Below are 72,089 nucleotides of genomic sequence, written 5' to 3'. Positions count from 1 at the left end.
AAAATCAATAGTTAAAACATGATTCCGTTTTGAAACTCAAACTTATTCAAATGCAGCTGAAAATAGGTGTGTCTTCAACCTGGACTTAAATACACTGAGTGTTTCAGCTGATCTGAGGCTTTCTGGGAGTTTGTTCCAGACATGTGGAGCATAGAAGCTGAATGCAGCTTCTCCATGTCTGGTTTTGACTCTGGGAACTGATAAAAAACTGGATCCAGATGACCTGAGGGGTCTGGAAGGTTCATAGTGGGTCAGGAGGTCACTGATGTATTTTGGTCCTTGACCATTCAGAGCTTTATAGACCAGCATCAGAACTTTAAAGTCTATCCTCTGATGGACAGGCAGCCAGTGTAAAGACTTCAGAGCTGGACTGATGTGCTCCACTTTTTTGGTCTTAGTGAGGACTCGAGCAGCTGAGTTCTGGATGAGCTGCAGTTGTCTAACTGACTTTTTAGGCAGACCTGTAAAGATGCTATTACAATAATCAAGCCTACTAAAGATGAATGCATGGACTAGTTTTTCCAGGTCCTGCTGAGACATCAGATCTTTTAGCCTTGATATATTCTTAAGGTGATAGTAGGCTGACTTTGTTATTGCCTTAATGTGTTTGTCCAAATTTAGGTCTGAGTCCATCACTACACCCAGATTTCTGGCCTGGTTGGTCGTTTTTAGATTTATAGATTGAAGCTCTGTGGTGACTTTCAATCGTTTATCTTTGGCTCCAAAGACAATTACCTCAGTTTTGTTTTTGTTTAGCTGGAGGAAGTTGTGGCACATCCAGTCATTAATCTCCTCAATGCATTTTCCAAGGGCCTGTACAGGCCCTCTGTCTCCTGGTGACATTGTTATATACATCTGTGTGTCATCTGCATAGCTATGGTAGTTTATTTGGTTGTTTTTTATAATCTGTGCCAGTGGGAGCATGTAAAATAAAATTTGATTTTAAAGTTGACAAAGAATATAGCGCAAGTTGAGCATAGGGGTAAGTAAAGCGACCCATTCTTGTAAGGATACTGTAAAAACTTGACATTGTGACCAAATATTTAGTAGGAAGGCGATATAAAAAAAACAAGCGGTTGGAGGTTGGCGGTAAAAAACCAAAACTGGTGGAAATATGTCATTGACAGGGCTAGCAGGGTCCATAGTGACCACCATATCAACGATAGAAACCTTGAAAAATATTCGTAATAACTAACAAATGAAAGATCATATACATTCTCTGAAGGAATAATATGAGAACAAAATGCAGATGTTTCGCAAGGAATGTTATCAACATACACTTTTATGCCGAAACTATCTTAAAATGCTGCATTTTCCACTATGAATGAAATGAGGGGAAGGCATTTTTCACTGCAGGAAATTGCGCACTGGTTGCTCGTGTAATTGGATATTTGTAGGATAATGCACGAAAATCTGTACCGAACTTTTCGTACGTTTCCATACGAACCCTTTCATGAGAATATGTTGGTTGTGTTCGCTGTTCCTAAAATAACTTGCTCAGGGAACATTTCATAGTCCTACACAACATAACAAGTTTCACTGACAGCTGCACAACAAAAATAAGTGATTTCTCTGGGTTTTTTTTTCATTCCTGTCATGTTCAGTTTGTTCCATTTTCAAAACAAAAATTGAATGTATTTAATCTCTGTCACAGTTTACGTTTTCTCTGTCAAAGTTTATGTTCATGTCACAGTTTTTGTTTTAATAGTCTTGTTTTCGGGTTATATTCTTGCCATGTTTTTCCCCTGCCACCTAGTTTCACTCACGTCACCTGCTTCATTGTTCACAGCTGCACCTCGTTCACTAATCACTCCCTCCACAGTATTTAGTCTCCTGGTTTCCTTTCACCCATTGCAGAATCCTCACCAACCCTTCATGCAACAGCCAGTGAAAGATAAGTCTGGTTTCCTGCCTCATAGTCATAGTATTTATTCATAGCCATAGTCTTGTTATCGTCACAGTTAATCATAGTCTTGTTTTGTTTTTCATAGTCTTGGTTTTTGTCAACGTTTAAGTATTTTTGAATCCGGCTCTGCCATGCTTTCTGTTCTTTCCTTTTGCTCCCTGTTTTTTTGGAATAAACCTCTTTTTTGTGAACTTAAAGAACTGCATCTGGGTCCTACCTCACCACCGATCCTGACAATCTCCTTGTACAGCAGTAAAATCTATTCCTCAAAATAGCATCATCAATCTTTGAACCAACAAAACAAAATGCGAATGAAAGCCAACTAGATAAATTCCCAACTATGTGCAAGGCTCTTTATTGTTCTGACTAGTTTTCTAGTCTATTCTAGTTTCTATTTATTATTTTTTAATAATATTTTCAGTTTTATTGTAGAATGAAGGAGCTTTCACACCTATTGTGTTTGACAGCACTTCACTAGAAATCTAAGGCCATCTGAACATGAGAAGTGCTGTGCTGAGACACACAATATCACAATTTACCTGCTCAGTTGTTAAGCTATACAATATGTTTGTCAGCATTATCCACAATGACATAAGAGTAAACTTAAAGTGAAAGCACACGTAATATGAGATTAAAAAATAAATAAAAAAACTACCATTACCATACTACCATTAGCTACTGTACTTCAGATATTGTTTGTTCATAATATCAAGGCTATTACATAGATAACTGTAAAGCATTTACTGGGAGAACAGGTGTAAAACCATCACTAAGAGGATGCTTCTCTAGGCAACAACAGTACATAATAAATACATATTAGAAAGAAATTGATTTCACTAAACAAGATAAAAAAAGGTATTTTATGTGAAAAGGAAAGATACTACCTCCAGTAGGCAAGACCCCCCTTACCCTACCAGAGTAAGTTGCTTGGATAACAGTGTCTGCCAAATGCATAAACATAAACAATCTGTAATCATTGTTTCTCTGCAGTAGTGTGCCAAGGCCCCAGGAAGAAGACTCTGGATCAGCTCGGGCTTGGGCTGTCACTGAAATTGAGAATAAAAGTCTGCATTGAACTTAAGCTGGGTCTTGTGTGCTGCTGTTGCCGATGTCACCTTTTAAAGAGAGTTGCTGGGCTGCTACAGCTGTGTTTCCTGAAATGTTGTTGTACACTCCAACAATGGCAGCCATCATTTAAGGTAATCTGACCTCCTATCAACTGCCAGATGTATGAGAGAAGGAGGCAATTCTGACAAGGGGCTCAAAGTGTGGCTGAGTTTTCAGTGGTTTTCAGACTCTTGCCGTTGACTCTGGATGGAACGATTCAGCTCTTCAGGAAGTATTATTGCATGTCCTATCTGATAACCTAAAGAATGAATTAGCTCTCCGTGATCCTCCTTCAGATTTCAACTCTCATTGCTTTATCCGTTAGACTGGACAGTGAAAAGAGTCTCTTGCAGCTCATTTCAGAGAAGCACCTCACCTTGCTCATCAACTCCAGTCAGTGGCCTTATATCTCCCAATCAGCAGTTCAACCTGTAACTGAGGAATCCATGCAACTTGGTCATACTCACCTGTTCCCGAAGGAGAGACGGAGACAAATGCATACAGGTGAGCGTATATATTGTGGTCAACTAGATTATCGCATAAATAATTGTCCTAAGCTTTCATCACAGCCAAAAGATGTTGCTCGTCACTGGAGTGTAGAGGTACTGACAAGCAAGAAGACACTTGGTGAAGATGCTCCACGTTTCTTTATCAGCAACATTGTCTTTTAAGCAGGCTTCCTTTTCATGTCCCACCTTTATTATGAGCCCTTGATGCTACCACAAATGAACACCCAAACCCAAATTGGAGATGGCTATTTGGCATGTGACTGGCTCAAACCAAAATGTGTAGAGTGGCTTGCAACACCTGGCGTAAACTGAGAATGCTTACAACACCCTCATTAACTCATATTTCATTAAATCTCTATTCAACTGCTCCCTTGGATACCAACCTCCACTTTTTGCATCTCAAGAACATGCTCTTGGCGGTCCCCTTGGTCCAACTTCACCTTAATCAATTCCCGTAAGGTCTGGAGGGAGACCCGCACATCTCTGCTCTGTGCTGTTGAGAAATTCCAGGACTATGCTGACAGACACTGCTCTCGGGCGCCTCTTTACCACATTGGTGACAAAGTCTGGTTATCATCCGCAAACATTCCTTTCAAAACTGGATTTAAGATTCTGTGCCCTCGTTTCATAGGGCTCTTCAAAATTGAAAAGATAATCAACCCTAGTACTGTCCAACTTAAAATTACCAAGAACCATGAGGATACATCCAACTTTTCACATTTCCCTTGTTAAATCTGTCTCTACCTAAGATCTGATTCAGTGAAGAAAGTACCTGAGTAATTTTTTATTTTTTTCCCCCTCGACTGGAGTCGGCAACCCTGGATTCTCTTACCTGCTAAATGGAGACAGATGCAACCAAATGCCAACCTGCTTGAGTGGTCAAACCGCTTGCTAGCCCACCTTAACCACCTTATTAAGCCTGTGGAGACAGTAACTCATCAAGGGAAAAAATGTTTCTTTCATTTTTCTTTCATATCACTTGGATACTTGCCTGTTGACTTCTTCTCCACAGTGCTGAGGTCACACCTCCCATAATACTTATCACAACCTCTTTTGTACTAGTTATCCATCTAAACCAGAAATATGTTTGTAAATAAACCATTTTACTCTTTAATCTTTTGGTAATGGGTCCTGTCATTAAGAACAATCTGAGTAATTGAGTAGTTGGGATACCAGGAAGCTTGGAATGGATTCAGGGTCCAGGTTGGCTGGGAAGGAGGTTCTGTGTCTGGGTCGGTGATCAGGGTGGTGTGGGTGCTTTGTCATGGGGATTCCGTGCAGGTGCTCATGAGGAGGGGCTTGGAGGTGGGCTGCTGGCTGGTTTCAGCTGAAGGCTGAGTGGAAAACTGAAGTCAGGCTGGGTGCTAGAGCAGGCATACGTTACTCACTGAAGAGAGGTAACCATCTGGCACTGGAGCACAGAGAGAGCAGGCTTTAACTGGCGCTCGAGTGGTGATGAGCCACAGGTGCAAATGGTGTGACACTGCTTCTGCAAAAAAACATCCAGCACCCAGGACCAATAGAAATATATAAATAAATAAAAGAAAAACCATAATCACCACATTTTGTTCTTTGTGATATAATCATTCACTTCCAAATGTGTAGTTCATTCATTAATCATTTAAATCACAGTTTCAGACTAATCAGATTTAAATATTTTTTAACTTTCTAAGTTTCTAAGTTCTAAGTTCTAAGTTTCTAATTATGGGTGCTAATGCCGAAGGCATTAGAGCACACATGTTACTATTGAGCATACTTATTATTCTCCCGTTAAAATACTTAAAATTTCGAAGCGCCACTAGCCACGCATGGCTGGTCCAACCGGGATAAAAAGCGTATATTTCATGTACTGTTTGTTGGCCCTCCCTCTGAATTCTGTACAAGGCTACCAAGGCTGAATGAAACTTTCATACAGTGAGTTCCATGTATAAATCAGCCAACCCTCCTCGGCTAAACTTTGTTGGGGAAATACTGAAATACTGGCTACTTATATTAGCTCAACATGGGAACGTTCTGTGTTTCTTATGAAAGTTGTTCATGACCCTTAGTTATTGTCTCAACTCAACAAAGAACACTGTATGAGCAAAGCACCTTCACAGAAGACCATGGTAACCTCCAAGGTCTCTTAATAGTAACAGGGAGGGTGATGCTGTAGGAGTGTGATGCTGTAGTGTCGCGAGATTGTGTGAGACTATCGGCAGATTCAAACAAGGCGCGCCTCAAATAGAGCAAACAATATAGTAAGATTATAATTACGCCAATAACTACTGTTTAAATAAATATATTATCGGGTGAAACAAAAACAAAACACTGGAGTACAGTGAAGAAAGCCTGGAGAGCCTCACGGATTTCATCGACGAGTGTTTTGACAGGATCGTCATGGGGAAAACTAACCAAACCCCATCTGCTAGCAGCAAGGCTTCAACTTCAAAGAGAAGTCGCAATGAAGAGTCACCCGGAGCGACGTCTCCAGCTGGTAATGATTCGACGGACATTTTAACATCGATCGATAACAAATTATCCAGCTTCGACGCCCGTATGTCTCTGTTAGAAATTCTACACAGAGAGTTCCAGGCATTACGGGAGTCGTTGGAGTTCAGCCAGCAACAGGTGCAGACGCTGGCTGCAGAAAACGCAGCCCTCAGAGGATCGGTGAAAACACTCACCGAGGGAATGAGCCGGATCTCTGATGAGAACAAGAGGATGAAAGAATCAATTATTGATCTCCAGGCTCGTAGTATGAGGGACAATCTGGTGTTTTCTGGAATCCCGGAGCAGGCAGACGAGGATCCTGAACTCGCAGTGAAAAACTTCATTCAAAATCAGCTGAAACTTCCAGGAGATGTAGTGAAAAACATTACTTTTCACCGAGTCCACCGCCTGGGAGGGAAGAGACCTGATGCCCGCCGACCGAGACCGATTGTGGCCAAGTTCGAGCATTTCCAACAGAAGGTCCAGGTGAGGGGCCGCGGCAGGGAGCTGAGAGGAACGGACTTCAGCGTCAACGACCAGTTTCCCAAAGAAATCCTGGAAAGACGCAGGGTTCTGTTCCCCATCCGGAGAAAGTTCATGGAAGGAGGCTCCCGAGCTGTCATCGCGGTGGATAAGTTATTCATCAACGGGCAGCTGTACCGCGACCAGGAAACCACTCCTTGGCTCTTCTAAACTCCAGGTGATCTGTATTCGTTAACTTGTATAAATCATATCACCATAGATGGTACATAAGTAACTCTGAAATAGTCTATCCAATTCACAGTTATCTATCAAGGCAAAATATATAGCTCACTGCCAGTCTCACCAGCATAGGATATATGCAGCTCATATTTGTTTATTTGGGTATGTTTTTTTGTTTTTGTTTTTCCTTTTTCTATCTCACACTTCCACTCTTTTGCACTGTTTTTCTATTCTGTCTTTCTTCCCGAACCCGCTGCGTTTCCACCTTAATAAGTAATGTTAACAAGCACGGCGCACATAGAGTTTTGAGCAGAGCACATAATCAAGTTCCACACAGCATCGACAGCGCAAGTACATATTGTAGCAATCTCATATTGACAACTGAAACACCAACAATGGCATGTTCATGGAAGCATATATGCACACACACGCACGGGATGCTTTTAGCAAGCATCCAGCACTCACTGCGTTAGTCTGAGCATGTCCACACTGAGGTTTATCTCATGAAATGTGCATGGAGCTGGGTCCAGGGAGAAGAGATTAAAAATCTCCAATAAATTGAAGGATTTACAGGCGGACATTGTTTTATTACAGGAGATTCATTTATCAAAGACTGTAGCTGATGTTCTCACCACAGCACAGTTTCCTCATGTGTACTCAGCCTCTTACAACTCCAGACAAAGAGGTGTAGCCATTCTGATAAATAGAAGAGTAAATTTCACCGTAAACAACACAGTTATAGATCCAGAAGGTAGATTTCTAATAGTTAATTTATCTGTTCAAAATATGAATTTATGCATTGCAAATATATATGGTCCAAATGTGGATGACCCCTCATTTTTTCACTCCTTTTTCACTTCACTCTCTGATCACTCAGATAACACACTCATCATAGGAGGGGACTTTAACATGGTATTAGACTCAGGAGTAGACAGACTCAGTACTTCAGGAAGTCAGCGGAACTGGCAGTCCACGAATATTGTTAAACAGTATATGAAAGATTTTGGTCTTTGTGATGCTTGGCGCTCCCACCACCCCACTCTTAGAGAATACACCTTCTTCTCACCGGTACACCACTCATACTCAAGAATAGATTATTTGTTAGTTAGCAGTTCCTTGTTGAGGGATATTTCAGACACCAAAATCCACCCCATCACTATCAGTGATCACGCTCCAGTTTCTATCACACTGAAGAATAACAGAGTTACACCACCAGCTAGGAATTGGAGATTTAATACATCATTACTAAAAGACCCTGATTTTATTAATTATTTCAAAAGGGAATGGTCTGTATATTTAGAAAATAATGACCTGCCAGGAATGTCAGCTTGTACTCTTTGGGAAGCCGGAAAAGCAGTTATGAGAGGCAAAATAATCTCTTTTTCATCAAATAAGAAAAAGAGGGAAAGTTCAAGGATATCAGATTTAGAACTCAGGATTAAATCATTAGAAATTGTCTACACTACCTCCAAAGAGGAACACACACTGAATGAATTAAGAAAAGCTAAACTTGAATTAAACAAAATTATTGATAAACAAACACAGTTTCTCATACAAAGACTTCGCTTGGAGAACTTTGAGCACGGCAATAAATCTGGAAGGTTCCTAGCTAACCAACTAAAGAGAAACAAAGAGAAAACAACAATCAATTCTGTTAAAGACTCAAAAGGAAATGTCACCCATGACCCCGATGTAATCAACAATGCTTTTAGGGACTTCTATAAAACCTTATATTCATCACAAAATGATCCATCAGACAGTAACATAGATCAGTTTCTTAGTAATATCATCATAGTAATGCTCATGAATATAATGCTTCCTGGTTGCTGCTCGGGGCGGGAGGGGCCAAGAGGATTAATTAATTGTTCTGCTGGTTCGGGGTCTGTGGTGGCTGGGGGGCTGCTGGCCCCCTGGTGTGCCCGCTGCACTACACCCCAGCAGAGTTGAGGGAGGGAGGACGTGTGGATGTATGGGACGTGAAAGTGTGTGTGGTAATGATTGGGCCTGGATCTGGGACTTGCTGTCGCCTGGCCTGGCCTGCCTGTGCTTCTCCCGATGGGGGGGCAGCGTTGCCTCTCCCCGCTGCTCGCGACTTCACCCACCTGTGGGCACGTCTTGACTCCCAGGGCACTTGGCCAGGGGCGCTGGGGCAGGCGCTGACCCACTGCGTGGCTGTCTGGGGCACTTGGCCCTCCTGGGTATTGGGTGGGGCCTCTGCCGGGGGGTTTGGGGGCGCTCGGGCTCCCGGGGCCCGGGTCGAGTGCACGGCCCATGTCTGGGCGGCTGGGGCCTGGTGGGGTCGGTGGGCTGTTGCCCCGGGCTCTCTGAGGGCCTCTGCCCTATGCTTATGGGGGCTCTGTCCGGGGGCTTCCTCTGCAGTCTTCTGGGTGGATGCGTGGTTGTCCCTGCGGTGGGCTTCCTGGGTTCTGTGCTCCGTGGGGGCTGCTGGTGGCCTGGGTCTTGCTTCTGATTGCTGGGGGGGGGGCTGTGGATTGTGGCCCTGTACGCTTATACACTCATAACTAAGCACGGTTACCATGTAGGTCCTGTGCCATGGGTGTTGCATGTTCTCACACACACACACACACACACACACATTCATTAGTCCAGTAGCATGCTCGCTAAGCAGTTGATGTATTATCATGTTGTCGCAGGTCATCTATATTCACAGCTGTGTTGTATGCGATTACCGCTTCTTGTGCTTGTTTTTGTTTGTTTGTGTGTTTGTTTTTTCTCTGCTTGTCTGCTTTCAGGTGCTCCTGGTGGCTCTAAGGCTGTATTCCCCTCAGAGGCCATGGATTGTTGTCTGTTTTGTTTTTTACAGGTGTAGCAGCTGGTTGTCTGGTTTTTGTTTCTATTTTTGTTCTGTTTCCTCTTCTTTCCTCTTCTTCTTTCCTTGTCCCCCGGTCCGGTTCAGTTCTATTACATGTTATATATTGTAAACAAAAATAAATAAATGGGCATCAAGGGGAGCTTTACATTTATAAAACTTCCCTTGGCAAAGCAAATCTGTTTGGCATCAAAGGTATTCAGACTACAATTCTGCTGCCATAATGCTGAACAGGACAAGGGGAAAAAGAAAAAAAAAAAAATAGTAACACTGTGTTATCTTGCCCAGCTAATGTCAATAAAGACTCTCTGCAGCTGCAGCCTTTTGTCTCTGCAGGCTGCCATACTTTCTTTGTGACTGGCAGACCTTTCTTGCAAGAAATGAGTAAGACAACTTGGTTGTTCTTATCTTATTAAGACTCACTTAAGAAAATTTTCACAACACAGCCTTACAAAGTGACTATGCTATACAGCATTTTTTCTTGAATTTGAAGTGCAAAACAATAACTTTTTTTGAAAAACACAGAGGTTATATCTAACCAATACAGACATACCAGGAGAAAAAAATTGATTCTCCACAAGTCTACTTTAAAGCAAGTCAACTCCATCATCTGTCAAAGACAGCCCTGTCAGACACTGCTAACGGTTGCCAGTTCATTACAGCGAGTGCTAGTGTAAATGGTGTATGTGTTTGTTTTGCCGGTCCCACGCTGGTTTACCTTTCTATTAGACAGCAAGCCTTAGACTCTGAGTCAAAACACTGGCTGTTTTATACTGTTTTCATTGTCCAACACAGCCAATCCATGAGAATATAGCAGTTTTACATTAAGCTGTACAGAGATGTGATGGCCATTCTTTTCACTTAGTTGTGTTAATAGCATCTTATGGATGGTTTATATGTTTGCCTCCCTCTGCTGGCTTAAGCACAGTATGAATTTAATAACTGGCTCCATTCTGATTGCTTAAAGCTTACCTGTGAGAGATAAATATACCTTCCAATTACCTACTAAGTAATATTTAGAAGTTCCTACCTTTTTTTCAAAACACTTACCAATGATGAATTTCCAGATGGTTCAATGCAACAAACCATTAAGTGTGTCAGGTCATCACCTGTTTACAGTTCTTTGTAGTAAATATCTTATTAGTAACTCTCTGTATGTGAAGCACACAAAAGATGTGGTCAAAAAATCAAAATACATTCTTTGCCTCTGTGATATTGTTGTGGCTTTAATGACTGCCATACAAATTTTGGTTAGTTCTTGGATCATGCATGTTGTCTTATATAGTGTGAATAAGTTGATCATCAATGCATCATAAAGCGTTCTGATTGCATTGAGTTTAGCACTGTCCCTTGACATACTCAAGGTACAGTGCTAATAATAATGTACATTATTTATAAAACCTACAGACAGTTGTGTGTGTATATATATGTGTATGTATATGTATATGTATGTATATATATTTATATATATGTGTGTGTGTATTCAAATTTTTTAAAAAACATTGCACTCATCATGTAACTTGACAATGAAAATTTTGGATGAATTTCCACATATTAACAGTACATAACATACACTAGCAGTAACTGTTATAGTAATCTCAACTGTTTCCAAGACTGCATCCAAATGCTAGCCCTCTAGACACGATGAAATGAGTTTCTAGACAGTGACGGAATGCATGCCTTCATGAGTACTTAAAGAACCTTCAATTTTATAATAATACGGTTCAAATTCAAATATACATGAACATAAATATCAGGGTGGGCTGCATAGTGGTGTGGTGCTTGGCACTGTTGCCCCACAGCAAGAGGGTTCCAGATTCAAATCCTGGCTGGGGCCTTTCTGTGTGGAGTTTGAATGTTCTCCCTGTGTATGCATGAGTTCTCTCTGTGTACTCCAGCTTCCTCCCACTACCCAAAAACATGCATGTCAGGTCAATCGGTGACTCTAAATTGTCCCTAGTGTGAGCATGGATGGTTGTTTGTCTCACTTGTCTCTGTGTCCCTGTGATGGACTGACAACACTTACAGGGTGTATCCTGTCTCTCACGCAATGACAGCTGGGATAGGCTCCAGCCCCCCTAGGACCCAGAGTTAGGTTAAGCGGGTATAGAAAATAGACGGATGAATAAATCTCAGAGAAATCACAGTATACATTTCCATGGAGACAGACGGAAATTGCTGACCCTGTATTACCCTCTATGTAATTCATTTCTAGGTATGTTTTAGGATTTTTTTTTTCCATATTTGGAGATATTATGCATTACATAGTTTATATCACAATTAACTACTTATTTCTTTATTTCTACATCATCCAAAATCTTTTCAGCAAAGTCAAACTAAAACACTAAAAAACAGCTAAAACAGACGATCTAGAAGTTTGCAAACATCCACTTAAGGTTCCTTTTGAGCTTGATGCCGTCAGAACTGTTTGACATCACACCTGATTCTGAATCAGGTGTGATGTCAAATTGAGAGAAAAGGAAACATGAAGTTTATCATATGCAGCTCCCCTTGCGCTCACAGAAGGATTAATATGTAGCTTCACTATAAGAAACTAAACTAACATTCCTCAACACAGGTAAAGAGAATTCAAAATTTTACTTTGTCTAAATTCAAATCAATTCTGTTTAATTTATATAGTACCAAATCACAATAAATATCTCAAGGCACTTCAGAGATACAATACAATTCAATTTCATTTGTAATTATAAATTCAATCTTAATACAATAAAATCCAATTAATTACATTCCAATCAGTCCAATTCATACACACAGAGCCAACTCAAAGAAAGTGCTCTAGCAAAGGAAACCAACAGATTGCACCAAAACTTCACTTTGATCCAATCTCCCATCCTGAACATGCACAAGGTGATTGTGGAAAGAAAAAAAACTCCCTTTTAACAGGAAGAAACATTTGGCAGAACCAGACTCAGCAAGGGTGGCCATCCACCTTGACCAACTGAGGTTTTAGAGAACAGGAAATGGGGGACCAAAAACACCACAACACCAGACCAGGGATACCTACTGAGAAAGAGAAACACAATTAATGACAACAATAATATTATGTGTACATAGAGAAAAAAGAGAAAAGAGTGAGAATCATGGAAAATATTGATCTATGAGATCTTTAAGATACTATAGAGCTTATATATATATATGTGTGAATGTTAAAACTTTATCTTTACTCAACTTTATCTTTTACTGAGATAAAAACTCTGAGAATTCAGACAGAAAGGGCCAGGTGGACGATACAGTACAAACAGTAGAGGTTTTTGTGATTTTCAGTTTGGGTGGGAAAAACTGAGAGTCAGAGATTCAAAAGAGCTAAAACTAATCTTGTGTGTCTAATTCAATCATTCAGTCCCTTCCACTACTCGAGTGACTGAAGTCTCTCTTTACAAAAAAAACTTTTTTTGGATAAGAAAGTATTTATTAAATATTTATTTTAAACAAAAAGGAACAGGCTTTGAATAATTACAACAAAAATTAAAAAGAGAATGAAAATGTATTAAAAATAACAACTCAACAAAATTCTTGGCAGGTGGCCTCAAAAATTAGTTTGTGTATTTTAAATGTAACATCTGCCTTCCTCCATGCTGACAGTGCCTTGAGGTCAGGGAGAAGGCCATCAAAAAACTGCTTGTCTGGTTCACTGCCTTCTCCACAGCACCCATCAGCTGCCTCTCAAAGGGAGAGAGGGAGTCGTCATGTGGCCTCTTCTGCGACCTAGAACTAGACCTCTCCCTGGAGATGATGGTGTGGATGTGGGTGTGGGTGTGAATGTGTGTGATGGGGCTTCAAACTCTAGGGGCACGGGTGAATTCACTCTCTGCATCACTGCTGGCCTGGCTGGTCGTGCTGGCATCCTCCCCTGTTTTTCCTTCATCTCCCTGCCCCTGACTGCCACCTATAGGGAAATTGCTGCTGGTGACCCTGTCCTTCATAAATGGATTTAAAAATGCCATGATTTGGCTATAACGCCATGGTCGGTTGGTGGACGCCTCAGCCCCGCTCCTGCACCTCTCCTTCTCTTTTTTCCTCTCCCTCCTGTGTGTGTCTCTCAAACTCTTCCTCTTCCTATGGTTTGCATTCATTTATATGTAGCACAACTCAGCAGATACTCCAACAAGATCTGCAACCTTCCTCCAAGCATCATGTTTTTTTTTTTATTGTCTCTGTAGACCAGTGGTTCTCAACCTTTTTGAGTCGCGACCCCCAATTTAACAAGCATTGCTGCCCCCCCCCCCCACACACACATACACACACACATACACACTACAGCTACACTAAACAATGCCCGATCAATACGCCTTATACGTCGCATTTACATAATCAGACAAGCACTTATGATATGAACTCACTAGTTTCTTTATCATTTTATTTTGAAACACAATGGGATTTTTGGAAAAACATGAAGTAGCATCAAGAGGCTAACTTTCCGAGTAACAGACCGACAGTGGTCAAACAAATAACCGGATAACTGAAGACCGGAGAGTTCTGGATGGCTCATAAGTTAAAAGCAAATCTCATAAATAAGAAATACTAAGACCAGTAAGAGCTTTAAAAACAGTTACAGAATTTTAAAATCAATCCTGAAGCACACAGGTAACCAGTGAAGTGCACTTTAAAACCAGTGTAATGTGCGCTGTCTTTCTGGACTTTGTCAGTACTCGTGCAGCTGAGTTTTGAAGTAGCTGTAGTGGTGCAATAGTCTTTTTTGGAAGACCAGAAAGAAGAGCATTGCAGTAGTCAATCCTACAGGTAATAAAAGCATGAATTAATGTCTCTGTATTGGCTTTAGATAAAAATGGACGCATTTTGGCAATGTTTTTAAGATGATAAAAACTGTTCTTGGTGATTTGTCTAATGTGGTGTTCAAAGGATAGGTCTGAATCGAAGACCACACCTAGATTCTGATGGTTTTAGTGCTAGTGCTTCCAGTTTAAAATTCAGTTTTTCTCCTCAGTGCTTCAGGACCAATAACCAGTACCTCTGTTTTGTCCTGGTTGAGCTGTAAAAAGTTTTGTGCTAAGACTTAATATCCAGAATACAGTTGTAAAGCTGTATATCATCCGCATAACTGTGGAAATTTATGACATCACCAAGTGGCAGCATGTAGAGGTTAAAAAGAAGTTGGCCTAAAATTGAGCCTTGGGGGACACCACAATTCAGTTTATAGCTCATAGATGAACATTCATTAAAACTTAAAAAACTCTGTTGGTGAGATAGGATTGAAACCAATTAAAAACAGTACTAAATATATACCAATTAGGTTGTGGAGACGATTTAAAAGTATTCCATGGGCAACAGTATCAAAAACTGCACTTAAGTCTAATAGAACAAGGACTGCACGTTTTCTCATGTCAAGGGTTTGTCTAAGGTCATTCACAACCTTAACAAGTGCGGTCTCTGTACTATCTTTAGCTCTAAAACCAGACTGGAATTTCTCATGGATATTTTTAGAGATAATAAAATCATTCAGCTGATTAAAAATAAGTTTCTCTAAAATCTAACTTAAAAAAGGCAGATTGGATACTGGTCTGTAAATATTAGGGGTCTAAAACATCCAAGCCATTTCTTTTCAGAAGGGGCTTAACCAGCGTGGTCTTAAAAGCTGAAGGAAAAACACACATCTGAAGAGAATAGTTTGCGAAGGTCAATAAATCCCCATCCAGAGATTCATAAACTGATTTTAAAAAGGAGGTTGGAATGGGATCCAAAAAGCGGGTTGATAGTTTTAGTTGTGAAACTACTTTACTAAGCCTTACAGCATCAACCAGGACAAAACTTTCTAGTGTTTCCTCACATACAAACACATGCTCTGAGACCAGGTTCTGGACTGACTGGTGCTGAACACTCTCTGATCTGATATTGTTGATTTTGTCTCTTAAATGAACTGCAAATTCCCCACACCTCTCACTAGACGAAAAATTATTTAAATGATGAAAAATAGGATTAACAAGACGGTCAATGGTTGAAAATACAATTTTAGGGTTGTTGCTGTTGTTATTGATCAGATTTGAAAAGTAGGACATGTCTTGCATGTTTAATTGCCTTGTTATAGGTGATTAGTTGTCCACAGAAAATGTGATAATGAATGGTTAAGTTAGTCTTTCTCCATTTCTGCTCTTTTTCATTGACAGAAAAAAAGATACAAGAATAATCAGAGATACCTACATCCACAACTGAAGAGATACTGGCATTGAGACCATGAGTCTCAATTAAATCTAAAATGTGACCTTTGTTATGAGTAGGTTGAGTTACATGTTGGATAAAATTCATACAATTTAGCATATTAAAAAATTCTGAGGCAAGTGATTCAGATTGATTCTCAATGTGTAAATTAAAATCACCTAAAATGATAATTCTGTTAAAATTGGCGTGGATAATGAGAAATAATGATAATGAGTGAGAGCAGCTCTGAGAAATCTGAGCAAAAAGTTGGACATCTTTTCCGTGGCCTGTAAACAGTCAAACATAAGATCTGTGGACTGTTAAAAACAAGACAGTGACATTCAAAAGATGTATATTCCTCAAATGTAATATTTTTAACACTGAATGCTGCTGAGATGATGGTTGCTGAGCCTCCTCCTCTTTTACGATGAAAATGAAAACTTGTAGTTAGGTGGTGAGGCTTCTAGGAGTCCATCTGAGCTAAGCCAAGTCTGGTAAAAACATGCAGTCAATATTGTTATCTAAAATCAGGTCATTAATAATAAATATCTTGTTTAAAAGCGACCTGACATTTAAAAGGGTGAACATGGCCCTTTTAAAGTTCTGTTATGAGGTGGATGAGAAGTTGGTCTGTGTAGCTGTTTAAGGTTATGAAAAAGAACTCCAGAGGTCCTTCTGCAGATTTGTCTGGTGGTGATGATAACCGGGATGGACAGGGCAGGGCTTGGTGTGTCCTTGCATTGACTGCAGGGGGTACTGTTTGGTGACATGGGAAATAATGATGATAGAGGGGGAACATCAGTGGTATGTGTTGTTGTTGTGACCTTATGCATAACCAGGGTGGGTTGTCATGCATGTATGTCTACTGGGATGAATTTCATCTCTGTTAAAAAATTATGCACATTCCCAAAAGAGATTAAAATTGTCAATAAAAACTGTGTTGTGGGAGGAGCAGACTGACTGTAGCCAGGTATTAAAAGAAAGCAGCCTGCTAAAACGTCCAATGCCTTTGTGGTAGGTGGGAATCACTTCGGAGATAAAAACGGATTTATTGCAGTCCTTAAGAAGGTTAAAAAGACTGATAAAATCGCTTTTTAAAATCTCACTCTCACAATCCGCCTGTTGTTTGTACCAATGTGTACAACAAGGTTCTTGGCATGTGGGTGTTTTCTCACAAGAGCTGGGATCTTCTGGATGAGGTCCCGAACCTTGGTCCCAGGGTAGCAGTGTGTGGTGGAGGTCCTGGATTTAACGTGCCTAAAAATGGAGTCGCTGATCACCAGTGTGGCCTACCTATCACTCGTCAGGCTGTGATGGGTAGGCTATAGAAGTGGACTGTGGGGAGCCGGTGGAGGGGGCGTGTCGCTGAGAGTCTGCTCTCTTCAGTTTGGAGATGGAGATGTTGACCGGGCGGTTCTTTGCAGGACAGGGGGTGAAGTGCACGATACCGGGACGAGAGGAGCAGGTGAGGCGTCGGTTGTACCGCCATGACACAGCGAAGGCTGGAGGCCAAGAATGCCAAGAAATGGCATGACCATATTGCAATTGTGCAAAATGGCCCGAAGGGCTCTGATATATAAAAAAAAAATCCACCAAAAAAAAACACAGCCGAAAAAACATGGAAAAACATGAAAAAAGAAGGCGATTTATTAGTATCCAGAAAAGTTTCCCTTTTTATGGGCATGCCAAGAAATGGCATGACCATATTGCAATTGTGCAAAATGTCCCGAAGGGGGGTATTTACTTACCTAGAACCTCCCTGAAAAAAAATTGTGAAGAAAAAACGTAAAACGTAAAAAGAAATTTGAAAAACCCTGTTTGTTAGGCCAACATTTTGATTTTGTTTCGGGCATTTTTGTAATTCAGCCTTTCACTAGGTAAAAAAAGTAAACACCCCTTGCGGGAGCAAAATTGCGAAAAAAAAAACAAAAACGTCCGAAAACATTAGAAAAAAACCATTTTACATGAAAAATCTGGGTCTTTTAGCTAGCATTTTGCTAACAAGCTAAAGTCGTAAAAAGCCCACTGCCAAGCAGCAGGTGTATATTATGGCCCCGCTCTGATATATATAAAAAAAAATCCTCAAAAAAAAAAAAACGGCCGAAAAAACTAAATTATTCCTCACGCTTTTACGTCAGTCAATGCGGCCCAAACCGCAATGTGCAGCCACGCATGGCATACATCAATACGTGCGTCTCCACGATGCCTCGATGGGGATTACTTTTATTGTTCAAATGTGTTACCGTGGCAACGCTAGGTGCCGAAAACTGGAAAAAAGGTATAAAATTTGCGCGCTTATCGCTCGGCTATACTTTATCGTACAGACATCATTCAAACTTTCAAAGACTCAGACTGATGGGTACTAAGCGCCCGTACAACCTCATTATGCGAATTATTGCACTTTTTGAGATTTTGAACTTTTAAAAAACGTTATTTTGACTTTGGACGCTTGTTGCTAGGCAACAGGTTGTTTATTAAAACATTCCATGACTCGCCCCACTGTGGACTACAACATATTTAAATCTCATGAAGCTGTGATTAAAATTTTTTTAATTTTTTTTGTCGAGTCATCCTAATGCATTTCTATGAGGATTCTGAACAATTTGTTACCACCAAAACGAAAAAGATTAATCTGTTAATTCGGCCCGAAACAAAACTCGCAACCCATGGAATGCATACATCAGTACGTGCGTCTCCATCGTGCCTCGATGGGCCTTACTTTTCTCTATCAAAAGCGTTACTATGGTAACGGTAGATGCCAAGAAATGAAGAAATTTGGACATTTATTTCCTGGTCGAACTTTATCGCAGAGACTTAATTCATGCGTTTAAACACGCTTCATACTAAATGGTTATTAAGCCTCAATAGTTTTTGTGATAGCTAACTTTAAATGAAAAAAACGTGTAAATTTGATTTTGGATGCTTGTTGCTAGCCAACAGGTCATTGTAGAAGAATCATTAAAATGTTCCCCAACCCCAACGCGTATTATTACCCCAGTCTCATTATGCTGGCTATTACGTTTTTTGTGAAATTTAATGTTAAATTTGCCCAACCATTAACATGAGGCTTGTTACCATGGCAACACAAAACATATGCATACCTAAGGGGGAGCCTAAGAGTGAATGCAATATAACCAGAACCAACTTAGAAAGAACCGGCAGATGCTAACGTCATGCTAAAATGCTAACATACTAGCATCATTAGCATTTTGCAGAGAAGCCTAAAATGCTAATGTTGCATCACGTAGACATGAACTCACTATGTTTTTGTGCTCTATTAGCTGATGCTATGAGGTTAATGTGCCGATTTTTGGAGGACTATTGCTTGGCCACACTATAACGTAGAGACATCGTTCAAATGTTCAAACACATGGGACGCTTTGGACTACAACATATTAGCGTCCCGTTATGCTGGCTACTACGGTTTTTGAGATATGACACTTTAAATTGGTCATAATTCTAATGCTAATGATTGACATGCTGATTTTGGAGAGGTTTTGCTCGGCCAAACTTTATCGTACAGACATCATTCAAACATTTAAAGACTCGGGACAGTTTGGACTACAACATACTTAAGTCTCATTACGGTGGCATTTACAATTTTTAACGTTAATTCTATCGTAATTTTAATGCTTATGAATACACATGCTGATTTCGGAAGCCTTTTGCTAGACTGTGACTCAGGACAATTTCGACTACAACATATTGTAACCTCATTATGCTGGTATTTACAATTTCTGAGAAAATGAACTCTAACTTGATGATATTTTAATCCTAATCAAGTGACACGCTGATTTTGGAAGCTTGTTGCTCGGCAACAATTTATTGTAGAGAAATTAATTCAAACGTTCAAAGATTCGGGACGCTTTGGACCACAATTGTAGCCTCATTATGCTGGGATTCACAGTCTTTGAGAAAGTAAACTTTAACTTTATGCTAATTTTGAAGCTAATTGATTGATATGCTGATTTTGAAGGCTTGTTGCCTGGCAACATTTCATCATAGAGACATCATTCAAACGTTCAAAGACACGGGGTGCTCTGGAAGCAGGGAGTGTGGTTCACTAACAACCCTTCGCTGGGGGCGTGGTTTATCGGCCATTATTAACCACCCCAAACATAACCAGAACCACTTCAGACAGAACCAGAACAACCTCAAACAATAACGGGTGTGGTTCATAAACAACCCTCAATCACCAGGGGGTGTGGTTTATTTGACCATTATTAACTACCCCAAACACAACCAGAACAACCAAAACACAACCTGAACTCCTTAGACAGAACCAGAAACACAACCAGAACAGGTGTGGTTCATTAACAACAGCAACCCAAACACAACCAGAACCACTTTAAACAGAACACAACACAAGCACTACCACCCCAAAGCAAAGCAGCAAGAGGGCAGAAATGGGCAGTAGGGCATGCCCATATCAAAATTTCCTGAAATTTTCTAGTCTCTCTTGTAATTCAAATAACTGCTGGGTCAAATGGAGGCAGCTGCCACAGCCGGTTGGAGAGGTGAATGGAGGCATGGTGTGTTTAGTAGAGTCCCGTCCTGTGTTAGTCGTAACAGCCTGTGGTGGCTTCCCAGTTAGCCACACTGCTAAAAACAAGTAGCAGCCGGCGTCTAGCTGGTGTGTGGCAGGTGAGACACCGGGACTTAAAATAACAATCCAAGCGTCCGATTATTAAAACCCCTGGCTACAGTTGAACACACCAATAAAAACAACCAATACCACCAAGTACACTGTAAAACTACGAGTTAAAACACAGTAAAACGCAATAAAAGCAAAATCTCTCTGCCGTCCTCGCTGTCAGCACGTCGGCTGACAAACTCAGATGAGTTAAATTAAGTGGAGAGAACGAGAAATGTGTATCATGGAAAGATTTAGAAAGACTTTCAATCTTATGATGGCAAGCCATTCCTCTCTGAAAGCATATAATCTGAGTCTCATACTTAATGTTGACTGGTTTCAGCCATATGATAAGGTTAAAGATTCCGTAGGTGTTATGTACCTAGTTGTAATGAATCTGCCTCGTGAGGAGAGATTTAAGCAGGAGAATATTATTATTGCAGGAATCATTCCTGGCCCACGTGAGCCTAAAGGGCATGTTAATCCCTATTAAGGACCTCTTGTCAGTGACCTTTATGACCTGTGGAAGGGGATTTACTTGTTAGACTCTTACGCTTTAGGAAAGCAACAATACAGAGCTGCTCTACTGTGTTTGTCAAGTGATATTCCAGCATCTCACAAGATCGGCTGTGACAGCTAGGCCACATGACAAAAATTGGATGTTCTGCATGTTTAAAAGAATTTCCAAGAACCATTGATTCTTATCAATTGACTACTCAGGTTTTCCATGTGATCAATACCTCCTTTGTAAACCCTTAAAGGTCTTCTGCATGAAGCAGATTATAATATCTGGAAGTGTTTTGTCTATGCTGCAAGGATACTTTGTTCTTGGATTGTATCAACAAGTCAAGTGGATGATGTACACAGATTTCTTAAAATTTTCTGTAATGCTATCGAGCACAAATATGGAAGACAGTGGTGTATCATGAACTTGCACTTTCATTTACACCTAAAAATCGTTTCTCATATACTATGGCCTGGTTCATTCATTTAGGTACTTTTCTTTTGAAATGATTTTTTGAAAGGATCTTTTGAAATGACGAGAAAACTGGAGAACCTATTATTGATCTGAAAGCTGAAGCTCGACCAGCGTTGATTTCCAGAATGCTTAAGGTCATTGTCTTTTTGAAAAAAGATGGTGAGACAGTTAAAGCTGAGCATACTGCGGCCACCCACTCCGAGAATGCACTTGTCCAGTATGAGGTCGAGCCAGCAGAGACTGCTGCTCTTGTGCACTCTGGGTGGTGACAGTGTTAGTGTTGCCATTTCTGCAGGGAATGTCTGCTGCTGGACATGGGAGATGACTGACCTTTCTGTCTCTGCAAGATCTTTCACAGAGAGGAGCTGTCCACCAGTGTTTATCCTGAAATCAATAGACTTGAGCTCATCTTTTCTTTACTTGAGCGGGTGCTGATTTGAGTAGAGGGGATGCTCAGCATCAAAATGGGTTTTAGTCTAAGGTACCATGCCACTGCCTTGAGTAACTTAATCCAGTCTGAGAAGAATGAGTAAATCTGGTCTGTGGGTGTTTCAGTTTTTGCCACTGCTGTAAACATAGCAGTGCCTTCCCTGACCTCTGGATCATCCTGAAACATTGGACCCAATGTTCCCACCACTGGCCAACTTTCTTCTGGATTTCACAGGAATTCAGGAATTCACCTTTTCTGCTCAATGAATTTTCTTGCAGTCAGTCCTCTTGAACAGTCATCAGTAGGATTGTCTGCTGCAAACATATATCCACTTAGACAACTCTGTGTTTGCCACATAGGTCTTAAACTTTGCACAGTTATTTACAATATCTTTTATGACTGTTTGGCTATCAGTCCAGAAAACTAAGGGCTTTAAGTCAAAGTGCAATTCTTAGTGTTCTTGGTTGAGGTTGAGCTGTGACATGAGCTCCTCTGAGCAGAAGATGGCAGAGGACCCAGGATCTAAGAAAGCATGCACTTGATGAACATGGCTGCCCTTTGCTACCTTGACTCTGACCGGAACGATGTGAAGCACGCTCTCTTGGTCTCCAGCCCCTATATGATCACATAACTCTTCTGATGCACTGCCTATAACAACAGAGGTTTTTCTGGCTCTCTAACCATGCTATCTTTATTTATATGGTCTTTAAGTTGTGAAGGGTGCTTGGATGAGCATCCTTGCATATGTTGCAGTTGAGACGGTTTTTGCAGTCTTTACTAATGTGACTGCTTATGGAAAGGCATCCAAAGCAAATGCCCTTTGTTTTCAAAAAGCTGAGCTTATCGCTGTGGGCTTTCTTTGCAAAGTCTTTACACAAATCCAAAGTGTGGATTGAGCTACAAAAGGAGCCAGGGCACACAGGCTTAGTCTCTTATGGGGGAAGAGCCACATTTGTAACATAGCTGCTGCCAGATGAATTTAAGGCCTGTGACTTAACAGGGGACTTAGTCTTTCCTCTAACAGCTGTCTCATCCTGAAGATAGCCAAAGACTGGGTCTGCTGCTATGCGAGCTTGCCTTTCAATAAAAGTGATAAGATCCAATACTCTTACCCTGCGGTTGTGTTGTTCTTGCAGCTCGTATGCTTGTTCTGCCATTTCTCCCTGAGCTTGTATGGCAACTTGAGGGCAATGCTTCTCATGCTGAACACTGTGTTCAGCTCATCCATGTTTTCCAGGTCCTCCATAACGTAGCAACAACTCTTGAGAAACATGACATAATCCTGCTGGACTTTGGAATCCTCAGATTGCATATGTGGCCATGATATAGCTTTTTCCAGATAAGCACAATAGATTTTATATTAATTTCCAAAGTTGTCCTTGAATAATTATTTTGCTTTCTAATAGCCTCTATCTGGTGTCATGTACTCACAGCTCTTGATGAACCTTTGCGCTTGGCCTATAGTGTACTGAATAAGAAACTGTAATCTGTTGCTGTTGTCATCAGTTTTACGTTCAAAGGAGTGAATAAATGTTCTGTACTCTAAAACATGGCCATCAAAGATTGGAATGTTACCTTGTGGTAAAGTAGACAACAGTCGTTGCTTCATCAGCATCCTGGTTAATTCACTTTGATTTTCCAGTATTTTGCTTATGTGACTTTCCTGTGATGATGACATAGACAAAGAGGGATTTTGCCACTGTGGCACAGGGTACATTTATTTAGAGAGAAAGAAAGAAAAATAAATGTTTCACCTTTGAGACTTCTTGATTTTTAGTCTTTTTTACAATGATTTGGGGACTGGAGTGGTTTGGACCTTGCACATTCAGTGTTGCACACTCTGGAGCTCGGCTGAGGAGGTGTTATCAGTGAAAGAAGAACTGGGGTGAGATTCTAGCAGTCAAAAAAACCCTGGCTGTGGAGACCTGCCTCCACTGAGCTCCCTCCTCCTCAACCTCCACCCCCCAGGCGATAACCACACCCCCTTCAGGTTTATAAGGACACACTCCAGCACAGGTCATACACCGATCAACATGAGGAACAGGATGGGAACTAGCGTCCAGAAGACGTTGTGCGAGGAGATCACTGACTGCGAACTGGAGAATGCTTCTCCATCGCTATTGATGCATACATCAATAGCGTCATCCACATCGCCGAAGTTTGGATCACCAGACAGATACTACCAGGAGCCGTATCACCCTCCTTCACCAGCGATTTCGCCTGAGTGTTTCTTCTCCTCCTTCTCCTCCTCCTCCTCCTCCTCTTCTCTCGAGATCGAGTTCTCACCTTCGGTGCCTGATGACTGCTGCTTAACGCTCTACCGGACAGGATCCACCGTGGCCGTAACAGCGGAACGAAATGGAGGACTCTCAGCTTCCACCAGGCCAGGGGCCCCCTGCAGACACTCAGGATGGTGGAGGAGAGGACGACGAGGATGCCAGAGGAGAGGGCGAGGACGAATTTGATGGATGGGTCCCCTCAGGTTTTATCAAAGTTGTAAAAACTGCAGTGATACACCTCTTGAATGAGACCATCAAAAAATTTATGACGGGGGTGGTTGGTGGCTTAGTGGGTTAAGCAGACGTCCCATATAAAGAGGCTAGTCCTCGATGCAGTTGGCCCCTGTTTGAGTCCCGAACTGGACGGCCATTTGCTGCGTGTCATTCCCATTCTCTCTCTGCCCTGTTTCCTGTCTCTCTCCACTGTCCTATCAATAAAGGCATTGAAAAGCCCAAAAAAAATACTTAAAAAAAAAAATAAAAATATGATTGAATGTTGCTATGGGTGTACTGTGGCCCACCCCAGTTTACGTCAACATCAGTGCAAGGAAGTGCTCGAGGATGACTTTTTTCATGACTATTACTACACTCTGATGCGGAAACTTTATAATCAACGATTCATTGCTTCTATTCAACATCTTCTAACTGCGCGTAACATTTGTGAGGATGATGGCAGAGTCAGGGCTGTACAAACTAACTCTGGTGAAACAAATCAACACTTCTATACACGATATGTATGAGCAGTTGATTGGAGAAGATGTAAAGAAATTGCAGCAGCTTCAAACCATGACATAGTTTTGGGAGGGTTAAAAGAAGGGTGTATCATTCTTTCCATCAGTTGGAAGTGTTTAGACTAATATTGTAATCATGTGATGTTGTTATAACATTTAACTTTTCTTAAATCCTATATTACTAGCATTCCTGCTTTTCATGATCACATGTATGTGTATGTATAATAATACATTAGAGAAAAAAATAAAAGGTTGAAATATACTTGCGTTTTGTGTTTTCTGTCATTACAAGCCTGAGTTTGTATAAGGTACGATGGCTGAAACGAGATTAGTGAAACAGGCTTCAGATCCTATCCACCCTGGTAGTTTTGGGGGAGTAGAGAGGTTGCGTAAAGCTGTACAGGATGAAATGGGTAAGAAAGTCCCGTGCGAAAAAGTGCAAGACTTCTTATCAGAGCAAGATGCATATACTCTACATAAACCTGCAAGAATACATTTTCCGAGAAACAGAGTTTTTGTCACCAGCCCCTTAAAACAATTCCAAGCAGATCTCTATAACATGCAGGCCCTGGCTGAGTACAATGACGGCTATAATTATCTATTTACCGTCATTGACGTGTTTTCTAAAAAGGCCTGCGTTCGCGCTATGAAGAGAAAAAAAGCCGCAGAGGTGGTAAAGGCTTTTGAATCTGTTTTTACAGAAAGCGAGACCCCTAAAAAACTTAAAACTGATATGGGGAAAAAAATTTTTAACAAAAAAATTAAGGCTTTATTAGAGAACCACGGAGTTGTGCATTTTGCTACGCCGAGCGAGGTAAAGGCATCTGTGATTGAGAGGTTTAACCGCACGTTAAAAACCAGGATGTGGAAATATTTTACTGCTAATAACACATGTCGATACCTCGATGTCCTGCAGGATCTCGTGTAAAGTTACAATCACAGTTACCACACAAGCATCAAAATGAAGCCTGTGGAGGTGACTCTAGAAAACACCTTTCAAGTTTTTCAAAACCTGTACAGCTCTGCTCGTGGTCGACGCTGCAAGGACTCAAGGATAAAGTTTAAAAAAGGACATCTTGTAAGTATATCTAAACTGCGAGGTGTGTTTGACAAGAAATATGAACAAAGTTTTACAGATGAAGTGTTTACAGTGACTGAGCAGCTTGCACGATCTCCCCCTGTATACAAACGCAAAGATTTTGATGGAGATCCTATCGAAGGTTCCTTTTATGTGGAGGAGCTTCGAAAAGTTAAAATAAATAAGGACAAGATGTATCAAGTGGAGAAGATATTAAAACGACGCAGTGTCATGGGTCTAAAACAGGTTTTTGTCTGTTGGAAAAACTGGCCTGAGAAATTCAACAGCTGGGTCAGAGCCAGTGACCTTCATGGGGTATAAAAGAACCTTCACTACTCCGAACCAGTAACAAATACACAAACTAGTTTCTCTGCATCACCCTGAGACAGGATGTTCCTGATTTTAGCAATGTTACGAAGGTGAAAGAAGGCAGTCCTAGAAACCAGTTGTATATGTGCCTCAAATGATAAATTCTGGTCAAAAATAACTCCAAGGTTCCTCACTGTAGAACTTGAAGCCAAGGAAATACCATCTAGAGTAACTATATAACTAGACAATTTCTCCCTGAAGCGCTCAGGTCCAAAGAGTACAACTTCAGTTTTGTCTGAATTTAAAAGCAGACAGTTCTGAGTCATCCAGGTCTTTATGTCTTTAAGACAGGCTTGTAGTCTGACCAACCTATTGGTTTCATTTGGTTTCATAGATAAGTACAGCTGAGTATCATCAGCATAACAATGGAAATTTATGCCATGCTGTCTAATAATGTTACCTAATGGAAGCATGTACACAGTAAAAAGAATTGGTCCAAGCACAGAACCCTGAGGAACTCCAAGACTTACTCCAATGTGTGAGGAAGATTCTTAATTTACAAGAACAAAAAATGTATGATGGGGGTGGTTGGTGGCTTAGTGGGTTAAGCAGACGTCCCATATAAAGAGGCTAGTCCTCGATGCAGTTGGCCCCTGTTTGAGTCCCGAACTGGACGGCCATTTGCTGCGTGTCATTCCCATTCTCTCTCTGCCCTGTTTCCTGTCCCTCTCCACTGTCCTATCAATAAAGGCATTGAAAAGCCCAAAAAAAATACTTAAAAAAAAAAAAAAAAATATGATTGAATGTTGCTATGGGTGTACTGTGGCCCACCCCAGTTTACGTCACCATCAGTGCAAGGAAGTGCTCGAGGATGACTTTTTTCATGACTATTACTACACTCTGATGCGGAAACTTTATAATCAACGATTAATTGCTTCTATTCAACATCTTCTAACTGCGCGTAACATTTGTGAGGATGATGGCAGAGTCAGGGCTGTACAAACTAACTCTGGTGAAACAAATCAACACTTCTATACACGATATGTATGAGCAGTTGATTGGAGAAGATGTAAAGAAATTGCAGCAGCTTCAAACCATGACATAGTTTTGGGAGGGTTAAAAGAAGGGTGTATCATTCTTTCCATCAGTTGGAAGTGTTTAGACTAATATTGTAATCATGTGATGTTGTTATAACATTTAACTTTTCTTAAATCCTATATTACTAGCATTCCTGCTTTTCATGATCACATGTATGTGTATGTATAATAATACATTAGAGAAAAAAATAAAAGGTTGAAATATACTTGCGTTTTGTGTTTTCTGTCATTACAAGCCTGAGTTTGTATAAGGTACGATGGCTGAAACGAGATTAATGAAACAGGCTTCAGATCCTATCCACCCTGGTAGTTTTGGGGGAGTAGAGAGGTTGCGTAAAGCTGTACAGGATGAAATGGGTAAGAAAGTCCCGTGCGAAAAAGTGCAAGACTTCTTATCAGAGCAAGATGCATATACTCTACATAAACCTGCAAGAATACATTTTCCGAGAAACAGAGTTTTTGTCACCAGCCCCTTAAAACAATTCCAAGCAGATCTCTATAACATGCAGGCCCTGGCTGAGTACAATGACGGCTATAATTATCTATTTACCGTAATTGACGTGTTTTCTAAAAAGGCCTGCGTTCGCGCTATGAAGAGAAAAAAAGCCACAGAGGTGGTAAAGGCTTTTGAATCTGTTTTTACAGAAAGCGAGACCCCTAAAAAACTTAAAACTGATACGGGGAAAGAATTTTTTTACAAAAAAATTAAGGCTTTATTAGAGAACCACGGAGTTGTGCATTTTGCTACGCCGAGCGAGGTAAAGGCATCTGTGATTGAGAGGTTTAACCGCACGTTAAAAACCAGGATGTGGAAATATTTTACTGCTAATAACACATGTCGATACCTCGATGTCCTGCAGGATCTCGTGTAAAGTTACAATCACAGTTACCACATGAGCATCAAAATGAAGCCTGTGGAGGTGACTCTAGAAAACACCTTTCAAGTTTTTCAAAACCTGTACAGCTCTGCTCGTGGTCGACGCTGCAAGGACTCAAGGATAAAGTTTAAAAAAGGACATCTTGTAAGTATATCTAAACTGCGAGGTGTGTTTGACAAGAAATATGAACAAAGTTTTACAGATGAAGTGTTTACAGTGACTGAGCAGCTTGCACGATCTCCCCCTGTATACAAACTCAAAGATTTTGATGGAGATCCTATCGAAGGTTCCTTTTATGTGGAGGAGCTTCGAAAAGTTAAAATAAATAAGGACAAGATGTATCAAGTGGAGAAGATATTAAAACGACGCAGTGTCATGGGTCTAAAACAGGTTTTTGTCTGTTGGAAAAACTGGCCTGAGAAATTCAACAGCTGGGTCAGAGCCAGTGACCTTCATGGGGTATAAAAGAACCTTCACTACTCCGAACCAGTAACAAATACACAAACTAGTTTCTCTGCATCACCCTGAGACAGGATGTTCCTGATTTTAGCAATGTTACGAAGGTGAAAGAAGGCAGTCCTAGAAACCAGTTGTATATGTGCCTCAAATGATAAATTCTGGTCAAAAATAACTCCAAGGTTCCTCACTGTAGAACTTGAAGCCAAGGAAATACCATCTAGAGTAACTATATAACTAGACAATTTCTCCCTGAAGCGCTCAGGTCCAAAGAGTACAACTTCAGTTTTGTCTGAATTTAAAAGCAGACAGTTCTGAGTCATCCAGGTCTTTATGTCTTTAAGACAGGCTTGTAGTCTGACCAACCTATTGGTTTCATTTGGTTTCATAGATAAGTACAGCTGAGTATCATCAGCATAACAATGGAAATTTATGCCATGCTGTCTAATAATGTTACCTAATGGAAGCATGTACACAGTAAAAAGAATTGGTCCAAGCACAGAACCCTGAGGAACTCCAAGACTTACTCCAATGTGTGAGGAAGATTCTTAATTTACAAGAACAAAAAATGTATGATGGGGGTGGTTGGTGGCTTAGTGGGTTAAGCAGACGTCCCATATAAAGAGGCTAGTCCTCGATGCAGTTGGCCCCTGTTTGAGTCCCGAACTGGACGGCCATTTGCTGCGTGTCATTCCCATTCTCTCTCTGCCCTGTTTCCTGTCCCTCTCCACTGTCCTATCAATAAAGGCATTGAAAAGCCCAAAAAAAATACTTAAAAAAAAAAAAAAAAATATGATTGAATGTTGCTATGGGTGTACTGTGGCCCACCCCAGTTTACGTCACCATCAGTGCAAGGAAGTGCTCGAGGATGACTTTTTTCATGACTATTACTACACTCTGATGCGGAAACTTTATAATCAACGATTAATTGCTTCTATTCAACATCTTCTAACTGCGCGTAACATTTGTGAGGATGATGGCAGAGTCAGGGCTGTACAAACTAACTCTGGTGAAACAAATCAACACTTCTATACACGATATGTATGAGCAGTTGATTGGAGAAGATGTAAAGAAATTGCAGCAGCTTCAAACCATGACATAGTTTTGGGAGGGTTAAAAGAAGGGTGTATCATTCTTTCCATCAGTTGGAAGTGTTTAGACTAATATTGTAATCATGTGATGTTGTTATAACATTTAACTTTTCTTAAATCCTATATTACTAGCATTCCTGCTTTTCATGATCACATGTATGTGTATGTATAATAATACATTAGAGAAAAAAATAAAAGGTTGAAATATACTTGCGTTTTGTGTTTTCTGTCATTACAAGCCTGAGTTTGTATAAGGTACGATGGCTGAAACGAGATTAATGAAACAGGCTTCAGATCCTATCCACCCTGGTAGTTTTGGGGGAGTAGAGAGGTTGCGTAAAGCTGTACAGGATGAAATGGGTAAGAAAGTCCCGTGCGAAAAAGTGCAAGACTTCTTATCAGAGCAAGATGCATATACTCTACATAAACCTGCAAGAATACATTTTCCGAGAAACAGAGTTTTTGTCACCAGCCCCTTAAAACAATTCCAAGCAGATCTCTATAACATGCAGGCCCTGGCTGAGTACAATGACGGCTATAATTATCTATTTACCGTAATTGACGTGTTTTCTAAAAAGGCCTGCGTTCGCGCTATGAAGAGAAAAAAAGCCACAGAGGTGGTAAAGGCTTTTGAATCTGTTTTTACAGAAAGCGAGACCCCTAAAAAACTTAAAACTGATACGGGGAAAGAATTTTTTTACAAAAAAATTAAGGCTTTATTAGAGAACCACGGAGTTGTGCATTTTGCTACGCCGAGCGAGGTAAAGGCATCTGTGATTGAGAGGTTTAACCGCACGTTAAAAACCAGGATGTGGAAATATTTTACTGCTAATAACACATGTCGATACCTCGATGTCCTGCAGGATCTCGTGTAAAGTTACAATCACAGTTACCACATGAGCATCAAAATGAAGCCTGTGGAGGTGACTCTAGAAAACACCTTTCAAGTTTTTCAAAACCTGTACAGCTCTGCTCGTGGTCGACGCTGCAAGGACTCAAGGATAAAGTTTAAAAAAGGACATCTTGTAAGTATATCTAAACTGCGAGGTGTGTTTGACAAGAAATATGAACAAAGTTTTACAGATGAAGTGTTTACAGTGACTGAGCAGCTTGCACGATCTCCCCCTGTATACAAACTCAAAGATTTTGATGGAGATCCTATCGAAGGTTCCTTTTATGTGGAGGAGCTTCGAAAAGTTAAAATAAATAAGGACAAGATGTATCAAGTGGAGAAGATATTAAAACGACGCAGTGTCATGGGTCTAAAACAGGTTTTTGTCTGTTGGAAAAACTGGCCTGAGAAATTCAACAGCTGGGTCAGAGCCAGTGACCTTCATGGGGTATAAAAGAACCTTCACTACTCCGAACCAGTAACAAATACACAAACTAGTTTCTCTGCATCACCCTGAGACAGAATGTTCCTGATTTTAGCAATGTTACGAAGGTGAAAGAAGGCAGTCCTAGAAACCAGTTGTATATGTGCCTCAAATGATAAATTCTGGTCAAAAATAACTCCAAGGTTCCTCACTGTAGAACTTGAAGCCAAGGAAATACCATCTAGAGTAACTATATAACTAGACAATTTCTCCCTGAAGCGCTCAGGTCCAAAGAGTACAACTTCAGTTTTGTCTGAATTTAAAAGCAGACAGTTCTGAGTCATCCAGGTCTTTATGTCTTTAAGACAGGCTTGTAGTCTGACCAACCTATTGGTTTCATTTGGTTTCATAGATAAGTACAGCTGAGTATCATCAGCATAACAATGGAAATTTATGCCATAGTGTCTAATAATGTTACCTAATGGAAGCATGTACAAAGTAAAAATAATTGGTCCAAGCACAGAACCCTGAGGAACTCCAAGACTTACTCCAATGTGTGAGGAAGATTCTTCATTTACAAGAACAAACTGGAATCTATCTGATAAATATGACTTAAACCAGCCTAATGCAGTTCAAGTCAATGCTGTGATCGATCGTATCAAATGCAGCACTGAGATCCAACAGGACAAGCACAGAAACAAGTCCGCTATCAGAGGCTTAGAGGAGATCATTGGTAACTTTCACCAGTGCTGTTTCTGTGCTATGATGCACTCTGAATCCTGACTGAAACTCTTCAAACTGATTATTTCCATGTAAATGATCACAAAGTTGAACTGCAACTATTTTTTCAAGAACTTTAGACAAAAAAGGTAGATTGGATATAGGTCAATAATTAGCCAACACTTCTGTTGTTTTTTAAGTAAAGGTTTAATTACAGCAACCTTAAAAGTCTGAGGTACATATCCTGTACCGATTGATCAAATCTAATATGCAAGGTCCAAAAACCTCCTTGAACAGTCTGGTTGGGATTGGGTCTAACATACAAGTTGATGGTTTAGAAGAGACTATTGCTGTTGTTAGCTCAGAGAGATCAACTGGGCAGAAGCCGTCTAAATACAATTCAGGTTCAAAAGATACAAAAGCTGCTCTACTTGATGATACATCAGTGATAATAGTGGGAAGGATTCCATTAATCTTCTCTCTGATAGAAACAATTTTATTGATGAAGAATCTCATGAAATCATCACTGCTGAGAGTTAAACGAATACATGGCGCAACAGAGCTTGGACTCTTTGTCAGCCTGGCTACAGTGCTGAAAAGAAACCTGGGATGATTCTTATTCTCTTCTATCAATAATGAATAACAAGCAGTTCTAGCTTTACGAAGTGCTTTCTTATACGTTATTAAACTATCTTTCCAGACTAATTGAGACTCTTCTAAATTAGAGGAATGCCACTGTCTCTCCAGCTTTCTTGCACTCTGCTTTAACGCACGCAGCTGTGAATCATACCAAGGAGCCAACCTCTTCTGACTGATTACCTTCCGTTTCAGAGGGGCAACATTGTCCAGTGTTGTACGCATTGAAGCTATAGTTCTGTCAACAAGAGAGTCAAGTTCTACTGGAGTAAAATTTAGGTAGCCGTCCTCTGTCATATCTGCACATGGCAGTGAAGAACAGGATGATGAAATCAAATCTTTAAATCTGGTTACAGCATTCTCTGATAGACACCTTCTACATGTAAAATTCTTCTCAGAAGCCGTTGTGAGTGGGGATAGCCTTATAAGGAAATATCATGTATAACCGGCTTGCTCATTTCTGTGCTTGCACAGCAGCCTTATAAGGAGATATCTCTGAGAAAGACATGTTGTGAAACTAGGACCGCACCCACAACGGTCTTCTGAAAGTAACGCCTTATACCAGTACACACACGCACACACATAGAGGAAGAGACAAGATATTGACGCACACACATCTCATAAGGTGGAGACTGAACTCAAGTCTATATAACATCACACCCCTAGACAAAGACAGAGCTTTTCCGTACTTTGTGCTGTTCGCATGTATTGTACGCATCTGTCTTCCTCCTTCACTGCATCAACGGACTCGGAAAGAGGTACAGGTTGACCTCAACAATTTTGGGGGCTCGTTCGGGATGTGGTGAGGAGAGGACGGAGTTCATTCGGATAAAAGATTCCTTCACGGTGACAGAGACGGGACACGAGCCGGCACGTTAACACAGAGGTAAGCAGAACCTGTTTTATCAAACTCTGCACATTGAATATCTTAAAACAACGTGTCCTGTCCTGAAACTGGTGATTGAATCAGCAAAAGACGATAAGAATTAATGTCGATAACTGCGTGAAATTATAAGAGAAAAGTGAATAGAAAAGAGGATAAAACAGACTGTCTTTGGTCGTGGCGGACCCCACCGGTTGCCTGACGAGGAACCGGAAGCCTGAGAGGCTGCTGGGTTAGAGTCCCGGGGAGGTGAAGACACCCCGAATTCTACTGGGTTTGAGTCCCTGGGGTTAGAGTCCCCTAAAGTAGTATACTCTACGGAGTTGGGTTAGAGTCCCTTGAGGTTATACTCCTCATAAATTCTTGAAGTCTGTTTGGGGCTAGAGTCCCCTATACTAGAGTACAGGAACAGGGTTCCTGAGGTATTTTTCTATAAGTGCATTTTGAAAAAGTTTGTGAAGATTTTAACGTGCTTTGTGTGTTTTGTATTTGTTTGAGAGAGAGAAGGAGAAGTGGGCTGTGGGAAGAACAAAATTCTGAGGTGTCTAAAGGTGAATGGTGCATAAAACGGTGTCTTGACAAACTCAACAATCAGACAGAGGAAACCTAACGGTGATAACGTAATCTGTCTGAGCCATCGAAACCTAGCGGTGCTAACATAAGTGGCTTGGTTTGTCAAAAGGGTCAGTTGCTCGGGTGTTATGCCATACAAACTGACTGGCCGTTAATAAATCATCACCTTACAAGGCCTGTTGCTCGGACGTACGTCATATAAACCGGCTGGCCTCAGAATTTAGAAAAAGAGAAGTAAAATGGAGGGAGAGTTTGACAGGGAAATAGATGATGGGGGATGGGGCCCAGGTATGGGTGCCTGGAGGCCCCTCGAGCTGCAGTTAGAGAATACGTTAAAAGCAGCAGGGGCAGTGTTACCTAAAAAGGGTAGGGACAGGAAATTAGCCGACATGAAGGGACAAGTGGAACAATTGGTGAGATATAAGGGCAAGAAAATGTCAGACCCCGGTCCGTTAGGGGCCTGGTTGTGGGAAAAGGAGAAAGAATGTAAGTTGAGGAAAGAAGAGCTGGCAGAGCAGGGACAAAAGGCAGGTGTGCTGCAACGTTCAAAATTAAAAAAGGAGGCGAAAGAGCAGGAGGAGCGACGACGGGGCTGGTCTGAGCTGGCGGTCTTCTGGCAAAGTGTGAGACATCTCCATGAGAACGCAGGAAAACCAGGAGGCAAACAAATGGTAACTGCACCTGACACTCCTACATGCCCACCTCCATATGCACCGCCTGCTGCACCGACACCAGGGTTATATCCCACACTATATGTGACTAGTGGTACACTTCAGGTTGGAGCCTCAGAAGAGACACTTGTAAGTGACAGTGTGACTGACGCAAGTGCAGCCACTCCTACAGCATCAATCTCTGAGACATCCGTAAGGACAGGGACGACGTCCAAATCCTCTTATAACCCCTTCACAGGTGATAACCTTTCGGCGCCCCCAGACCCATTCTCGCAGAGACAGGCAAGAGAACAGGCTCCACAGCACACGGTAAAACGAGAAGTCACACCACAGCCACGGAGGCAGGTCATGAGGGGAAGTGAGATTTCAGATTGTGAGGAGGAAGCAGAAGCAGCAGGGACAGCTTCTTTTCAAGGAAAGGGACAGTGGGAAGGTGAAAGACAAGAAGTACCAGTAAGTTTTAGCTTGGCAGGATCATGGAGGGAAGAGGAGGAAGATTCAGCCGTCAGGAAAGAGAGAGAGCTAGATGAGTTATGTTGGAGAGAGATAGAAGAGCTCTGTCAAAAAAGGGACGGACTGGTGAGAAGTGTAGAGAAAGGAATGAAGGTGGCAGAGGAACTGACAGATACGATAGGCAGAAGAGTTAGCCAGCGCCGACGTGGTGGGACAATCCTTCCGGTCACAATGTACCCACTAACAGCAGTACCAGGACAAGGTGACCGGTACCGACCATTTACTATAGGGGACATACAGGCCATAGTGGAGAAATTACCACCTGTAGCCGAGGGTGGAAATTTGTGGCTCAGCAAATTGGATTCTCTGACGGCAGGACAGAAATTGGCATTGGGGGACTTTAGAGCGATTGCAGGACGATGCATGACGGGTGGGGACATGAGAGAAATTGAGACTATCGCTCATACAGACAGAATGACAGATGGCACCCCCTTCACGCATCATAGCACTGAAATAGGGAAAGCAATGAGAGAAAAATATCCACTACCTAACGCCACCGTAATGCCAAAGATGAGATGGGACCCCAAACAAAATCCCAGGGAGTATGTGGATCAGAGCAAGGATTTATGGTTGAAACACACAGGATGCCACCCAGGGAAAGCTGGAGCTCAGAGAGAGTGGTTTAGACAGGCTATACTGGAAGGAGTGCCGGAGAATGTCAAAACAGCCATGGTTAATAACCCGGACATGCTCGGTGCTGAATCACATGTCTGGGAGAAACACTTAATTCACCATCTCACCCGTGCACAAGATAATACACAGAAAGAACAGGATGACTTAAAAGAATTGCAGGTTCAGCTGTTAAAATTACAATTAACGGAAGCCAGACAGAAATGTAATGATAAAAATAAAAAACAAAAAGGGGAAGCTGCGAGGGTCATGTTGGCTGCCGAGCCACCACAGGTTCCTGATTTATTTCCGGTCCCACCATGGGTACCGCAGCCCCCATCAGGCGGGAGAAGACATGGGGGAGGACCAATGCGGGGTGGAGGCTTTGGGGGAAGAGGACGGGGACTAAGGGGCGGTACAGGAAGAGGACAGTCAGGGGAGACTCGTTGTTGTTATCTCTGTGGAGACCCTAATCATTGGATAAGAAGCTGCCCACAGAATCCAAGAGCAGAGAAAGGTGTGGATAGCGGTCCTCCTGGGAGAGGCAGGGGTCGCGGTTACGGACCTCCTGTTACTGCACCTATGTATCCTCAGCATCCTTGGGGAGCAGCTGGCGCTGGTCAGTACCCATCGTGGGACAATGGGGAGAACCCTGACCAGTCCGGTCAGTATTGACACACCCCACAGAGACTCTCAGACAGCATCACTACGGCAGAACCGATGCTGTCAGTTCAGATTGAGAAAAAAGATCTGCCTTTCTTGGTTGACACTGGAGCCACATGTTCCACATTGAAAGTTGTACCATCTGGTTCCCTGTCATCGCATACCATCACGCTTATGGGCTTCTCTGGGGACAAAAAGACACTGCCGTTCACTAAGCCGCTACTCACCCAGGTGGGAAAACAGACTGTGACACATCCATTTGTACATTCACCTTCTGTACCGATGAACTTGCTGGGAAGAGATCTCCTGATAAAACTGGGGGCCACGATACTCTGCAGCGCCGATGGCCTGGTTGTTGTCATGCCTGATGGATCTCATTTGCCGTGCTCTGGACCGATGGAGAACATCACTGGTCAATATCTTGTGCAGCCAGTGAATGAACAATACGCGGACATATACTGGGGTCTATTACAGCCGGAAACATCTGAGCGGCGTGGTATCCTCTCGGCTTACCTCCAGTGGAAACCCTGGATTTCCCAACTCGAACCCTATGTCTCACCTCCCGATTCCCCCCATGTTACTCTATTTTATGATGGGTTACAGACAGATTGGTATCAGGAAAATTTAGTGGTTTACCTGCATTGACTTGGCTAATGCATTCTTTTGTCTTCCCTTGGCGGAAGACTGCAGGCACATTTTCTCGTTTTCGTATCAGCACAAGCAGCTACAGTACACCAGGCTGCCGCAAGGGTTCGCTTTGTCCCCAGGGATTTTTAACCAGGTTCTAAAAGATATCCTGAGTGATTGCCCACTACCAGAGCAGGTGACTCTCGTTCAGTATGTAGATGATTTGTTGTTGGCAGCGCCCACTGCGGCTCTGTGTTTGGAAGCAACTAAAAATGTCCTTTTACATCTTGCAAGAACAGGGTTCAAGGTCAGCAAAGCCAAACTTCCGGTTGCACGGCGGCAGGTAGCGTTTTTGGGCAGGCAAATTTCCCAAAAAGGAGCAGGGCTCTCCCCTCAGCACAGGTCTACTATTCTCCATCACTCTAAGCCAGTGAAGGTAAAGGACATGTTGTCTTTCTTAGGGTTGACGGGCTATAGTAGGACTTACATAGCCAATTACACCGGCTTAACTAGACCTCTGCGGGCCCTAGTGAAAGAACAAGGCATGCGCAACCTGTCAGCGACCCTGAATTGGACTCAGGAGGCGGAGGAAGCCTTTATTGCACTAAAACAGGCCCTCTCCACAGCAGCAGACCTAGCTATACCCGATTATAGCTTACCATTCTACTTGGATGTCTCTGGAACAGAACTTTGCACTAATGGCGTCCTGTTCCAGAGAAAAGGGGGTGAGAGAGTAGTACTAATGTATATCAGTGTGATGCTAGACAATATGGAAAAGCGCCATCCTATGTGTACACAACAGGCAGCAGGGATAGCAAAGCTCATTCAAAAAACTGCACACATTGTCATGGGACATCAACTGCACATTCTGACCACACATAGCGTTGTGGCCTATGTGAACTCACAGACTTTTACGCTGACTGCTCTGAGACAAAGACGACTGAGCAAAATTCTCGAGGCACCAAACCTGACTTTCACTCATGAAGGCATAAACATGGCAGACCAGCTAGGAACAGGCGAGCCGCATGAGTGTACGGACAGAGTGCAGAAAGAGGAGAAAGTACGACTGGACCTACAAACAGAGCCGATACCAGGGGCCAGAGAACTGTACACAGACGGCTGTTGCTTCAGGGATGAACGAGAAGGACTGAAAGCAGCATATGCAGTTGTAGAGGACGTGCAAGGGGAACTGATCACACGACAAACAGAGAGACTGGAAGGACAGCAGTCAGCACAAAGAGCAGAAGTACTGGCAGTAATAGCAGCACTGAGGCTAGGGGAAGGGCAGGAAGTAAACATTTACACAGATTCAGCCTATGCGGCAGGAGCAGTACATGTGGAACTGAAACAGTGGTTGAGGGCTGGATTTCTAACCGCAACAAATAAACCCATCAGACATGAGGCAGAAATGAAAGAGCTAGCGGAGGCCCTACTACTCCCGAGCAAAGTAGCTGTTATCAAATGTATTTCCATGAACTCCAAAGTCTCGTTGCAGAATTTTCAAAGCAGGTGGCGAGTAGCAGAGGAGAGGGCCAACCAGCGCCGGCTCCAGAGGCTGAGTGGGTATTGCTGAGGGTCATCAAAAGAAAGTGGTCGGAGCCAAGGTGGACGGGGCCCTATCAGGTGACCGAGAGGACCTCCCACGCAGTCCGAGTCAAAGGGAAAGGTGATACGTGGTTCCATTGGAGCCAGTGTGCGGCAGCCGAGGAACCTCAACGCTCCCTAGCAGCGACTCACCAAGCGCTGAAAGATTTGCACACTGTACCGGCTGGTACAGAGGAAAAGACCACCAACCAACAAGGGGCAGAATAATCCCCTGGTGGCATTTTGCAGGCAGAAGTAGTACACTTCTGCCTCCTTGCAACGACATCATTTACGAGCAGGAAGGGTGTTAGACCCGGGCTCCAACTCAACCCTCATCTGGAAACATCAGCCCTCACCCTCTTCATATTACCAGCGACTGACTTTCCTTAAAGAGCACCCGGAGTTGTGCTTCTCAGAAGAACGGGACCAGATGACGTCATCGCAGTTGAATTCTTTTATTTTTGGATTTGTTATACTCATAATCGTGTTTGCTGGGGCTTTGCTTAAACTTGCTCTTACAGGTCATACCAAATTATAATCATGTTAAGGTTTGCTATTTGCTAAGGAGTTGGGTAATGTTGACAAACTATAAGGTTTTAAGCTCCTCTAGGGGTAACCCCGCCTAGAGCACCCTGATAAATAAGGTCTGAATTACCAAGAAAGTTTTGCTTGCTATTTTTATCATACTTAAGACACAGTGAAACATATTAAAATGTTATTGTTTGGGAGTTGGAAAATTCTCACATGCTGTGCAGCCATCACGTGCGTGATTGTACCCCTGATCTTCTGGTTATGCGAACCCAGTCCTGCACACAAACGACCCAAACGACAAACTCAAAAACAAGATTTTTGTTTGAACCAATATGGCGGCTTGGAGTTGAATTACACAGTAGGCTCCACCACAGCGTTTCAATTCGATTTGTGCGACGTTATTAAATGTGGAGGCAATGCAGCGGGTTGGAGAGGATATGATGTTTATCTCTGTGCTGACTCCTTTGTAAGTGAAGATTGCGCAAGGCGCCGAACGCCAGGTGGCTCCACGTGGTGGAAGCGTCTGTGCCACTCGTGGGGTCAGGCGGTGGGTTATACAGGGCCATGGACGCCCACTTATACGTATGGGAATGCAACCAAAGCTGCGAAAGTCGCCTTAGCCAGAGAAGGATGGGTTAATGATAAGCAAGGTCTGAACCCTCCCGATCCTGATACAGATGAAGACGATATCATCAGAATGTCAGAGATTGTGTGATCACCTTGTAGTGATCAAAAGGGGGCGTGAGGTTTTTCAATTTCTTTTTAGTCATGTATTGTTACTCAACTATTTGTGTGATCTCTTAAAAGAGATCAAAAGGGGGTATTGTGAGTGGGGATAGCCTTATAAGGAAATATCATGTATAACCGGCTTGCTCATTTCTGTGCTTGCACAGCAGCCTTATAAGGAGATATCTCTGAGAAAGACATGTTGTGAAACTAGGACCGCACCCACAACGGTCTTCTGAAAGTAACGCCTTATACCAGTACACACACGCACACACATAGAGGAAGAGACAAGATATTGACGCACACACATCTCATAAGGTGGAGACTGAACTCAAGTCTATATAACATCACCCCCCTAGACAAAGACAGAGCTTTTCCGTACTTTGTGCTGTTCGCATGTATTGTACTGAACTGTTCTCCGCACTTTGCAAACTGCGCAAATAAAACTGTGTTGATTCTTATATCGTCGCATCTGTCTTCCTCCTTCACTGCATCAACGGACTCGGAAAGAGGTACAGGTTGACCTCAACACTGTGTAGTCAAGTAATGTAAATTCAAAAGTTATTAAAAAATGGTCAGACAAGATAGGATTATGAGGGAACACTGTTAACTGTTCACTCTCAATGCCATAAGTCAGCACAAGATCAAGGGTATGATTAAGGCAGTGAGTAGGTCTGTGAACACATTGAGAAAATCCAATGGAGTCTAATATAGAATTAAAGTTAATATTTAGGCTGTCATTTTCAACATCTACATGAATATTAAAGCCACCCACTACAATGACTTTATCTGTACTCAGCACTAACTGTGATAAAAACTCTGAGAATTCAGACAGAAAGTCAGAATAAGGGCCAGGTGGACGATACACAACAACAAACACAAGAGGTTTTTGTGATTTCCACTTTGGGTAGGAAAAACTGAGAATCAGAGATTCAAAAGAGCTAAAACTAATCTTGGGTCTGGGACTGATTAGTAACCCTGATCTGAAGACAGCTGCCAATCCTCCTCCTCTGCCTGTGGTTCGAGGAACGTGAAAACATTTAAATAGTCAGAGGGAGTTGATACATTAATGCTAACATGATCCTCCTGCTGCAGCCAGGTTTCTGTAAGACAAAATATATCAATATGATGATCACAGATCAAATAATTCACTAACAGAGACTTCAAAAGGAGAGATCTAATATTCAGCAAACTACAGTTTGATTTTTTTGCACAAGAGGATTTGCTCCTTTTGTGTTTTATTATTGAGGGGGGGGGCAGCATCAGGTGGGAAGCCGCAGAGAAGTGTGTAAGACTACAACTCTGCATCCTGGTCTCAACCCTGGGTTGTTATGTTTTTGGATGATTAATAAATTCGTCCATATTTCTAGAAATGAGAGCCGCTCCTGCCGTCTCTCCTCACCAGGTTTTCTCCAGAAAGATTGCCAATTATCTATGTAGCCCACGTTGTTTGCTGGACACCATCTAGACAACCAGCGATTGAATGAGGACATGCGGCTAAACATGTCATCACTGGTCAGATTTGGCTGGGGTCCAAGAAAACTATGGTGTCCGACATTGTTTTGGCAAAATTACACACCGATGCAACATTAATTTTAGTGACCTCCGATTGGCGTAACCGGGTGTCATTACCGCCGACGTGAATAACTATTTTACCGTATTTACGCTTATCCTTAGCCAGCAGTTTTAAAGAGGATTCTATGTCGCCCGCTCTGGCCCCTGGAATACATTTGACTATGGTCGCTGGTGTCGCTAATGCCACGTTTCTGACTATAGAGCTGCCAATTACCAGGGTTTTGTCCTCAGCGGGTGTGTCGCTGAGTGGGGAAAATCGATGGTGAACCACGGGCTTGACTTTAAGACTATGACTCCTCTTCCTGACAGTCACCCAGCCACTCTTAAGTCCCGGCTGCTCGGGTTCTGCTAGGGGACGACTAACAGAGCGAGCTACGCTAGGTGGCTCCGCACTGACTAAAGGGGCCTGGCTCGCTATCGGGTGGTTTTCAACAGTGCAGAGCCGAGCTTCCAATTCAGTAAATTGGCTATAAATACCCCATCTTCTGTTCAGTGTCACTGTATGGGGCATTCCTGTGAACCCCCTAGCCATTTCAGTCTGATATAGAACATGAAAACCTTATGGGCTGTCAGGTCTATTAACGAACCAGTAACAAAGCATGATTGTCAAGACAGTATCACTGTCACAGTTTAGTCATCCAACCATCAGTAATTTTCCATTGATCCTGCTTCTGCCCCACTCAGCCTGTCAGTCACACACACCTCATCAGTTAACTCCACTCACCTGTGCACACAGCTGCCTCTCATCACATGCAATCAGCCCAGCATATAGTCACCAGCTCAACACTCTATCCTTTGCCAGATTGTTCTTTGCCATGCAAGTCTTTCCAGCGTTCTCCTGCCAGCTTTACCGGTACCGACCTCGCCTGTCCCTGACTCCTGGTAATTCGACCCAGCCTTCTGTCCCTGACCAAGAACTTTGCCTCTCCTCTCCTGATTCCTGTTTGCCGGTTTCTAAACCGTTTGTCTGTCTGCCAGAGTTTCAGTAAAGCCTTGAACTTTTTACCACTGTCTTCTGACTCCTTTGTACTGCAATTGGGTCCATACACCACCCGTTACAGTACAATCTGGCCAGACATGGACCCAGCAGGACCAACCCCACCACAGGATCGGTTTGAGAGGATTGAGCACGCGCTCATGCAACAGCAGCAGAGAATGGAGGAGGCTGATGCATACGCCAGATGAGCTACAGAGGCCAACACCAATGCCTTTGCAGCCCTCTCTGCCCAGTTGCAACAGCTGATGTCCACTCGCCCTCCTGCAGTTCCAGTCCCCACACTGGAGACTCCTGCTCCAGCTCTGCCACAGCCCAGAATGATCTCCGAGCCCAGAGTGGGAACCCCTGAGCGATATGATGGAAACCCTGAACTCTGCGGTTCATTCCTGACCTCCTGCTCCTTACTCTTCGGCCTGCAGCCATAAACGTTCGCCACCGAGGATGCCAGGGTGGCATACGTAATTAGCAACCTGACTGGCAGAGCCCTCCTCTGGGGAACAGCAGAGTGGGAGAGGCGGACTTCCGCTTGTGCATCATTTCAGGCCTTCTCTGAGGAACTACGCAAGGTGTTCGGGTTGGGCACTTCCGGATCTGATGCTGCCTGTGATCTGCTCTCCCTGCGCAAAGGGAACCAGTCAGTGGCTGACTTCTCCATCGACTTCCGGACCAGGGCCCGTTGAAGCGACTGGAACACTGCGGCTCTGCGCGATGCTTTTCTGCATGGTTTGGCAGACTACATCAAAGATGAACTGGTTTCCTATCCTCTACCTTCCACACTGGACAGTCTCATTGAACTTACTGTTCGGCTGGACCTCCGCATACAGACCCGGAGAAGGGAGAGGAGACAGAACATTCCTGGTCATCTCGACCCAGCCCGCTGGCCAGGTTACTCATCTGCTTCCGGTTCCTCTTTACCCGCTATGGATATGGGTGTAGAGTCTGAGCCCATGCAGGTGGGCCGCACCAAGCTTACACCCGAAGAGCGAGAGCGCCGCCGTAAGGGGAATCTGTGTATGTACTGTGGACAAGCTGGACATTTTATCTCCCGCTGCCCGTTAAAAGACAGGGCTCACCAGTGAGTGAGGAAGTCCTGGTGAGTCACACGGCAGCAAAGTCTTCCTCCTCAAGCTTGTGCCCGCTCTTCCAAGTCAAGCTCCTCCTTCCTGGTGGTGCACACACCCTGCCCACTTTTATAGACTCTGGTGCAGATGCCAACATTATGGCTGAGAGCTTAGCTATACAACTTGGACTTAAGAAGATTCCACTTGACACCCCAATTCCTGCCAAAGCCCTTGATGGCCATCTTCTGGAGACTGTCACTCACCAGACTTCTCCTGTCCACATGCTACTTTCCGGTAACCACCATGAGACCATCCAGTTTCACCTCCTGTCATCTTCCAACATTCCACTGATCTTAGGCTACCCTTGGCTACGTCGACACAGCCCCCACATCGACTGGGCCACAGGGGGCATCCTCGGTTGGAAGAACTCCTGCCACCAGGTCTGCCTTAAAGAGGCCTCTGTACCCCAGCAGACAACGCACTCCAGTTCCTGCCCTGACTTGTCCAGAGTTCCTGCCGAGTACCATGACTTCCGGGAGGTGTTCAGTAAAACTAAGGCGACTTCATTGCCCCCTCATCGGCCTTATGACTGTTCCATTGACCTGATGCCTGGCACTTCACCTCCCAAGGGGCGTCTGTACTCCCTGTCTGGTCCTGAACGGGAGTTCATGGAGTCTTACATCAATGGCTGCCGGTATTATCCGACCCTCGTCGTCTCCTGCTGGGGCAGGATTTTTCTTTGTCGAGAATAAGGACAAGACCCTGCGCCCTTGCATTGATTACAGGGGACTTAATGACATCCCTATAAAGAACCGGTACCCTCTTCCCCTCATCTCCTCAGCCTTTGAGTTACTTCAAGGAGCCATGATCTTCACCAAGCTCGACCTCCGTAATGCCTACCACCTTGTCCGCATCCGAGAGGGGGATGAATGGAAGACTGCTTTTAACACGCCCACCGGACATTATGAATATTTGGTGATGCCATTTGTCCTCACCAATGCCCCGGCAGTTTTCCAGGCCTTGGTCAACGACCTCCTCAGAGACATGATCGACAAATATGTTTTCGTCTATTTGGACGACATCCTCATTTTTTCTAAGTCCCGCGAAGAACATATCCACCATGTCCAGACGGTCCTCCAACACTTGCTGGAGAACTCCCTTTTCGTGAAGGCCGAAAAGTGTGAGTTTCACTCACAGACTGTGTCATTCCTGGGTTACATTGTGACTCAAGGTCACCTGGAGATGGATCCTGTCAAAGTGGACGCAGTTAGGTGCTGGCCAGTCCCTGAAACCCGTAAGAAGCTACAGCAGTTCCTGGGCTTTGCCAATTTTTACAGGCGCTTCATCCGGAACTATAGCTCCATCGCTGCCCCTCTCACAGCCCTGACATCCTCCAAGACTTCCTTCCGATGGTCCCATTCTGCAGATACAGCCTTTCAGACCCTGAGGGACCGCTTCAGTTCTGCACCCATCCTCCAAGTTCCTGATGCCGAACGGCAGTTCATCGTAGAGGTGGATGCATCTGACATGGGTGTAGGGGCTGTGCTGTCCCAGCGAGCAGCCAGTGACCAGAAGATCCACCCATGTGCCATGATGGAACCAGTGCTCCTGACACCATCCTTCCGTCCCCGTGTGTTGTGGCATCCCTGACTTGGGAAATTGAGGAGAAAGTAAGAGCTGCCACAGAGGGTCAGCCTGGTCCTAGTGCCTGCCCTACTGGATGTTTATTCGTGCCTGCAGCTCTGAGGTCAGATGTACTCCAGTGGGCCCATGGTTCTAAGTTGACCTGCCATCCTGGGATCCAGAGAACCCGGAAGGTCCTTCTACAACGTTTCTGGTGGGCAACGTTACAGGAGGACACCCGGGAGTATGTCAAAGCCTGCCAGATCTGCAATCGGAATAAAACATCGCGTCAAGCACCATCCGGCCTCCTGCAGCCTCTCCCAGTGCCGCATCGCCCCTGGTCCCACATTTCAGTGGACTTCGTGACAGGCCTGCCACCATCGAATGAGAAGACGGCTATTCTTACCATTGTGGACCGCTTCTCTAAGATGGCACACTTTGTGTCCTTGCCTAAGCTCCCGTCAGCTAAAGAGACAGCCCAGCTGCTCCTCAACCACGTCTTCCGCCTTCATGGGATTCCTGTTGATGTGGTCTCGGACAGAGGGCCCCAGTTTTCATCAGTGTTCTGGCGGGAGTTCTGCAGCCTCTTGGGAGCCACGGCCAGTTTGTCATCCGGGTACCACCCGCAATCTAATGGCCAGACTGAGAGGAAGAACCAAGAAATGGTGTATGGTGTCACAGAACCCATCCTCTTGGTCCCAGCATCTGTTGTGGGTGGAATATGCCCACAACACCCTTACCAGCTCCGCCACCAGTTTGTCTCCTTTCCAGTGTGCCTACGGTTACCAGCCTCCTCTCTTCCCAGCCCTGGAATGGGAGGCCTCTTGCCCTTCAGTTCAAGCCTTCATCCGTCGCTGTCATCGGACCTGGAGCCATGCTAGGGCCTCCCTCCTGAAGGCGGCAGACCGGTACTCCTTAGCAGCCAACCGTCATCGCTCTCAAACTCCACAATACCAGGTGGGCCAGAAGGTTTGGCTCTCCACCCATGACCTTCCTCTGCGTGTGGAATCCAACAAGCTGGCTCCCAAGTTTGTTGGGCCCTTCACTATCGAAAAGGTCATCAATCCTGTGGCAGTCCGGCTCAAACTCCCTCGGTCTATGCGGGTGCACCCAACATTCCATGTGTCCAAGGTCAAGCCGGTCAACGAGAGCCCGCTGGTGCCTGCTGCTCCACCCCCCCCCCCCCCCCCCCCTCGTCTCATTGAAGGGGGACTCACATATGAAGTGCGCCGCATCATTCGCTCTCGCCGACGTGGAAGGGGCTGCCAGTACCTCGTCGACTGGGAGGGCTACGGTCCGGAGGAAAGATCCTGGGTTCCTGCTCAACACATTTTGGACCGGGGTCTCATCCAAGTCTTTCACCAGCAACATCCGGACCAGCCCTCCCCCAGCAACATAGGCAGGGGCCCTCGCCATAGGACGCCTGCTGCTGGCCCTTCCACTGCCCCGGACCAGTGGGAGGACTCCCTGTCAGAGGAGGAGGCAGTGGACCCACCGGCGAACTCGCCTTCCTCACAACCTGAGGATGGGGAGTTCTCAGGTTCTCCCGAGTTTTAGCCCTCCTCCCACCCTGGTTCCTTGGACTTGTTTTGGGGACGTCAGGGCCGTCCCTTGAAGGGGGGGTTCTGTCACAGTTTAGTCATCCAACCATCAGTAATTTTCCATTGATCCTGCTTCTGCCCCACTCAGCCTGTCAGTCACACACACCTCATCAGTTAACTCCACTCACCTGTGCACACAGCTGCCTCTCATCACATGCAATCAGCCCAGCATATAGTCACCAGCTCCACACTCTAGCGTTCTCCTGCCAGCTTTACCGGTACAGACCTCGCCTGTCCCTGATTCCCCGCTTCGTCTGCCTCCTGGTAATTCGACCCAGCCTTCTGTCCCTGACCAAGAACTTTGCCTCTCCTCTCCTCCATACACCACCCATTACAATCACCCCCCAATATTAATCTGTTTCACCCCCACAATCCTCCTGACACTGCACTGCATTCCCTGGCTCCTCATCACAGCACAAGATATTCATTCAGATGTAGCCAGATGTAAACCCTAACAGAATGCCCTGTCTCTTACCGAAACAGTAAGATGCTTGTATAGACAGTAGGATCATCATTAACTATCTGTTACCCAAAACCCCTCCCCTGTCCACTCATTGGCCCTCAAACCCACGGATCAAACAATACCTCCCACATCTAATTATTTTCTCAGCTTTACCTTACAGGGTCTTACAAAAAGAGCCGTACTCATGCGATACTTAAAATGCTGACAGCTTCTACCACTTAACCTTTCCTATTAACCTGTAACCCTTTCTCTTGTTTAAACATTCAACAAATATATTTCTCACAACCTCCTGACCTTAGCTGTAATCACCCTTAACCCTTCCCACAACCTCCCCCTTCCTTAGATGTCAAAGATCACCTGACCAGATGTGAGCAACCGGATGTATGTCAAAGGTCACCTGTCAAATAAGTTTGATCGAAGGGTGCCTTTTTACTCTCTGCTGTCCCGCAGTTCTGGGTGGTGGAGGTGTGCTGGGGGGGCCTTGGGCACGCCACAATGTTGGTGGGTTGGTGCAGGTCCTGCTGTGTCTGGCTGGTTGCTCTGGGCCCTCTAATGTGTCCGCAGGTTGTTGTTTTTTTTAGGAGGTTGTGGCCCGGCAGCTTTGACGGGCCCGGGCGATGGTGGGTCTCAGGCTCAGGCGGCTGCAAATATTATTTTTTTAAGGGGCGCCTCCGGGGAGGGGCTGGTAGGCGTCTTCTGGGTGTGCAGTGGCTCCCTGGATACAGTCACTGCGGACAGGTCCCAGGGAACGGGGTGTCTACTGCGGCCAGTCCCTGGCTGCCCTCTCCGGGGGAAACTGTTATCCTCCCGGTCTTCTATATCCCTATACTCCTCTCCCCCTTGGCTCCTGTACACGGCGCACACTTACACATGTAGAGTTTTTGGGGGCGTTTGTGTTCTGTGGGGTGTCCTAGATGGGACCACCTAGGTGGTCACTTTTGATGCATTGGGGCGTGCGCTGGCCCACTATGATAGGCTGTCCGGGGTACCTGGCCCTCTCTGATATTGGGCAGGGGGTTTATTGGTGCTTGGGCTCATGGGGCCCTCATCTCAAGTCTGGGTGGCGGTAACCTGGCAGGGCCAGTGGGCTGTCGCCCCGATTAAATAAATATGTCAGCTCACATACAACAAGCTGAGCATGTGAAAACGCGAGCGAGGTGCTTAGCGTGCAAAATATAGTCGGAGTGGAGCGAGTTTTTATCAAGTAGCCTGAGCGATGGCCTGTGCCGCTCCAGTTCTGTTCCGATACCGCTCACACCACGAGTCTAGGGAATGCAAAAATCCACCCAATTTACCTGTGCCTTTGACAATTAACAAAACCGTTAACCTACACTTCAAAAGTCGTTCGTTATGTCACCATATTTGATGGAATATTACGGTCGCCATCCCTGATTAATTTGTGAGCTGTTGTCTCCCAGGCACGGTTGAATAGGGCATTACACAACAATTGCAACAGATCTGTGTTCATTCAGTTTAAATCCTAAACGTTGATCAGAACACGGTTTTGCAGCTTGCATAAACTCCGAGTAAGTGTAGAGGACTCTCAAGCCGTAAACTAGAACTTCTGTCGAGACATGGCTTGTTTACAGTGACCTAATTCTATTATGAGTGCGGCCCAACTGCGCAGTGCGGCGTTATACCTGGTCAGTGTGGATTTCCCGGTCATAATTGTCCCTTTTAGACAACAAAATGGTTGAAATGATACAGGTATTCATCAGGTTAAAACTGGTAACAGTTAATACATTATGCAGACTGCTTACGCAACTGTCCTGTGTAGTTAAAAGCGGTTTTGACAATACAACGCCACCTTTAACTATTATTCATTGTAAAAAAAAATAATTATAAAAAACATATGACGCCAAGTGAACCAGGAAGCAACCTCATGAAGATGAAGTTTATTGCAGCCAATGGTATTGCAGAATCTGGGTATAGATCCCGCCTTTGTATAAAATTGGTCAATCACAATCCAGGACAGAAACTCCGTCAACCAGACGGAGCTTGTACCATTGTAAGAGTTGTTCTGAAAGAGTACAGCGGTTATGGATGCGAACTGTTAAATGCGTGATTTGTTCAAAGTTGCATCACATGTTCTAGCCGGTTTTTGCCTTTTTGTAAGAAGACAAATGAGGTTGATGTCGTTGGCGAAAAAAGTAGCAGGTGGTTAGAAGGAGATTAGATGCGGTGATTTCACCAAAGGAATTCCAGCGTCAACTCATACACATCGCTGCCCTGCTAGTGCTACCGCTAACCAACGTTATCTGCATCTTTTATGTAGTGTGAATCTGACATAGGTCTGTATGAATGTCTTACAATTGAAGGCGTCGTGTTTCGACTTCGTTACCTGTCAAGAACAGAGAGCAAGGTCTGATAGGTCCCAAAACTAGCCATTTAGCCACATTAGTTAGATAACTAGCTAGCCGACGCTAACGTTGCCGGGTCGTGTTCCACAAAAAACAGCGTGTGGACAAGAGACTGGATAGCTCATCTGGCACCCTTCTTTTAATACTTTATTGTTTCGGGTGTCGCTTTAACATCGTTACAGCTTTGCATAATGAATGGATTCAGCACAGAGGAAGACAGCCACGATGGACCGCCTGCTCCGCCGTTTTACGGACAGAGCTGCTGTTTGATAGAGGACGGCGAGCGCTGCGGCCGCTCAGCTGGAAACGCCTCCTTTAGCAAGAGGATCCAGAAAAGCATATCGCAGAAGAAACTGAAATTGGACATCGACAAGAGTGTAAGACCATGTTGTTTCGTTTTGAAATTTAGATTAGTGCTTCTTAGAGTAGGATGTTTGCCTAAAGTCAATTGTCAGATAAACTGTTCGGACTCCTCAGCTGTCAGCTAATGCTATGTAGCTGCGTAGAGGTAGTTGATCAACAAAAGCTGCCGGGCGTCATGTTGTCAGTCATGGTTCTGTTGCCTCAGCTGCTTTCCCGGTAGTAGGCTAAATGCCAGGGTAACTTTAGCTGTGCTAAGTTCTTGGGCTACCTATAAGACAGAAGTGTTTACCCACGGCAGCTCACAATTCTCCCTCATTTCAACAGTTTTCTCCAACCCGCCCCCGCTGCTCTTCATAAAATGGCTGTTGCCAGCATTGCTCAGCATGGTTATGAAAAATCGGTAGTTTGTCGGTAGGCTGGTCGTAATTCAAGAAATTCATGACTTAATCTTAAAAGTTGACTTCACGCCATCCTCGTGAAGCAGAGACGTTATCTCAGACTCATCAGATTCTATGACTGGATTATAGTTTCCAGATAATGCAACTGTTTCTACTCTACTGTTTGCGCTTGTTTTGCTTGAGGTTTCCAAATATTGTTGTGGCATGGTACTCAGAGTCACAGACTCAGAATATATTATGTGTTATTTGTGGAGTTTGTTTTTAATTTTCTACACTCATGAACATTAATTAAATCTGCGGAGCAAAAATTACTTTTTTTACCACTAATCCGCAAATCTAGATATTATAGAGTGTATTTCTGTAAAACCAAATTAGAGACAGAGTTTGAAACATTTGTGCCGTGGCACCATAAATCAGTATTTATTTTGTAGTGTAACTTGCAGTCTTTTTCTTTCATGTGGCTTCTTTGCATAATCATTGCCAACAGATTCCTGTTGTTTCTGTGCCATGTCAACCTACAGAGAGAATAGACCTTTTTCTTTTAACCAGACAACTATCTGTCGCCCAGTGGCCCAAAAGCCTATATAGAAGTTAGTTTTGTTATTCAATCGATAGGAGCGTTGTTGAGGAATATGCAACCAAAACTTGATTTACCACAGTAAAAGACATTATGTATTGCATCTTAACAAAAAAGGTAGATATGTACAGCATGTAAAATATCTTGCTTAAATATATTTTATTTATCAGCCCAAAAACAAACAAAACAACAACAAAACTATGATGTAAAAGTTTAAACGTAAAAGCTTAAATTTTGCTCAAACAAATGATTCATTTCAGCTAAGTGACAGTTATTCAGCTAAATCAGCTAAAGTTCTTCTGACAGGTGCTACTGCATTTGTTGCAATGTCCTTTTTTAGAAACAATTTGAATAAAATGCATCCATCTCACCAAAGACCCTTAATTTGTTTAAGCGGGTCTAGAAAATGGATGGAAGGACAGTCGTCTCAGTAAACAATCAGATTTGAAAAATACAATCACCCAATTTGAAACCTTTTTGGTCAAAGTTTGATCTCTTTATAAAATCAGTGTTATGCATATGGTGCATATTCCTCTTTGTCTTTGACTTTTTTTCTCCACAAACAAAGCATCTTTTGAGCAGGGTTGTGGAACAACCACATTTAATCTGTGTGGAATCGCCTGACAAAGAAGACAACACAAAACAATGATTTGGAGGAACCAGTACTTACAGCCCTCAGCTTCATCTCAGACATTCCCAGCTAACAGCAGTCTACTATTAATGCAAAAATGTCTTATTTCTGCATTATTGCTGTCTAAGCCACTCTGACTTTCATCATCATGGCCTTGTGTGCACAGTATTTGATCACATGCTTGCTGTTTTAAGTAATGACTTAAGTAATGACTATTGGTTTTAGCTTTTTAAGCTGAGATGCTGTATGGTAGCTTGTGTTTGATATTAGGCAAAGGTGTTGGTTTTGTGTAGATTTTGAAGTAATAGCCAACTAGTCCATCAGTAAATATTGATCTTCACACCGTCCTGTGAGAAAATTAAATAGATTTTGATCCAGTACTAGATCTCCTTTTAGCGCACATTATTATCTGTACAGGTGCGGCATCTCTACATCTGTGATTTCCACAAGAATTTCATCCAGAGTGTTCGCAACAAGAGAAAGAGGAAGACCAGTGATGACGGAGGGGAATCTCCAGATCACGATGTGGAGGTGCCTGAGGTAAGAGGACAAAATAGTTACTTAGTTACTTACCCATGATGTCAGTCAACATGAACAACATGGCTGAAGCACAGTAGTTCTGGACTTGTATTTCTTTTAGTTCCAATTCATTTTGGGGCCTGCTTTGTGTGATAATTAAGCAGAAACAAGCTTATTCTGTTTGACTTGACTTACTGTTTTGAAACCGAAAAAACAACAAAAAGAAGTAATGCTAATCCTCCCTCCGAACTGACTCACTTGTTGGTGTTTTCAGGTGGACCTTTTTCAGCTACAGGTGAACACGCTGAGACGCTACAAGCGACACTACAAGCTGCAAACCAGGCCTGGCCTGAACAAGGCCCAATTGGCAGAGGTAATAACACAGAAATTATCTAAGTTATGGCTTCTTTTTGAACAGACTTTGGTGATGGATACTAGTGCCAGTTTTAGAACCCTCAAAGAACTGAATGATTCTCCACAGAGAGACTATAAAGCCATGTCATTATGTCACTTTACACATCTCTTCCATGAGTGAAATCTTGATTATTCAGCCTTTATTTAAACGGGAGAATAAAACTCTAAAGATTGAAATTCTCAGGAGATCAAAGACATATTAAAAAAAGAGTGTCCTAGTCAAGACAGCTCAGGTAGCAGCTCAGACCAGTAATAGTTACAACAATACAGACGCAAAAGTGATTATATGTACACATCACATGAAACAAAAGAGCATAGCCATCAAAACCATGAACTGAAAGACAGCAACTGAACTGGTGACATGACATTCAGTATTTATTGGTAACTGGGGAACTCTTTAGAAACTGACAACAACAGTTGAATATCTTACACAAATGTTGATAAGCACTGCACTCCCTCCTGTACTTTTAACACTCTGTTTACAGTCTCCGTTTGCTCATTGAGTATATGAATCATGTAGAGCTGCTGGAGCCTGGAATATGTTCCTGCAGCCAGGTTAAGTCAGGTCAAGCTGTTTTCACACAAGCAATGGACTCCCTGAAATGTTATACAGATGTTCCAGAGCAGTGATATTTGAAAATACAAATGTCTGACTTGTAGACATTTTTCACCCAGCCCCTAATGAAATCTCCAGAATGTTAGCTGACAAAATAATGTATGTATGTGGTAGCAAATATTCCAGAGAATTTGCTGTCATCGTGTGAATGAAAGCATCTTAATTGGTGAGTTTGTCCTTTTTGCTGACCCATATGCTGCAAGCCTCGAGCACACTGTGCTTCTCCGGGAAATGTCTGGTGTTTGTGTTTAACAAACAAATAATATAGCAGTTCTCGACCGGCAATGAATTGGTTTTAGTGTACCATCTGTTTTGGGCTAGAACCAGAGCTTTGTTTGTAAAAACAGAAAGAATTGGTTCCAAGTTGGCTCTGAACCAGCTCTGGAATCTGTTTGATGGAAAATGCCCCAATGTAGAGGTGAAATGTTACCACTTTGTATGGGTTGTTTGTTACTTTTCAGTCTAAGTCATCATGCTATGTTCTCTTTTTATGGCTTAGCTTGTAGTCAGAACAAAATTTGCGATTACCTATTTATTAAACATTGGTCCTGTTTTTCTGCCAAATTGAAAGTGAATAAAGGTGTGACATAAGAGGCCCCCCAGCAGTCTAGGGCTATAGCAGCTTAACTATGGAATGTTTCAGGGTCTCCTCAGCCATCCCCAACTATAAGCTTTATCACAAAGGAAAGTTTTAAGCCTAATCTTAAAGTAAGAGAGTGTCTGCTTTAAGACACATACTGGCAGCTGGTTCCATAAGAGAGGGGCCTGATAACTGAAGGCTCTGCCTCCCATTCTACTCTTAGAAAATCTGGGAACCACAAGTACACCTGCAGTCTGAGAGCAAAGTGCTTTGTTGGAAAAATATCTAACAATGAGATCTTTAAGATATGATGGAACTTGGTCATTCAGAGCTTTATATGTGAGGAGAATAATTTTAAATTATTTTCAGAATTTGACAGGGAGCCAATGAAGATAAGCTAAAACTAGATGGCTGCCACTCCTCCTCCTCCTCTGCATGTGGTTCGAGGAATGTGAATATTTGAATAGTCAGAGGGAGTTGATTCATTAATGCAAAGATGATCCTCCTGCTGCAGCCAGGTTTCTGTAAGACAAAATAGATCAATATGATGATCACAAATCAAGTCAATCACTAACAGAGACTTACAAAGGAGATATCTAATATTCAGCAAACCACATTTAATAGTTTGATGTTTTTGTTCAGTTTTTGTTTGAATCTTTTTAGTTTTTCTGGATTTGCTTCTCTTGTGTTTATTGCTTTATTTAATTTGGGTGGTGTGGGAGCAGACAGTCATTATGGGGTTTTGGGAGTGTATCAGCAGATGGGAAGGTGCAGAGAAGTGTGTAAGACTACAACTCTGCATGCTGATCTCAACCCTGGTTTGTCATGTTTTTGGATGACTAATAAATTTGTCCATATTTCTAGAAATGAGAGCTGCCCCTTCCAAAGTGGGATGGATGTCGTCTCTCCTGATCAGACCAGGTTTACTCCAGAAAGGTTGCTCTATGTAGCCCACGTTGTTTACTGGACACCATCATGGTTTTAAATGTGTAATCACTGCTCAGATTTGGCTGGGGTCCAAAGAAAACTATGGAATCTGACATTGTTTTGGCAAAATTACACACAGATGCAACATTCATTTTTAGTGACCTCCGATTGGTGTAATCGGGTGTCATTACTGCTGACATGAATAACTATTTTACTGTATTTACGCTTATCCTTAGCCAGCGGTTTTTCAATAGGATTCTATGTCACCTGCTCTGGCCCCTGGAATACATTTGACTATGGTCGCTGGTGTCTCTAATGCCATGTTTCTGACAAGGGAGCTGTCAATTACCAGGGTTTTGCCTCCTCTTCCTGACCTGGCCTTGCTGCTTGGATTTTGCTATGGGGCGGAAAACAGGGTTAGCTATGCCAGGTGGCTCCACACCGACTAAAGGGACCTGGATAGCTATTGGGTGGTTTTCAATAGTGAAGAGCTGAGATTCCACTTCAGATAACCTCGCCTCCAAAACTACAGAAAGACTACATTTGTTACATGTACCATGTACTAAACATCTGACACGCGTAACAAGAGAAGGCAGGAGATCAAGTGAGAGAGCTGGTAGCCCTGCTAAGCTAGAAAACCAAATACACTGATAGAAAAGTGAAAATAAACACCAAAGATATGTAGGAGTGAGTGTTAGGATAAATCAAGTATGTAATAGAGTTAACTATGCAAAAATGTGTAACTTGTAAGAAGAAATTGAGTGATTTTTAGTAGTCCAAGAGGAGCTAGAAATTCCACAGAACACAAACAACGTAACAGGAAGTGATAAACTATATCTTACAAAGCTATACCACAGCATGAATTGTTGGAATTACACTGTATGCTGCTAGCTGTGTTTGATAAAGATGTCTGATTAACACAACTTACTGAGATAACTAGATTTTGCCCACTTTTGAAGGACTGGTTATCCACTGCGGAGTAACATTCAACTGAAGTCTATTAAAACTGTTCCATTATATTAAAAAGCCAGATGGAAGTGGGTTTTTGATGGAAGTGGGACCAGTGGAACAGGGACTTTATTTTGCTAGTGAAGCAAATGTTTGCAGTAATTTGCCATCTTGGCCTATTGGCAAACTAGTAGAAATTTTGGAGAACACTAACATCTAATTTTATTCTTAGCAAACAGTTGGCGAACAGAGCTGCTTTCAAGAGTTTTTCCTGACTCTCAGCTCCATGTTCCTTTATTACTGTGATATACATTGTATGGTTGGTCCTAATTCACAGTAATTGGTCATGGGGAGATTGTAAGGCTGAGGAGTGAGGCAGCTGCATGAGGTCCACCTGCTGATTTGGCAAATTACCGGGATGCAGGGTCAGACCCGGCTACCCAGCCAACAGTGGGAACAAATTAAGTGAAACTGGGTTGTAAGTTGGATGTTTCCCGAGGCCTTTGGTCGGGTTCAGACCCTCCCATTACGAAGCCTCCCACATCATTAATAAAGCACCAGTCAACAGCCCTACAACCAGCTGCAGCTGTCTCGACTTCAGCCCTTCACAGGGGAAGCATTGCTGCTACACAGAGGATGTTTGTTTTCTCCTTACTTAGGTTGTTTTTGTATTTTAAGAGCAGGCCAACCAGGTGTATGGATATGTGGGTGTGCTTTTTTTAAAGGTTTCCCATTTTTTAGACGATATCTTTCGTGTGGTCTTACTTGAACCTCTTTTCAACAGTGTATTTTTGAGTTGTACCACTTGCACATTTGACAACATTGCAGATGAGTTGCAGTGGGAGCTCCATCGTCCATGTGCTTTAAACAAAACAGAGATTTCTAGTGTTCTTTTGTATCACACACCACCTCTTTTGAAATCTGGTAGCTCAGACCAACAATGATAAATATAGCCTGTTTTACAAGAAGTGTTTTCTGAGATGTTTTAACAGGTAAAAACAAATGGTTTCCTTTTGTCTTTCTCAGACAGTGAGTCGTCACTTCAGGAATATTACTGTGAATGAGAAGGAAACGCTGACCTACTTTATTTACATGGTGAAGAGCAGCAAGAGCCGCTTGGACCAGAAAGGGGATGGAGGAAAGCCACTGGACTAAACGCTCCCACAATCACCACAGCAACAGCTTATAACCACAGTGACAAACAGTGGCAACAATACATAAAACCTGAACATAACTTATAGCAGCAGCATCAACCAAAACCAGCTCCATCTGCACAGCTTTGTCTCCTCCCCACTCCCCGGTAGGACCCAGACAAGAACCTTTTCTGTCCTCTAAGGACAATAAACAGCAGTGGAAAAGAAGTGAAGGTGGGATGAGTTCACTTTGGCTCATTTTCCCTGCTCATAAATGTATTCTCATGTTGTCACAGTGGTTGAAACTCCTTTACTCTTCATTCTCTGAACTGTTTCCTCTTCGCAAAAAACAGTTCTATAAAGACTGTTGAGGACCAGGACTCTCTGCAGAGTTTTACATCACACAGCATCTGATCGCAAGTTACTTGGCTAAAAAAAAAAAAGTACAATATATCTGCCTTAAGATGAAAAGCAACAACACGTTTTAGTCATTTTGGGGTATTTTTTTCTTTGCTGAGTTGACTGTTAACACATTCAGTTGGCAGACCGATTGTTCCAAACAGGAAGGTGAGTTGGAAGTGAGTAAGGCTAGACAAGATTCTGTCATTTCTTTTTTTTTTTTTTTTTTTTTTTCATATAAATGAATAAATTGTTGGAAAATGCCACTGTCTTCACCGAAATCTGTAAGATCAGACTAATTTTCAGTTCAGATCTTCAAAATGTTGGAGATTCAAACATAATTATTAATGTCTAAAACAGTATCTTGAAAAATCTGCATATAGATCTGATCTTTAAGTCGCCTCCTTACAACCAAAACCCACTCTTCCTTTTTGTTGGTAAATATTTTATTCATACCAGCGATTAAATTTTATTTTATTTTTAAATTTTTTTTTTCTTCCTCTTGATAGAGGGTGTTCACAGCTTCATTTATTGTATTGTATATCTGTTGTGTTCTTTTCTCTTTAGTAAGGCCTTAATTCTACAAGTTGTATAACGTATGCAGATTTAGCCTTCATTTGGCTTTATCTTTTCTTCAAATGAAATGAAAGTTTTATATATGCAACAATGATAATTGGCATCTTTTTTTTTTATATATTTACAGACACTGTTCATAGCGGGCAAAATCTCTAGTCGATGCTAAAGCAGAATTAGAACTAAAGAGTGTTCTTTTCCCCCAGTTTCAGTAATTCAAACCTGGATGTGTTTTCTTATAGAGTCCCTACTTACATACAGGCAGTTTTCAGTCACAGTTGCAACAAAAATTGCTTGAAGTGACAAAAGCTTCACATATTTCTTCCCAATTAATGTAATCCTGCTGGGTGTTATAGTGATTCAACAGGATTAATTTGGGATCAAACTAAAAAATCCAAACCGATTACAGTTTGCAGACAAGAACAGAAAATGTATTTGACTTTTTATATTTTCACTAAGCTGAGAGTGTACCCTACAGTGACCTGTTCAAATCACACACTCCTGCCATTCTACACATTTACCTTATAGTAATGTACTGCTCCACACATTGTATTTCTTGCTGATTGACATAATATCAGAACCATCCTCCTCCAGCTGTTTCAATAGTGGTGACTACATTGATTAAACTCACAGTTTAAGATTTCTGTTGGAATTCTTTTTTAAGTCTGTCACTTTTAAATCTTGCTTGTAGGTTTGTTAGTGTCATGTAGATGGCACCTATCTTTATTAACATAGGTCATGCCTCATTAACCTGCTGTATTAGGGAAAAAAGATATAAATATGGCTGCGTTACTGCTCTTAATATTAATAAATGTATTGTGCAGACATAAGGAACAGTCTTTTCTTTGTTACACATTGTTTGGGTGGTTTTACACAATATGTCTTAACATGTAAACACCATTCAAACTTATGCTATTTGTATTTGCTATTATTTATGAAGATGCCAAATATATTGCCAAAAGTATTAACTCACCCATCCAAGTAATTAAATTCAGGGTGTTCCAATCACTTCCAAGGCCACAGTATAAATTCAAGCACCTGGACATGCATACAGCTTCTACAAACATTTGTGAAAGAATGGGTCGCTCTCAGGAGCTCAGTGAATTCCAGTGTAGTACCGTGATAGGATGCCACTTGTGCAACATGTCCATAAAAATGTCCTCGCTACTAAATATTCCACAGTCAACTGTCGGTGGTATTATAACAAAGTAGAATCGATTAGGGACAACAGAAACACGAAGTGGTAGTGATAGTGCGCAGAGGTTGCCAACTTTCTCCAAAGTCTATCGCTGCAGACCTCCAAACTTCATGTGGCCTTCAGATTAGCTCAAGAGCAGTGCGTAGAGGGTTTCATGGAATGGGTTTCCATGGCCGAGCAGCTGCATCCAAGCCATTCATCACCAAGTGCAATGCCAAGCGTCGGATGCAGTGATGTAAAGCACGCCGCCACTGGACTCGTTCTCTGGAGTGACAAATCACGCTTCTCCATCTGGCAATCTGATGGACGAGTCTGGGTTTGGCGGTTGCCAGGAGAACGGTACTTGTCCAACTGCATTGTGCCAAGTGTTAAGTTTGATGGAGGGGGGATTATGGTGTGGGGTTGTTTTTCAGGAACATGGCCCCTTAGTTCCAGTGATAGGAACTCTGAATGCTTCATAATACCAAGATATTTTGGACAATTTCAAGCTCCCAACTTTTTGGAAACAGTTTGGGGATGGCCCCTTCCTGTTCCAACATGACTGTGCACCAGTGGACAAAGCAAGGTCCATAAAGACATGGATGAGCGAGTTTGGTGTGGAAGAACTTGACTGGCTGCACAGAGTTCTGACCTCAACCTGATAGAACACTTTTGGGATGAATTGGAGCAAAAACTGCGAGCCAGGCCTTCTCGTCCATCATCAGTGTCTGACCTCACAAATGTGCTTCTGCAAGAAAGGTCAAACATTCCTTTTAACGCACTCCTAAACCTTGCGGAAAGCTTGCCCAGAAGAGTTGAAGCTGTTATAACTGCAAAGGGTGAGCCTACGTCATATTAAACCCTATGGATTAAGAATGGGATGTTACTTAAGTTCATATTTACTTTTGGCAATAGATGTAGTTGTAAAGATTGTAGTTTCCTCAGTCTTTTTTTTAACTGTTTTAGTAACAGCCAGTATCCACCAGGTGTCACTGTTGATCCCACAAGGAAGGGAACCAGGACAATGATGTGTGTTTTACCTTTTCTTTTTTTTTGTTTGTAAGGGTGGGTGCAGCTTTTATTTAATTTGGAAAGTTTTGTTTGGAAAGTTTACATTTAAAGTAGTTCATTACTTTAATAAAATGGTAAGCAGGATAAAACGGGGAATTAAGTTTTAATAAAGAATATCTTTAAAAATTTATTAATGGACAAATAGGATCTATGTCTGACCTGATGAACATTCAGAAGTAGGGACACTAACTTAGCTTTAGTGGATTATAAAGAATATTTACAAAAAAGAGAAAATAACAACTGAAGTCAGAAATTATTATCGTCATTGGACTGAAACATCAGAAAACAAAATTGAAATTCTGTAAAGTTTTAAGAAATAATCGACATCAATTAAAACTTTTTTTATCATCGCTGCCATTAAATTGTCTTAAAATATTAATTATGTGTCTTTAATTGTCATCGGTTTATGTCTCCTTAGACTAATGAAATTATGATTTTATATGAAGTTAACTATTGCTCTCTTTAAAACGCGCGCCCAAACACAAAAAATCCTCATAGAAGTGAGAAAAAGTTCACCACCTTATCTGACAATAATAATCTATAATTCAACTGTCAGTCGAAGGGAGATATTTAGCCAAAAATCATCACAACTCACGTTTCTTAAAATAATTAATTTATTTACGTAATCGTATAGAACTTCACATATAATACACATTTCCATCAACACTGCGCGCAATAATAAACCCTTTTCTCCTTCTTTACTTGGAGCGCTTTACACGTCGGAGTGAAAGTTGCGTTAACTCAACATTCGGTGTCTTATTCTTCCCCCAGCGGACAGTGACATTTAAAGTGTTGAGGTAGATTCAGAAAATGCAATAATTTTCAAAAAGGAAACTTCAGTAACAGTCTGTAGAGTTGAAACTTCGTTGCAAAAGCTTGAGTTGCGTTGTAAAGGCCGGGAACTTCTAATAAGACTAATTCAGAGTGTTAAACGTGTCTCCTTTAAAATATGTGTTTTTCTTATTCGGCCATGATGTATATTTACTTTATTCAATATTGTATCACAAAACAGGACACGAGATAAATAACCCCGCAGACTGAAATCTAATCTCAGATATCAGACTTTAAATTACTATATATTCAAGTTACAACTGAGAAAATTACTAATGAAACATTCTTTTTACAATAAAAAAACGCTAAGGCCAGATTGACATGACTATGTATATATATATATATATATATATATATATATATATATATATATTCCCCTCAGGAAAATACAGTTTTGAGATGATAAAAATGATGCCGCAGCATTCTACTTATTTACTGAAAAAAAATGGTAATAATTCTTATAAAGGCTTTGCTCAACATACACTGTTTTAGCTTGTTCGTTTAAGTTCCATTGTCGTCAGAGGTGAAAAACAATACCACGCAGGGCCAGATAAACACGTTTTTTTCGGGAGACAGATGTTTTTGACGCCATGGCAACATCTGGTTTACAGTACTGCAGGGATGGAAACATAAAAAGCAGAAAAATACCACAAATATGAAACAGCTACAGTCAGGTTTGTATATGATAATATCAGTATTGTGTCAATCCCGGTGCTTTCCACCGCGCCTTCACTTGTCCATGGTGTCCTTAATTCCCTCTTTTTGCACATCGCAATGCGTGCACAGCGGTGTTTCAGCCTCAGACATTTTTATTTCTATTTAACTTTTTTAAATATTTTATTATTTTGTGTTTTTAAAATCATATTTGAATCCAGAGTTTCTGAGGAGGTTTTCTCTGGTAGGGGAACGAGGAGTCACTGGTTGAGCTCCAGAGCCCAGACCTGCTGCGGCCACCCGGTCCGACCCTTCACCTTTTTCTCGGCTCCTAAAGACTCTTGCAGGCCGTCGGTCTGTGGGAAGAGGATTCCAAAACACCAAAGACATCACATCAGCAGCAGCAAAAGCAGCATTGGAGAGACTTACGTCTCGTTTGTTCACTTAAGCTCAGTTTCTTGCACCACTTCAATGCCTCTAATAACGTATAATACCTCTCTGCTATACCTCGCTTTGAGCCTGATATGTTTAGAGCCGTTTTGCGTAATTATGTGCTCTGTACGAGTTAGGATGATGGCATCTCAGAATTGGACCCTTTTCCACAAACAATAAATAGAAACGAAGTAATTTTCAAAATATATAGTCTAAAATTGGTTGCAACTATAATAGAGTGAATACAACTTTGTTTAAAACCTGATATACACACGAAAAATGTCCTTATTTGTCTAAAACATCGTTACAACGTTAGAAGTGAGTGTGTATGATTGTTTGTCTCGTTTGTCTCTGTGTGGCCCTGTGTTGGACGGGTGTCCAGTGTGTACCCTGATTTTCGCCAGATGGCAGTTGGCAGTCTCCCCGTGACTCTGAAGCGGGTGTAGAAAATTAATGAATGGATATCAAATAAGTCTGGACCTTTGATTTTTCTAGATATAAGAGGATATCATGTGATTATAACGTTACTAGTATAATCTAATTTATCAATAAATAAGGATGGGTATTTATGGTGAAAATTGCTCGATGCTGCAGACATGTTGCTCAGGCACAGTTTTGTTATGCGGTCAAATAGTCATTTTGACTGTGAAAAGGGGTAAGAATCGAGCAGCTGAGAAGTGTTGATAAACACTATGACCACTTTACGATTGCAGACCTCCTGGCTCCGTCATGAACACTATAACCTTGTTATAGTTGTTCATAGCCGTCAAAAGTGCAATTAAAGAGGTCTACAACGGGTCGCGCAGTATTTGGATCTGCTTGAATAGCTAAACATTTCGATTGTAACTAATTGCGAAAGGATTGGGGAGGTGGGGCGGGGGCGATAAACGTGAAACTAATATGTCCATAATTGATCGTTTTGATTTTGTCTGATTAATTAAACCAGACCATTCATGTCCCCCTTAAACATTTGCCCCCCTTCAGATATTTTCACACATACTCTGACACCTACACTTACGAATAAGTAAGGCCGCCGAATAACATTTTAGAATAATTTTCGCCAAACAACAAACGTACCTGCTCCCGTTTCCTTTTCAAATCCCGGTTTTCAAATTTCTTAATTTCGGCCTTAAAGCCTTCAGTCTCTCCGGAATCTTTCGCCAGGACATCCATCAGATATGCGATGTAACTGGTCGCCAGACGTAAAGTCTTAATTTTAGACAGTTTGGTGTCCGCTGGGACGTTGGGGATGCACTCCCTGAGCTCGGCGAAAGCTGTGTTGATGCTCTCCGTCCTCCGGCGCTCCTTTTTCGGCCCCGATGCTCTTCTTTTCCCCATCCCCGCCTGGAGCCCCTCTAGCCGACCGTCATGCGTCCCTCCGGGGCCCCCCAGCTCCGCGGCCGGGTAGGGCGCCTGGATCTGGAAATCTGGGGGCACTTCGCCATGGTTCACCACCCAGCTCTGGAAGTACGGTGCATCTTGGTGACACCGCTGGACAAACGGGAAAGGTTCGTGCATCAGGTGGTGGTGATGCTGGTAGCCCCCGATAAGATTCATATTCAGCCGGATAGTAAATGTTGCTGTCGCGCTTTCTCTCGTTCAGTCTCTGCTTCTGCGGCCCCAAAAGCCGATAGAAGTCATTCACGACGTAAATACGAAGTCCCTTGAATTTATTCACAAGTCAAACCAAACGAACTACTGTTTTTCACATTGTCGGCATTATGAAAATGACTTTAGTCGAGGCGAAATAGGCCGTCAAAAAGATTATAATCCCAGGGAACAAATCTCGGCGCTGTACAGGACTCCACTTGTGTTTGGCTGTTGCGATCTTTTCCTGAAGAGGCTGTACTGCTTTGCCCAAGAAATTTGACCCTGGTGTAGGTGTAAGGCCCCAGGTTTATATGACTTGGATGTCAGCGTGGAGAGGAGGCAGCCAATGGAGGAGAGCGCCCACAATGGGAGGGGAGTCTAGAGAGGATTGTAATAACAAGCGCCATAGTGCCATAATAACGACACTACGCAAGGAGTAAATATATACTCGATGATGCTGATTGCTGGCAGTTCATAGATCTACATAATCATTTGAGAATAAAGTGTTGCTATTTTGTGTTTTTATCAGACTGGAATTATTTCACTTTTGGGTCAATTTTGCGAACCGAACTTTCGCACCATTCTGCCAGATATGATAAATCCGTTTCAATAGGTGCTGCTGCAGTGGTAGGGAAAAAACAAACATCTATTCAATTGTTATCTCTGAACGGGTGGGACATTTATGGATGCAGCAGAGGTTTTTAAATGAAACATCAACTTTTTCATTTTGGAAGTGCACATATAGTATATGATAATAATAATAATAATAATAATAATAATAATAATAATAATAATAATAATAATAATAATAATAATAATAATAATAATAATAACACATTTTCAGAGAAAGTATCCGATATCTCAGAGTGTATTTAAGACTGTTGCCATTGATAATAACTTAAGGTCTTTTTTTAACACGGTCCTATAGATTTTAAAAGCCATGCTTTTCCACGTATAGGTTTTCTTGTGGGTATAACTGATTTTTTATATTTTTTTAAGCTTGATCTTTTACTTCGGTTTAGCATTGCACACATACGTTTAATCCTAATTTTGCAATTTTGCATGCTGTTGCTTACATGTAACTCACTATAACAACATCAAATAATTCATGTATGTTTCACCATTCAGCCAAGATATTTCTAATATTTTGCACTTTTTCTTTCACGTGTAATGGCCGTTTTGTGCGTCAAATAACTGAATTGAAACATTATCAGGGTTAATAAGCCTGTATATAATTAGTCAATATTTTCCAATGATATCATGATGAATTATAGCGCTCTGAGGAGTGCAAATGAACCAACTGATGAGACGGTTCCAGTTCCCGCGGCCTACCGCCGTTATACTACAGCAGAGTAAAGAAAAAAAGGCCTGCAGCGGCTTTATCTCCGCTTCAGTTCCCCCCACAGCTCCTTACACACTAAACACGTCATCTTATCGCCATCGTCTACAAAACATTATCCCATTACATTACACGACCTTGACGCTATTTCGAAACCATTTACGGTGGTGTCTTATCTAAATACAACCATAAATCAGGGGGTGTCACCCCACAGCAGGAGTACATGTATTCCATAAAAGCTCTCCTGGACCACTCACTGTTTACAGCACTGCAGTTTGCAGCATATTTTACCGTCCACTAGTGTTACAATAAATAATCATCTGTCACAACTTCATGTCCCGTATTTCACACGAAAGTGCAGAAGTCTGCACCGGGATTTTCTCAAATTTAAACATCCTAAGGTTGGTTCCTTTTCTACCAACCCATTTTAAATCAAACTAATTTGAGGTACTTTCAATTTCTTACCACGATAGTCTGCTAGTGCCATTTCCTGATCATGGTAACAATAGGCTTTGTAAAAGGTATAAAAAAAAAGAGTGAAAAGAAAGAAAAAAAAACAAAGAAAAATATAGCGATAGATAGAGAATGAGAGACAAAAAGATGTTAAAAAATTTAAATATCTAAAAAGGTCATTAAAAAGATGCAAAATGAAAAGGCATAATGAATAAGATATACCAGATAACTTAGACCACAAGTAAATGTGGAGTTTTTGTTGAGGACTTCTTGCAACTTCTTTACAGAGTAAGGATCTAAAGCTATAACTTCAGAGTTGCAACATCCATCTGCGAGTTTGTACGTTTTAATATATTTATTTTAGTTGAATTGAAATAAATGTATATTTATTGTGTTTGTGTATCAACTGTAATGCCACGTTATTATGCTCATAGAATAACTTAATAGCGATGACACTATGTTACCCGACCGATGAACATATAGTGTCAAAGTATCTAGAATAAATAAATAAATAAAATGTGCAAAATTGTATGCTTTTTCCTTTTAGATTTAATATGAGATGAGTTGTAAAAATACCAGCTGCACAAATGAAAAAACAAAAACTCTCCTGCATCTCACATGTCTCCAATGTTACCTCACAGTGCACAAATGCATATTTTGATATATAACTGAATGACATATATGCATATTTTTATGCAAGCTGCGGTTTATAGCAGAATGAAGACACTTCCTCCTCTGCGTCCTGTTTGCATGTTACCTCTGCTGTCAGCATGAAAAACACCATACAGCCTCCAGAAAGAAAACCTGACACTGTTGATTAAGACGTCCACTACACAGAGTTGAAATACAACACTGCTTATACATCCACCCCCTCTTTCTCATTTCTCCTATTTCTCTATATCACTTTCTCCCTCACTTCTTCCTCCTCTTCCCCATTCTTCCTCAGTGCATCACTTTCCCTCAAACCTTTAACCAGAGCCTTCCCTATTGTTAATCTCTTCCTTTTTCTTTAGTAGCTATCTCTGGAGGTGTTGAAAGACCTGGGCTGCACTAATAGTCTCTTCATACTCTGCTTTCAGCCCCAGTAAGCTCAAGTAATTTCTTTGCCTGCTGCTACTTTGCCAGGGAAGCATCCAAAATAGGTCATAAGGAGCCATATTGGCCCTGTTATGAATTCTCCTCATAATTGTTTGTGTCATCCTGTAGATTTTTCAATAGACACTGCTTCCCTCCTCTTCAGAGTGCTTACCCTCAACTCTACATTTCCAAACAAATATTCTCCTCTCATTCAAAGCCAAGCTAGCTTAGCAAGGCAAAACACTGCAGACCATGCACAGCCCTAAGTGTTTATATATATATATATACATATATACACACCTCTGGTGTACATTGATGCCAACATACAATGCTAATGAAACTCACAGTAACTTACAGTGCAATTAGCCTTGGCGACTCCTTTTCATTGTGGGAAATGTGGGCAAAGTAGGTCATGGCATGGCAGTAAAGGAGTTCGTCAGAGGTCCAGTGGCTAATGGGAGAGGAAACTCTAGTGTCCTCTGTATGGCTGGAATGGGACAGTGTGCAAAAGATGCAAAAAAATGTACATTTTTGTGAAATTTATAAATTCCTTGCTCAAATGCAAGGCTGCTTTGAGGTCAGATCTCATCTGTAAAAGAAAAAAAACAATGACACTTTACACAGTTTCACATTAATAGAATAGTGCTCATCGGAAATGTTTATCCCCAGTGAAAACACACTGTTGACAAGTCGGCCACTTTTTTTTATTGGATATGGGTCAGTAGATTATACAATAAGAATTTATTGTATAATCTACTGACCATTTTAAATAGATATATAAAAGAATATGCATTGTTTTAAAACAACCTCTCACTGTCCATTCAAACCTTCTCAGCCTGTTTACAAACTGGAAACATGAAATAAAAACATTAAGTATAAACTTTTGGATTTTATGGTAAACTGTTGCTTCTGCATCAATATGTTCATCAATATTTATGTTTTTGAAGAAGAATACTATCAAAAGAACTAAGCAAGGTCTTGCAAGAACTATGCAAGTCTTCTTTTCTACAAGTTTTCACTGTATATCATCATTTAAATTTGACTTTTTCTATCAAACTCTATGAATCTGTACAGATTATATTCTATCTAACTGGTCAGTCAAACAGATGAGATAATATCTCTGCTAGAATCCCTCTCCTAATGTGAATGAAACGTTTGTGCATCTGTCCATGCTGTTTGAATGTAGGTTTTGCATTGAAGTTTTTTTCTGAAATACGATCTTGCCGCTGGTGAAGTAATTTATGCAATTTACATCAAATATTTAACTGACTGTACTGCTTATACAACTCTGTAAAACACAGTATCTACAACTCATATCTGTGATTGGTTTGATTTACTATGAACATGTGTGTTCGTCAAGTTATTTTGATGGAAGATCACCATCTTTTCTTTAAGGATCTTAAGGGCACTAAAACCGAACATTGGAATGAATGAATTAAGTTCAATGAATTTTAAATTAATTAAAAAATCCATCCTGCTCTGTTTCTTGCAACAGAATATCTTTTAGATAACAGGTTTATTGTTGTAGTAGAAACTTACAAACTACTCTTTGAGCTGACTCCTCTCATGTTGCAACACTCAAGTTAAAGACATGATATTGTTTGTCATTTTGGGATCTTAACCAGATTATTTACTTTCACCACAAATGCTCCCAAACAGCATTTGTCTCAAGCCTGTTTCACTATCAGGGAAGGATATTCTCTGCATGTCTGAAGCTCCTCTCTCCTGTATTTTATTCTCTTTTGTCATCTGTCTATTGATAAGTGATTGCCGTCTCCATGCATGTCTGTTGTCTAGTCATTTGCAACTCAAAGCCTTAGAAACTGTTCTCTAACTGTGGTAATTCTGCCCGTCTTCAGCCAATAAAGATAAGAGCAGGATGGCTGGAATGTGGTGCAGAAAGGTGACGGTGACGAGTGGAAGGGACGTAAACTGACATGATGTCCAACACCAACCCTTTCTGCCATACCCTTTTAATCTTATTTATTTGATCAAGTTAATTGAACATTTTTAAGACCAATTTAAGTTTTCCTAATTATTTAAGAATAAACTGAAAAAATTAAAATAACAAAAAACATTTCATCATGCATCCTGCATCATGTCCATGCCAAATGTATGAAATGCAAGCTATATTTTTCACACTGATACTCACCAAAGGTGGACTTAACCATTATGCAAAGGTGGGCAATGTCTTTGGGCCCCTAGCTACCAAGGGCCCGAATTAAATATCCACTTGACTATGTTTCTCTGAAAAATACATTCATATTTGAAATTAAACACAATTAAAATAGCAAAAAAATGCTTAATTGATAAACAGAACCTGATAAAGGAGCTGCTACATTCCACACCATGATTGCTCAGAGAGCACTGCTCAGTAGTGCAAAGAAGACCTGTTTAAGTAAAAAACAGAATGAAGTAAAAAAAATCAGGGGTGCAGCTTTACAACTTAATTTATAATTAAATGTAACTTGTATGCAAGTGAACGACAGCGAAAAATGAATTATAAAGTCTCATCTTGTAACTAGTGTGTTATATGCTTTTACTACCACCTATTTGAAAAGAGTGCTGAGCAAAGAAGGGATGGGTTCAAAACCTGGAAAAGTCAGCCCCCTTGAAGCAGCATAAAAGGTTAGCTGAGCATATCACAAACACGGATACCTGGCATAATCTGTCACAGAAACTACCACAACTATTAATCAGGTGAACCAAGATCGTTAAGGAAAACCATTGGAAAGAAATTTTGAGATTAATTGCAATTAATAATCTCATCTGGTGGAAGTATTTTAATAACCACAGCTTTTTCGATGCAGCTATTGTTACAATGGAAACCAGTTCTGGGCACTAAAACTGAACATTGGAAACGCCTAATAGGGTGAAGATATTCACTGATTCGGACTTTAAGGTTTATGTTTGGACTGGAAAACCAGGGTTTTTGGGTTGTGATGTCAGATTGTGTACCACTATTTCATCAGATTGCAGTTACAGATTTGGGCCAGTTTTCTTTTGAACTCTTGAATGACAAATTTAGCAAAGATAGCGGTGGTGCTAACCCGCTAACATGACTTTTTATGTTTGCGCAGAAACGTACAGTTATAAACCAACTATAAAAGGTAATGAAGGTATTAAAATGCATTATGGAGGACATTTGCTGATAAAAATAAAAAATAAAAATACGACAGAACCTGATGCTACTGTCACCAGTTTTTCACTAGTTGGTGAGGCAATTTTGAGAATAAGGTGGTTTTTGAACTTTCGCTCAGAGAAGACATTGCTGTTACAGCTACTGCTGTTTCACCCATACACTTAAAGAAGAACTCTGGTATTTTTAAACTTATTTCTGGCATGAAAGTTCACGGAGGGATTTCTGGATGAAGTCGTCCCAGAGTGTGTAGAATTCCCTCCATTATCTCTCCTATAGCTGCAAGTAGCCAAATAACAGTAGCTATGTGCTAACAGAGCAATAGTATGTGTTCGTTCATTCATTTGTCTTAAAGTATTGGTGAAATAAAGACAGATAATGCCTTATTTTGAGGCTGCATCGTCTTTGCCCTGTTCACTCCGTTATATGGCTTGCGAGTTATCTAAATGGCTTCCAAAGGATGCCGACTTTCGCCAAACTGTTCTCGGTGAGTAGATAAACTTATTTCATGCCAGAAATAAGGTAGGTTAGGTTTAAAAATACAAGGTATTAAAAATATCGGAGTTCTCCTTTAAGGGCAGGAAACTGTTATGAAATCACCAGTCAAGAAAAGTTGTATGCACCTAGTGCTGTTGGGTTTTCTTGTGTTTTTTTTTGTTTTTTTTTTAGCCGAGGGAAAACCCTGTTTTTTTTAGAATACCAGTGTTCCAGTGTATTTAGCCTTAATGTTGGATTTAGATTAAGTTAGATGAGTGAAAACTACAAAAAAGAATAAGATTAAAATGATTTTAGATAAATAATGATTGAAAAACTGAAAAAAGGGGAAGTGGAAGTTTAAAACATACATGGCTATGTTTGCCTTAAACCCCAAAATGACTGAATCCACCACTGATCCTCACTTTATACTAAATGCAAGTTTGGTCTTAAGCTCTCGGCTCATGGACCACCATCAGGTCAGGCTCTAATGATTTCACAGCAGCACATTTAACAGTGAGGCTGCTCTGTGTCAGACAACCCCAGAGGGTTTCGCCAGGCTGACAGTCAAAACATCAGCAAAAGGATTGACCCTGAGAAAACCTGAGGTGGAGATGGTTCATGTAGCCACTTCTACAAAAGTTTGCTGCAACACTTGAGTGAATAGATTGAAGGGCACGCAGAGCTAGAACCAGAAAGAAAGAGCACTATGTCATGAGTGTGACTTTGTTCTAAACACTTATTTTTAGACCATATACACTCCCCTCCTCTTAAATAATCTTCATGACAAAACATTTTTTCTGAAAATAATTTTCACTTATTCTATACATTCAGGTAACTCACCCCTTTCTGAACTCTGGAGCTTCTCATCTTGGTTTATATTTCTCTATCACATTGTGTTTTTGAAGTTTTTGTCTAATTTCAAGACAAACTTTAGTTGTTTTGCTCTTTTATCATAAAATCAGAAGAATTAAAAAATTTATCACATGAAGCTGTGTGAAGAACATTGTGTATATCAACAATCTGTATGTTGTGTTGAGGTCATTGTTCTTGCCAGCATAATTGCCCCACAGGCTCTAAATGGCAGAGGCAGCTAGTTAAAGTCCATGCTTGTCCATTCATACTTGGCTCTCTCCGCCTCACTCTCTTGCTCATTAAAACAGTGAATGGGCCACAGATGTGGAGTTGCCCATTAGGTTCTACCTGGAAGGAGCTTTGGGAGAGGTGACGTTAGGAGTTAAACATCAGGGTGAGAGCTTAATTTCCCGGCCGAGGCCACCCAGGTTAAAAATGTCTGCGCTGCTTTGACAATATGTGTTTATCAAATATTACATTCTGAAGGTGGAGAACAGAAAACTTCTCAAAAGGCAAGCTTTTTCTGCACACAATAAAATAATTCAGGTATACAACATTGTGGGATCTGTTTTGAAAGTCCTCCTTCCATCTCAGGCAAATGGTTTAAACACAATTGTTTTGGGCAGTAGTGTGAGAAAAATGTGGTTCAAATATGACCCTGTTTGAACAAATATTCTTACTCCCAAATTGTCCCATATTAGATTTGGTCAGGAGCAAGCTGTATGAGCTTCAGCATGCAGGGTTGGTTTTGGTGGGTTTTTTTTAAACTTTTGATGTGTTCACTGACTTTCGTCCACTTTTATAAAATGGCACTTAAAGATAAACTCCACAAAGCAGTATGAGAATATAAAGAAAAATAGAAAGAAACATCTTTCTGCAATTTTGAATGCCAGCATTACAGCTAAGTAACGTCAATTGTTTTCTTTCAAGTTTTAGCATTATTTGTTTACACCAAATCTGGCAGAAGTTTAACTTCAACCACAACCAGACTCACAACTCCTCCACTGAATTGTTTATGGAAACTGTTTAACACAGATCTCCATAGAGTGCTAATACATAACTGCATGTATTTTCACTGTCAATGCATAATGTTTAGATTTTGCCAGAAGTAAAGGAAGGGTTACAGTAACTCATCGTGGTTTTGTGAGTTATTTCTCTCTGTGTTGAAACACTTTCCTAACTGTAATGACTCTAAAATAGCTTCTCAGCTCTGTGTCCCAGCTGGCATCAGGCTGTATGATAGTGTCAGATCAGCCCGTGGAATGCACTAACAAGCTCTCACACTCAGATTGGACGCTTATCACGGCAGCGTGAGCTCTGATTGGATGCTTATCAAAAGCATAGCCTGTTGTTGGCTGATGGAATGACCTTTACAGTATCAGGTGTGGGATGCCATCCCAGGGCAAGATGGTGACTGGACTTTTGTTATATATTCATACATACATTTTCTATTAATTTATTTTTCCACACCTTGAGGTTTCTTATCTAGACTTAATTCAGCATGTAGACAAATAAGTTAACTAAAT

The 72,089-nt window shown here is 42.0% G+C and overlaps 2 protein-coding genes across 2 annotated transcripts; one reads left to right on the top strand and one right to left on the bottom strand.

The window, feature by feature from the left end:
* Positions 1-49,005: 49,005 nt before the first annotated feature.
* On the top strand, positions 49,006-56,788 carry sap30l (sap30-like). The gene is made up of 4 exons (XM_072374906.1): positions 49,006-49,770; positions 51,780-51,902; positions 52,156-52,254; positions 56,393-56,788. Exons 1-4 carry the CDS (start codon positions 49,585-49,587, stop codon positions 56,519-56,521), a joined length of 537 nt encoding a protein of 178 aa, XP_072231007.1. The 5' UTR covers positions 49,006-49,584; the 3' UTR covers positions 56,522-56,788.
* Positions 56,789-60,905: 4,117 nt separating this feature from the next.
* On the bottom strand, positions 60,906-63,531 carry LOC140279520 (heart- and neural crest derivatives-expressed protein 1-like). Its single transcript, XM_072374669.1, has 2 exons — positions 62,714-63,531; positions 60,906-61,560 (listed from the first exon to the last, which is right to left on the bottom strand). Exons 1-2 carry the CDS (start codon positions 63,191-63,193, stop codon positions 61,465-61,467), a joined length of 576 nt encoding a protein of 191 aa, XP_072230770.1. The 5' UTR covers positions 63,194-63,531; the 3' UTR covers positions 60,906-61,464.
* Between the last annotated feature and the right edge of the window lie 8,558 nt (positions 63,532-72,089).

This window comes from Leuresthes tenuis, unplaced genomic scaffold, assembly GCF_036924035.1.
Source record: "Leuresthes tenuis unplaced genomic scaffold, fLeuTen1.0.hap1 SCAF_21, whole genome shotgun sequence".
NCBI lineage: Eukaryota > Metazoa > Chordata > Actinopteri > Atheriniformes > Atherinopsidae > Leuresthes > Leuresthes tenuis.
The sequence above is the reverse complement of the archived record's forward strand: the minus strand, read 5'-3'. Positions and strand labels throughout refer to the sequence as shown.

Coding starts and splice junctions, on each gene's coding strand:
- sap30l (XM_072374906.1), top strand. CDS start 49,585: ATGAATGGATTCAGCACAGAGGAAGACAGCCACGATGGACCGCCTGCT. Junction 49,771..51,779: donor AATTGGACATCGACAAGAGT/GTAAGACCATGT, acceptor TTATCTGTACAG/GTGCGGCATCTCTACATCTG. Junction 52,255..56,392: donor ACAAGGCCCAATTGGCAGAG/GTAATAACACAG, acceptor TGTCTTTCTCAG/ACAGTGAGTCGTCACTTCAG.
- LOC140279520 (XM_072374669.1), bottom strand. CDS start 63,193: ATGAATCTTATCGGGGGCTACCAGCATCACCACCACCTGATGCACGAA. Junction 61,561..62,713: donor TGAAAAGGAAACGGGAGCAG/GTACGTTTGTTG, acceptor CTCTTCCCACAG/ACCGACGGCCTGCAAGAGTC.